The sequence below is a fragment of the Cetorhinus maximus genome, unplaced genomic scaffold, assembly GCF_964194155.1.
Source record: "Cetorhinus maximus unplaced genomic scaffold, sCetMax3.hap1.1 HAP1_SCAFFOLD_314, whole genome shotgun sequence".
Classification (NCBI taxonomy): Eukaryota; Metazoa; Chordata; class Chondrichthyes; order Lamniformes; family Cetorhinidae; genus Cetorhinus; species Cetorhinus maximus.
The window spans coordinates 380,402-452,490 of NW_027596264.1; the positions used below are offsets into that span (position 1 = coordinate 380,402).

General features: G+C 47.3%; 1 protein-coding gene across 1 annotated transcript; it reads left to right on the forward strand.

Annotated features, from left to right (window-relative positions):
- The first annotated feature begins 19,385 nt into the window (after positions 1 to 19,385).
- LOC144673209 (beta-1,3-galactosyltransferase 5-like) lies at positions 19,386 to 20,339 on the forward strand. The gene has a single exon (XM_078535156.1). It carries the CDS (start codon positions 19,386 to 19,388, stop codon positions 20,337 to 20,339), a length of 954 nt encoding a protein of 317 aa, XP_078391282.1.
- Positions 20,340 to 72,089: the final 51,750 nt, after the last annotated feature.

Consider the following 72,089-nt stretch of genomic DNA (forward strand, 5'->3'; position numbering starts at 1 on the left):
TTTGGATGCCACGCCCATGAAATATCGGTCTGGTTCAAATGGTCCTCAAACACACTCTCTCATCTCTGAATCTGAAGGTCGTGGGCTCAGGAAACTATTCAGAGAGGTTTCAGCCCCATGACACAGCGCTTACCACTTTGGATCCAGTTATGCATCGCTCCCTCTGTGCTGGTACTCCGACACACAGCACTCCCTCAGTACTGACCTTCTGACCGTGCAGCAGTCCCTCATTCCTGACCCTCTGATAGTGCAGTGCTACCTCAGCACTGTCCCTCTGACAGTGGAGCACTCCCCCAGTACTGTCACTCCAACAGTGCAGTGCTCCCTCAGTACTGTTGCTCTGACAGTACAGCACTCAGGCAGTGCCAACATTCTAATAGTACACCATATTATTGTACTGTTGCAGCAGAGTGAATGTTCTCATGTGCTAGTACTCCAGAGACCTGGAACTTGAGTTCAAATCCCATCTGGGCAATTTGCGAATGGAAATTGAAGTAATTAAGATATTCGGCAATAAAGGCTGGTATCTGAAATGGAGGATTTGACAATATTGCAATCTCATGGAAACCCATCTGGATCACTAATACCCTTTCGAGCAGAAAATCTAGTGGCCTTAGCCCGTCTGCACAATCTGTCACTCCAAACCCACAGCAATGTGCTTGACTCATGACTACCCCCTGAATTGCCCTCATAACATACTTGGTTATATTGAACAATGACAGAAAAGCTCCAATCAGAATAAGGATGGTGAACTTCCAAGCATCGACCGAGGCACCAGAAATGAAAATGGAGCACAGATTGGGTATTGTGGCATGTCCATGGTGCTCAGTGGGATGGATTGAGAACAGATCTAGCAGCTCAAAATCAGGCATCAAAACACTGGGTAGTGGGACTAATTTGGGATTAATACAGGAGTGTAAGGAGGTAATGGGCGCAGCCTATGATTGATTCAGGGGTATGGTGTGAGAGGAGGACAGAGGGATTCATTTGGATTTGATAGAGGACAGTAGGAAATGAGCAGAATGTTAGGATAAGTTTGGGATTGATACAGGGCTATGATGAGAGAGAGACACAGTGGAATGAGTTTGGGATTGATACAGTGCAGTGGAGAAATGTATTGTGGCCCAGGAGAGTGATGAACCCAGTCACTGGCTCAGCAGGAAACACAAACCCTAAGGAAAGGGCTGGGGGCTAATCAATGAAGCTTTACATTTGGAGAGTCTCTTTAATCACACTCTCCATCATCTGGGATTGGGGGTGATATATTAACTTGGATTGAGGAATTCTTATTGGACAATAAACAGAGATTGGAATAAACTGAACACTTTCAGTTAGCAATCTTTGCGTGGGCGACACAGCATTCTAACAATCACAGAATCCCAGGATAGTAACAGTTCAGAAGGAGGCCATTCGGCCCATCGTGTCTGCACCGGCTCTCTGAGCATTTTAACTTAGTGCCAATCTCCTGCCTGTTCCCCGTACCCTAGCACATTGTTTCTATTTAAATAACCATCCAATGCCCTCTTGAATGCCTCAATCAAACCTGCCTCCACCACACTTCCAGGCAGTGCATTCCAAACCCTAACTGCTCGCTGTGTGAAAAAAACATTTGCTCACCTCGCATTTACTTTGTTTGCAAAACACTTTGAAACTGTGCCCTCTGGTTCTTGACTTGTTGACGATTTTGAACAGTTTCTCCCTATATACTCTGTCCAGACCCCTCATGATTTTTAAATCTTCCATCAATTCTCCTCACTCCCAACTGCTCCAATCTTTCCTCATTACTGTAACACCTCATCCCTGGAGCCATTCTTGTAGTCCTCTTCTGCACTCCAATGCGCTCACAACTGTCCTATAGTGTGGCGCCCAGAACTGTGCACAGTACTCCAGCTGAGATCTAACCATTATCTTATCTAAGTTCATCATAACCTCCCTGCTCTTGTACTCTATGTCCCTGTTAATGAAGTTTAGAATACTGCATGCTTTAGAAACAGCTCTCTCTACCTGTCCTGCCACCTTTAATAACTTATGTACATATACACCCAGGTCTCTCTGCTCCTGCACACCCTTTAGAATACTATCCTTGCAAGGTAGTTTCATATTTTTGGGATAAAATACTTGAGGAAGGATCTGAAGGGCTTTGGAGATGGTGTGAGATTGGACTGGCTGGACCGGCATCAGGGAGGAGAGACTTCAGTTAATGTGGAGAGACTGAAGTCTCTATTAAATCTTCTCCTGAGAGCAGAGAAGACTAAGAGGAGATTTATTGGAGGCATTCAACATCATGAAAAGTTTCACCGTCTCCCCACTGGCAGGAGTTTTGCTGACCAGAGGACATAGATTGAAGATAAAGGCTAAAAGGTCCAGAGATAAGGAGAAGTGATTCCCCGCAGTGAGATGTTGTGAACTGGAACCTGCTGTCTGAATGGAGCGGACAAATAGGAATTCAATAATTATTGAAGGCAAAAAATTCCACCATTCTGTTTCCCAAGTCTTCCCTTGGAAGTGCTCGTTGCGTAAAGTACTGACTCCCTCATACCTATTCCTACGACAATCTGATAGTGACCTCCCTGCACCAGGTTGAATGTTGTTTCTCAGCTTCTACGGGAAGGGATGACTCCAGGGCAAAAAACTATTTTAGAAAAATATCCCTGTGCAAATATGTTCCCTGCCTAAGGATTCATTTAGCAGTTTTGGAACCCGTCCATGAGATTTCGGTCTGTTTCAAGTGGACCTCAATCGCACTCTCTCATCTCTGAACCTGAAGGTCGCGGGCCCAGGAAAATATTTCAGAGATTTGAGCCCCATGACATAGCGCTTAACACTTTGGCTCCAGTTATGCATCGCACCCTCAGTCCTGGTCCTCCGACACTGCAGCACTCCCTCAGTACGAACCCTCCGACACTGCAGCACTCCCTCAGTACTGACCTTCTGACCGTGCAGCAGTCCCTCATTCCTGACCCTCTGATAGCGCAGCGCTACCTCAGCATTGCCCCTCTGACAGTGGAGCACTCCCTCAGCACTGTCACTCCAACAGTGCGGTGCTCCGTCAGTACTGTCGCTCTGACAGTACAGCACTCGGGCAGTGCCAACATTCTAACAGTACACCATATTATTGTACTGTTGCAGCATAGTGATTGTTTTCATGTGCTAGTATTTCAGAGACCTGGAAGTTGAGAGACCTGGAACTTGAGTTCAAATCCCATCTGGACACTTTGCAAATGGAAATTGAAGTAATTAAGATATTCGGCATTAAAGGCTGGTATCTGAAGTGCAGGATTTGACAGTATTGCATTCTCATGGAAATCCATCTGGATCACTAATACCCTTTCGAGCAGAAAATCTAGTGGCCTTAGCCCATCTGGCCATTCTGTCACTCCAAACCCACAGCAATGTGCTTGACTCATGACTACCCCCTGAATTGCCCTCATAACATACTTAGTTATATTGAACAGTGACAGAAAAACTTCAATCAGAATAAGGATGGTGAACTTCCAAGCATCGACCGAGGCACCAGAAATGAAAATGGAGCACACACTGGGTATTGTGGCACGACCATGGTGCTCAGTGGGATAGATTGAGAACAGATCTAATTAATTAATCTAATTAATTTGGGATTAATACAGGAGTGTAAGGAAGCAATGGGCACAAGCTGTGATTGATTCATGGGTTGATTCAGGGGTATGGTGTGAGAGGGGGACAGAGGGATTCATGTGGTTTTGATAGAGGACAGTAGGAGATTAGCAGAATGTTAGTATTAGTTTGGGATTGATACAGGGCTTTGATTAGAGAGAGGGAGAGAAAGTGGAATGAGTCTGGGATTGATACAGGGCTTTGATGTGACAGCGATTGACAGTGGAATGAGTCTGGGATTGATACAGGGCTATGATGAGAGAGAGAAAGTGCAATGAGTCCTTAACTCCCACTCTCTGCTCTCTGCCCTACGACCCTTTACTCCCACTGTCTGCTCTCTGCCCAACGATCCTTAACTCCCACTGTCCGCTCTCTGCCCAACGATCCTTAACTCCCACTGTCCGCACTCTGCCCAACGATCCTTAACTCCCACTGTCTGCTCTCTGCCCAATGACCCTTAACTCCCACTGTCTGCTCTCTGCCCAACGATCCTTAACTCCCACTGTCTGCTCTCTGCCCAACAATCCTTAACACCCACCATCCGCTCTGTGCCCAACGACCCTTAACTCCCACTGTCTGCTCTCTGCCCAACGATCCATCACTCCAACTGTCTGCTCTCTGCCCAACGATCCTTAACTCCCACTGTCCGCTCTCTGCCCAACGTCCCTTAACTCCCACTGTCTCCATTCTGCCCAATGACCCTTAACTCCCACTGTCCGCTCTCTGCCCAACGGCTCTTAACTCGCACTGTCTGCTCTCTTCCCAAAGATTCTTAACTCCCACTGTCCGCTCTCTGCCCAATGACCCTTAACTCCCACTGTCCACTCTCTGCCAACGACCCTTAACTCCCACTGTCTGCTCTCTGCCCAACGATTCTTAACTCCCACTGTCCGCTCTCTGCCCAACGATCCTTAACTCCCACTACCCGCTCTCTGCCCAACGACCCTTAACTCCCACTATCTGCTCTCTGCCCAACGACCCTTAACTCCCACTGCCAGGTCTGGGGCCAAAAACCCTTAACTCTCACTGTCCACTCTCTGCCCAACGACCCTTAACTCTCACTGCCTACTCTCTGCCCAACGACCCTTAACTCCCACTGTCCGCTCTCTGCCCAACGATCCTTAACTCCCACTTTCTGCTCTCTGCCCAATGACCCTTAACTCCCACTGTCCACTCTCTGCCAACGACCCTTAGCTCCCACTGTCTGCTCTCTGCCCAACGACCCTTAACTCCTGCTGTCTGCTCTCTGCCCAACGATTCTTAACTCCCACTGTCCGCTCTCTGCCCAACGACCCTTAACTCCCACTGTCTGCTCTCTGCCCAACGACCCTTAACTCCCACTGTCTGCTCTCTGCCCAACGATCCTTACCTCCCACTGTCTGCTCTCTGCCCAACGACCCTTACCTCCCACTGTCTGCTCTCTGCCCAACGATCCTTTACTTCCACGGTCCGCTCTCTGCCCAACGACCCTTAACTCACACTGTCCACTCTCTGCCCAACGACACTAAACTCCCACTGTCTGCTCTCTGCCCAACGACACTTAACTCCCACTGTCTGCTCTCTGCCCAACGACCCTTAACTCCCACTTTCTGCTCTCTGCCCAACTACCCTTAACTCCCACTTTCTGCTTTCTGCCCAACGACACTTAACACCCACTTTACGCTTTCTGCCCTACGATTCTTAACTCCCACTTTCCACTCTATGCCCAACGATTCTTAACTCCCACTGTCTCCTCTCTGCCCTACGACCCATTACTCCCACTGTCTGCTCTCTGCCCAACGATTCTTAACTCCCACTGTCTCCTCTCTGCCCTACGACCCATTACTCCCACTGTCTGCTCTCTGCCCAACGATTCTTAACTCCGACTGTCCGCTATCTGCCCAACAACCCTTAACTCCCACTGTCTGCTCTCTGCCCAATGATCCTTAAGTCCCACTGACCGCTCTCTGCGTAACAACAATTAACTCCCACTGTCCGCTCTCCGGCCAATGATCCTTAACTCCCACTGTCTGCTCTCTGCCCAACGATCCTGGACTCCCACTGTCCTCTCTCTGTCCAACGATCCTTAACACCCACTGTCCGCTCTCTGCCCAACGATCCTTTACTCGCACTCTCTGCTCTCTTCCCAACGACCCTTAACTCCCACTGTCTGCTCTCTGCCCAACGATCCTTAACTCCCACTGCCCGTTCTCTGCCCAACGACGCTTAACTCCCACTATCTGCTCTCTGCCCAACGACCCTTAACTCCCACTTCCAGGTCTGGACCCAAAAACGCTTAACTCTCACTGTCCACTCTCTGCCCAACGACCCTTAACTCCCACTGTCTGCTCTCTGCCCAACGATCTTTAACTCCCACTTTCTCCTCTCTGCCCAACGATCCTTAACTCCCACTGTCTGCTCTCTGCCCAACGATCCTTAACTCCCACTGTCTGCTCTCTGCCCTAGGACCTTTTACTCCCACTGTCTGCTCTCTGCCCAACGATTCTTAACTCCCACTGTCTGCTCTCTGCCCAACGATCCATAACTCCCGCTGTCCGCTCGCTGCCCAACGATCGTTAACTCCCACTGTCTGCTCTCTGCCCAACGACCCTTAACTCCCACTGTCCGCCTCTGCGCAACGACCATTAACTCTCACTGTCTGCTTTCTGCCCAACGACCCCTTAACACCCACTGTCTGCTCTCTGCCCAACGACCCTTAACTCCCACTTTCGTCTTCTGCACAACGATCCTTAACTCCCTCTGTCCGCCTCTGCGCAACGACGCTTAACTCCCACTGTCTGCTCTCCGACCAACGATCATGAACACCCACTGTCTGCTCGCCGCCCAACGATCCTTAACTCCCACTGTCTGCTCTCTGCCCAACGATCCTGGACTCCCACTGTCCTCTCTCTGTCCAACGATCATTAACACCCACTGTCCGCTCTCTGCCCAACGATCCTTTACTCGCACTCTCTGCTCTCTTCCCAACGACCCTTAACTCCCACTGTCTGCTCTCTGCCCAACGATCCTTAACTCCCACTTTCTGCTCTCTGCCCAATGACTCTTAACTCCCACTATCTGCTCTTTGCCCAACGATCCTAAACTCCCACTGTCCGCTCTCTGCCCAACGAGCTTTAATTCCCACTTTCTCCTCTCTGCCCAACGATCCTTAACTCACACTGTCTGCTCTCTGCCCAACGATTCTTAACTCCCGCTGTCCGCTCTCTGCCCAACGATCCTTAACTCCCACTGTCTGCTCTCTGCTCAACGATCCTGGACTCCCACTGTCCTCTCTCTGTGCAACGATCCTTAACACCCACTGTGGGCTCTCTGCCCAACGATCCTTTACTCCCACTGTCTGCTCTCTGCCCAACAATTCTTAACTCCCACTGTCTGCTCTCTGCCCAACGATCCTTAACTCCCACTGTCTGCTCTCTGCCCAACGACCCTTAACTCCCACTGTCCGCCTCTGCGCAACGACCCTTAACTCTCACTGTCTGCTTTCTGCCCAACGACCCCTTAACTCCCACTGTCTGCTCTCTGCCCAACGATCCTTTACTCCCACTGTCTGCTCTCTGCCCAACAATTCTTAACTCCCACTGTCTGCTCTCTGCCCAACGATCCTTAACTCCCACTGTCTGCTCTCTGCCCAACGACCCTTAACTCCCACTGTCCGCCTCTGCGCAGCGACCCTTAACTCTCACTGTCTGCTCTCTGCCCAACGACCCTTAACTCCCACTTTCGTCTTCTGCGCAACGATCCTTAACTCCCTCTGTCCGCCTCTGCGCAACGACGCTTAACTCCCACTGTCTGCTCTCCGACCAATGATCCTGAACACCCACTGTCCGCTCTCCGCCCAACGATCCTTAACTCCCACTGTCTGCTCTCTGCCCAACGATCCTGGACTCCCACTGTCCTCTCTCTGTCCAACGATCATTAACACCCACTGTCCGCTCTCTGCCCAACGATCCTTTACTCGCACTCTCTGCTCTATTCCCAACGACCATTAACTCCCACTGTCCGCTCTCTGCCCAACGACCCTTAACTCCCACTGTCCGCTCTCTGCCCAACGACACTTAACTCCCACTGTCCGCTCTCTGCCCAACGACCCTTAACTCCCACTATCTGCTCTCTGTCCAACGACCCTTAACTCCCACTGTCCGCTCTCTGCCCAACGATCCTTAACTCCCACTTTCTGCTCTCTGCCCAATGACCCTTAACTCCCACTGTCTGCTCTTTGCCCTACGATCCTAAACTCCCACTGTCCGCTCTCTGCCCAACGAGCTTTAATTCCCACTTTCTCCTCTCTGCCCAACGATCCTTAACTCACACTGGCTGCTCTCTGCCCAACGATTCTTAACTCCCGCTGTCCGCTCTCTGCCCAACGATCCTTAACTCCCACTGTCTGCTCTCTGCCCAACGATCCTGGACTCCCACTGTCCTCTCTCTGTGCAACGATCCTTAACACCCACTGTCCGCTCTCTGCCCAACGATCCTTTACTCGCACTCTCTGCTCTCTTCCCAACGACCATTAACTCCCACTGTCTGCTCTCTGCCCAACGATCCTTTACTCCCACTGTCCGCTCTCTGCCCAACAACCCTTAACTCCCACTGTCCGCTCTCTGCACAACGACACTTAACTTCCACTGTCTGCTCTCTCCCCAACGACCCTTAACTCCCACTGTCTGCTCTCTGCCCAACGACCCTTAACTCCCACTGTCTGCTCTCTGCCCAACGATCCTTAACTCCCACTGCCCGCTCTCTGCCCAAAAACCCTTAACTCTCACTGTCCACTCTCTGCCCAACGACCCTTAACTCCCACTGCCAGGTCTGGGCCCAAAAACCCTTAACTCTCATTGTCCACTCTCTGCCCAACGACCCTTAACTCCCACTGTCTGCTCTCTGCCCAACGACCCTTAACTCCCACTTTCCGCTCTCTGCCCAACGATCCTTAACTCCCACTTTCTGCTCTCTGCCCAATGACCCTTAACTTCCACTGTCTGCTCTCTGCCCAATGATCGTAAACTCCCACTGTCCACTCTCTGCCCAACGAGCTTTAATTCCCACTTTCTCCTCTCTGCCCAACGATTCTTAACTCCCACTGTCTGCTCTCTGCCCAACGACCCTTAACTCCCACTGTCCGCCTCTGCGCAACGACCCTTAACTCTTACTGTCTGCTTTCTGCCCAACGACCCCTTAACTCCCACTTTCGTCTTCTGCGCAACGATCCTTAACTCCCACTGTCCGCCTCTGCGCAACGACGCTTAACTCCCACTGTCTGCTCTCCGACCACCGATCATTAACACCCACTGTCCGCTCTCTGCCCAACGATCCTTTACTCGCACTCTCTGCCCTCTTCCCAACGACCATTAACTCCCACTGTCTGCTCTCTGCCCAACGATCCTTTACTCCCGCTGTCCGCTCTCTGCCCAACGACCCTTAACTCCCACTGTCCGCTCTCTGCCCAACGACACTTAACTCCCACTGTCCGCTCTCTCCCCAACGACCCTTAACTCCCACTGCCCACTCTCTGCCCAATGACCCTTAACTCCCACTATCTGCTCTCTGCCCAACGATCCTTAACTCTCACTGCCAGGTCTGGGCCCAAAAACTCTTAACTCTCATTGTCCACTCTCTGCCCAACGACACTTAACTCCCACTGTCCGCCTCTGCGCAACGACCCTTAACTCTCACTGTCTGCTTTCTGCCCAATGACCCCTTAACTCCCACTGTCTGCTCTCCGCCCAACTCCTCAGTCAGGCAGCTACCGACTGTTCTGTCTGGTTCACTGTCACTTTCTCCTTTTACCGATTTGCGGCCATTTGTTGCCAGAGACTGATAAAAAATACTGCACTGAGAAAACTGCGGCTGGGTTTCTAGCAATAACCTGCGTTTTGCTCTGTTTAAAAAATTTCCCGTACTACTTTACACTTGAACCCCAATGGACAAATGAACACGTACCATGGTTCTGTGAGGTAAAGGCAAAATATTTCACTGAGCCTGGATGGATTGGATTTGACTGGTTCGATACGGCTTCAACTCCACTGCTCCCAATCGCTTTCATCCTGTTACTCAACGCTTTGACCGTCAGACACATTTTAGTGTCCAGTCGAGTCCGTAAGGGACTGAGGGGTCGGAGCCAGGGAGAGAATGGCAGTGACCCAGAGATGGAGAGCAGGAGGAGGTATGTGATTTTACTCTTCACCATTTCCGGCAGCTTCATTCTCCTGTGGTCGGTTTATGTTGTAGAATTCTTATATCATAACATCACAGGAACAGATCCCAGGGATTACAACGATTCAGAAAATATATTTGAAAATGTAGGTGACATGCTGCAGGTTTTGAACTGCTGCACCAACACATTTATTTATGGGGCGACCCAGTCCAGGTTTAGGGAGCAGTTGAAGATGGCGGTAAAATATCCGGTTACGTCAATTGTTCAATTAATTGAAAAATGAAACTGAGAGGGGGCAGAGACAAGTCCATGATTGAATTATGTATGAATATATTTTTACATGCATGAATATAAGCGGAATATACATTAGCTGAGATGGCTAAAGCCTTGGTGGGAAAGCAATTTTGAAAGGAGATCCTTTGTAGAGCTAGAGAGGCAGAGAGGGGTGGGGAAGGTAGTCAAGAGTAAGATCAATGTCGGAGCAATTAAAATTGGGGATGCACATGAGGACAGAATTGGATTAGCACAGATATCCCGGAGCGCTGTGCGGCTGAAGGAGATTAAAGTGATAGGGCCATGGAGGGATTTGTAAACAAAGGAAGGGGGAGAAAATGCAATCAATGAGTTGCTTGACTGGGAGGCAATGTCGCTCACCCATAACAGAGCGAGGGGGGAATTGGACTACCTGTGCGTTACAACACGGGCAGAAGGGTTTCAGATGGCCTCCTGTTTACTAGTGTAAAATGTAGGAGCTGAGAAAGAAGCACATTGGAATAACTTAGTCTAGAGGAGGCAAAAACATGAATGAGGGTTCCCGCAGCGGATCAGCCGAGACAGGCGTAAGTTCAGGTTCCGTTAAAAGCTGGAAGTAGGCCATCTTACCCATGACATGAATGTACAACACAGGCTCAAACGTGGTTGACTCTTAACTGCCCCCTGAAATAGGCTAGCAAGCCATTCGATTCAAGGGCAGATGGGGAAGGGCAATGAAGGCTGTCCTTGTCGGAGATGCACCGATCCCCCCATGACATTTAACATTTGGAAAATGTGAATCTGCAGTTGTGGCGAGGCTGGCTGAATCTCAGAATGCGGACAAGGAGAACGATGGGGGGCGGGGGTCAGTAGCTTAAAGCAAAATGGAATTGGATCGGGGATCGAGAACAACGGCCTCAGTCTTTCCCAAAACTGGATGTTGGGTAGGGAGCATCGCAGGGGTTGGGAGAAGTGACGCTGAAAGCTCCCATGTCGCCTTTGAATCGGGTCACTGAGGGGCAACGCACAGCTGAGGAATAGGATGGGGCCAAGGGGAAATCCTTGGCAGCGCCAGAGATAAGGCTCTGGCAGCAGGAGGTGAAGCAATTCCAACTGATTTGCTGGCTACCATGAGCTTTTTCTTATTCATTCATGGGATATGGGCATCACTGACTAAGCTGGCATTTATTGCCCATCCCTAATTGCCCTTGTTCAGAGGGTCAGGAGTCACATATAGGCCCAGGCCAGGTAAGGACAGAAGATTTCCTTCGCTAAAGGGCATTAGTGAACCAGATGGGTTTTTAGAATTTCAGACCTTCAATTCCAGGCTTTTATTTAATTCAATTCAATTTGCTACGGGGAGAATTTGAACCCAGATCCCCAGAACATTACCCTGGGTCTCTGGAATACCAGGATAGGGACAATGCCACTATGGCACCGACTCCCCCTATTAAGGCTTAGATTAAGAATAGGAAGACGTGATAGATAGCCATCCCAGCTGGATGTTAGTAAAGGGGCGTTGCAAGGGTGGATGTCAGGAGCTGCAGGCAGGTCGAGAAACCCCGAACAATCAACCCCCACAACACAGAGCCCACAAATCCCACTTAGGCCCCAAACCGCACTTTCACTGAACCCACAAATCCCACTGAACCCACAAATCCCACTAACACTGAATTCCCCAAATACCATGATCACCAAACCCACAAATCCTGCTAACATAAACCCCCAAATACCACTTTCATTGAACCCACAAATCCCACTGAACTCCTAAATCCCTTGAACACCAAACCCACAAATCTCACTCCCACTGAATCCCCAAATAGCACCAACACTTTGGCATCAACCTGCTAAAACTGAACTCCCAAATCCAACTAATACTGACCCCACAAATCCTACTAACACTTAGGCCCCAAAGAGCACATTCACAGAACCCACAAATCCCACTAACACTTAGGCCCCGAACCACACTTTAACTGAACCCACAAATCCCACCGAACCCATAAATCCCGCTAACACCGAACCCACACATTACATCCTACTGAACTCACAAATCCCACTGAACTGCGAAATCCCGATAACACCTAGGCCTCAAACCGCTAACGCTGAACCCCCAAATCCAACTAACACTGTACCCACAATCCAACTAATACTGAACCCAAAATCCAACTAACCCTGAACCCCCAAATCCAACTAACTCTGAACCCCCAAATCAAACTAACACCGAACCCCCAAATCCAACTAACACCAAAACCCCAAATCCAACTTACACCAAAACCCCAAATCCATCTAACATTGAACCCCCAATCCAACTAACACCGAACCCCCAAATCCAACTAACACCAAAACCCCAAATCCAACTTACACCAAAACCCCAAATCCATCTAACATTGAACCCCCAATCCAACTAACACTGAATCCCCAATCCAACTAACACTGAACCCCCAAATCCAACTCACATTGAATCCCAATCCAACTAACACTGAACCCCCAATCCAACTAACACTGAATCGCCAAATCCAACTAACACCGAAACCCCAAATCCAACTAACATTTAATCCCCCAACCCAACTAACACTGAACCCCCAAATCCAACTAACATTGAGCCCCCAATCCAACTAACACTGAACCCTCAATCCAAGTAACACTGACCCCACAAATCCCACTAACACTTAGGCCCCAAATCATAGTTTCACAGAACCCAAAAATCCCACTCACACAAGCCTCAAACCCTTAACAATGAACCTTCAACTATCACTGAACCCCCAAATGCCTCTAACACAGAACCCACAAATCCCGCTAACACCTAGGAACAAAACCGCACTTCGCTGAACCCACAAATCCCACTGAACCACCAAACCCCACTAACACTGAACCCACAAATCCCACTAACACTTAGGCCACCAACCCGCACATTCACCCAACCCACAAATCCCACTGACACTTAGAAAGCAAACCGCACTTCATTGAACCCCACAATCCCACTAACACTGAACCCTCAAATCCCACCAGACTCCTAAATCCCAAACTGCACTTCACTGGACCCACAAATTCCACTGAACCCACAAATCCCACTAACACTTAGGCCCCCAACAACTCATTCCCTGAACCCACAATTCCCGCTGAACCCCACAATCCCACTGACACTGAGCCCACAAATCCCACTAACACCTTGGAACCGAACCACATGTTCACTGAAACCCCAAATCCTACTGAAACCCCAAAAACCACTGACTCTGAACCCACAAATTCCTCTTCGGCCCCAATCCGCACTTTCACTGAAACCACAAATCCCACTGAACCGCTAAATCCCACTAACGCTTAGGTCTCAAACCGCTAACACTGAACCCCGAAATCCAACAAACACTGAACCCCCAATCCAATTAAAACGGAACCCCCAATCCAACTAACAATAAACCCCCAAATCCAACTAACACTGACGCCCAAATCCAACTAACAACGAACCCCCAAATCCAACTAACACTGAACACCCCATCCAACTAACACTGACCCAACAAATCCCACTAACACTGAACCCCAAATCCAACTAACACTGAACCCCAAATCCAACTAACACTGAACCTCCCATCCAACTAACACTGAACCCCCAAATACAACTAACACCGAACCCCCAAATCCAACTAACACTGTCCCCACAAATCATACTTACACAGAACCCGTAAATCCTACTAACACTGAACCCCCATCCAACTAACACTGAGCCCCCAAACACCACTAACACAGAACCCACGAATCCCGCTAACACCTAGGAACCAAACTGCACTTCACTGAACCCACAAATCCCACTGAACCCCCGACCCCACTATCACTGAACCCACAAATCCCACTAACACTGAACCCACAAATATCACTAACACATAGTCCCCAAACCACGCTTCCAGTGAGCCCACACATCCCACTAATTCTTCGGTCTCAACCCGCTAACACTGAACCCCCATATCCAACTAACATTGACCCCACAAATCCTACTCGCACTTAGGCCCTAAATTGCACTGTCACAGAACCCACAAATCCCACTAACATTTAGGCCCCGAACCACACTTTTACTGAAACCACAAATCCCACCGAACCCCTAAATCCCACCAACACTGAACCCACAAATTACATCCCCACTGAACCTTCAAATCCCACTGAACCCACAAATCCAACTAACACTTAGGCCTGAAATCGCGCTATCACAGAACCCACAAATCCCACTAACACTTAGGCCCCAAACCGCGCTCTCATTGAACCCACAAATCCCACTGAACTGGTAAATCCCACTAACACTTAGACCTCAAACCCCTAACCCCAAATTAAACTAACACTGTACGCCCAATCCAACTAACACTGAACGCCCAAATCCAACTAACACTGAACCCCCAATCCAATAAAAACGGAACCCCCAAATCCAACTATCACCGGACCCCAAATCCAACTAACACTGAACCCCCTAATCCAACTAACAACGAACCCCCCAAATCCAACTAACACTGAACACCCCATCCAACTAACACTGACCCAACAAATCCAATTAACACTGAACACCCCATCCAACTAACACTGGCCCAACAAATCCAACTAACACTGAACACCCCATCCAACTAATACTGACCCAACAAATCCCACTAACACTGAACCCCAAATACAACTAACACTCAACCCCGCATCCAACTAACACTGAACCCCCAAATGCAACTAACACTGAACCCCCAAATACAACTAACACTGACCCCACAAATTGTATTTTCACAGAACCCACAAATCCCACTAACACTGAGCCTACAAATCCCACTGAACCCATAAATCCCACTAACACTGAACCCCTCCATCCAACTAAAACTGAGCCCCCAAATGCCACTAACACAGAACCCATAAATCCCGCTAACACCTAGGAACCAAACCGCACTTCTCTGAACCCCCAAACCTGACTATCACTGAACCCACAAATCCCACTAACACTGAACCCCCAAATACCACTAACACATAGTCCCCAAACCACACTTCCACTGAGACCACACATCCCAATAACACTTCGGCCTCAACCCACTAACACTGAACCCCCCATATCCAACTAACACTAACCCCACCAATTCTACTCGCACTTAGGCCCCAAACCGCGCTTTCATTGAACCCACAAATACCACTGAACTGGTAAATCCCACTAACACTTAGGCCTCAAACCTCTAACACAGGACCCCCAAATCCAACTAACACTGTACCCCTGATCCAACTAACACTGAACCCCCAAATCCAACTAACATTGAATCCCCAATCTAACTAACACTGAACCCACATATCCCACTGGCACTGAACTCACAAATACCACTGAACCCCCAAACCCCACTAACACTGAACCCACAAATCCCACCAGACCCCTAAATCCCAAACTGCACTTCACTGGACCCATAAATCCCACTAACAGTTAGGCCCCCAACCACACATTCACTGAACCCACAAATCCCACTGAACCCCACAATCCAACTGACACTGAGCCCACAAATCCCACTAACACCTTGGAACCGAACCACACATTCACTGAAACCCCAAATCCTACTGAAGCCCCAAATCCTACTGAAACCCCAAATACCACTAACACTGAACCCACAAATCACACTAACACCTAGGAAGCAAACCACACTTCACTGAACCCACAAATCCCACTGAAACCCAAAATCCCACTAACACTGAACCCACAAATTCCACTGAACCGCTAAATCCTGCTAACACTTGGGCCTCAATCCCATAACAATGAACCCACAACTCCAACTAACACTGAAACCACAATTCCCACTAACACTTAGGCCCCAAACCACATTTCACTGAACCCACAAATCCCACTGAACCCCGAAATCCCACTGGCACTGAGTGGCAATGCACAGCTGAGAAATAGGATGGGGCCAAGGGGGAAATCCTTGGCAGCGCCAGAGATAAGGCAGCAGGAGGTGAAGCAATTCCAACTGATTTGCTGGCTACCATGATTCGATAGAGAAAGAGTCTTGCTGCTCTTCAATGAAGAGGGAGTGTCACTGCTCTTCGATAAATAGAGAGCTTCGCTGCTCTCCGATGAAGAGTGTCTTGCTGCTCATCGATGGAGGGAGAGAGAGTCTCACTGTTCTTCAATAGAGAGAAAGTCTCGTTGGTCTCCGATGGAGAGAGAGCCTCGCTGTTCTTCGATGCAGAGGGATAGAGTCTCATTGCTCTTCGATGGAAAGAGAGAGAGAGTCTCGCTGCTCTTTGATGGGAAGTCTCACTGCTCTGTGCTGGAGAGAGAAAGAGTCTCGCTGCGCTATGAAGGCAAGAATGTCTCATTACTTTTCGATGGAAAGAGAGAGTCTCACTGCACTTCGATATTGAGAGTGTCTCACTGCTTTTCGATGCAGAGAGAGTCTCGCTGCTCTTCGACGGAGAGAGAGTCTCGCTGCTCTTCGATGGAGAGTGTCTCGCTGCTCTTTGGTGGAGAGGGAGAGTCTCACTGCTCTTCGATATTGAGAGAGTCTCACTGCTCTTTGATATTGAGAGAGTCTCACTGCTCTTTGATATTGAGAGAGTCTCACTGCTCTTTGATATTGAGAGAGTCTCACTGCTCTTTGATATTGAGAGAGTCTCACTGCTCTTCGATAGAGTCTAGCTGTTCTTCAATGGAGAGAGACAGAGTCTCACAGCTCTGCGATGGACAGAGTGCCTGGCTGCTCTTTGATAGAGAGAGGGTATTTTGCCGCTCTTCGATAGAAAGAGAGTTTCGCTGCTCGTCGATAGAGGGAGAGAGTCTCGCTGTTCTGCGATAGAGAGTCTCACTGCTCTTTGATGGAGAGAGAGCCTCGCTGCTCTTGGATGGAGAGAGAGAGAGAGAGTCTCACTGCTCTTCGAAGGAGAGGGAGTCTCACTGCTCTTTCATGAGGAGAGAGAGTCTCGCTGCTCTTTGATGGAGAGAGTGAGAGAGTCTTGCTGCTTTTCACTGGAGAGAGTCTCGTTACTCTTTGATCGAGAGGGTCTCGCTGCTCTTCGATGGAGAGAGTCTCGCTGCTCTTTGATGGAGAGGGAGAGTCTCACTGCTCTTCGATATTGAGAGAGTCTCACTGCTCTTTAATATTGAGAGAGTCTCACTGCTTTTTGATAGAGTCTCACTGCTCTTCGATAGAGAGAGTCTAGCTGTTCTTCAATGGAGAGAGATAGAGAGCTTCAGTGCTCTTCAATGGAGAGAGAGAGAGTCTCACAGCTCTGCAATGGAGAGAGAGATAGAGAGCTTCAGTACTCTTCAATGGAGAGGGAGAATCTCGCTGCTCTTCGATGATGGGAGATAGAGAGTCTCACTGCTCTTCGACACAGAGAGAGTCTTACCTCTCATCGATGGAGAGGGAAAATCTCGCTGCTCTTCGATGATGGGAGATAGAGAGTCTCACTGCTCTTCGACAGACAGAGAGTCTCTTCGATAGAGAGGGAGAATCTCGCTGTTCTTCAATGGAGGGAAAGCTGCTCTCCGATAGAGAGAGTCTCATTGCTCTTCGACAGATAATCTCGCTGCTCTTCGATGGAGGGAGAGAGACTTGCTGATCTTCCATGGAAAGAGAGAGTCTCACTGCTCTTTGGCAGAGAGAGAGTCTCGCTGCTCTTCCTTGGAGAGAGGGTCTCGCTGCTCTTTAATGGAGAGAGAGTCTTGATGCTCCCCAATAGAGAGAGTCTCGCTGCTCTTCGATGGAGAGGGAGAATCTCGCTGCTCTTCGATGGAGGGAAATAGAGATTTTCGCTGCTCTCCGATAGAGTCCCATTGCTCTTTGACAGAGAGAGAGTCTCCCTGCTCTTTGATGGAGTGAGGCTCTCGCTGCTCTTTGATGGAGGGAGAGAGACTTGCTGATCCTCCATGGAGAGAGAGAGCATCGCTGCTCTTCCTTGGAGAGAGGGCCTCGCTGCTCTTCAATGGAGAGAGAGTCTCGCTGCTCTTCAATGGGGAGAGTGTCTCACTGCTCTTCAATGGTTTGAAAAGGGTCCCTGCATTCAGCATATATACTGTATATGTTTGCAACAAATATCTTCTTTATCCAATAAATTTTAAAGCACAGTTGGTGAGCTATGTCAGTGCAGCAGCTGTTTGATACAAATTCTTTGTGAGATTGGCACCTGTATCACACAAACATCACCTGGAGGAACCTTTGTTATCTGTATAATTGATGGGAAGTCATTAACAGTAAGGACCGGGTGCATTTTTCACAATGCACTTCAACCACACCCATTCTTGTTTACTGGCACCGAGCAGAGTGAGATTGTGGGATTCATTACAGGCAAGAATTGAACTCCGGGTTTATGTGCAGTTGTTAACAAGATTGGTCGTGTATACATTAATTCAGCGTTAGCATCGAACGCACCTCGACCAAGACAAATCCGGTGGTACCAGTTAAAGGGACCAGTGACCCTGATACCTATCACCGTACACAGGGAGTGACGAGTCTCTTAGGTATGTGCTTGTGTGAAAACTGCTCATGCTGTCTTATGCCCAGCTCTTTCTCTGTTTGTTCCTACCTTTCACTGAACTTTTTGTCAGACTGAAGCAACTCAGTCACTAGATGTTCTGTGCCAGATTCCTGTAGATGTTTTGAGTGCTGCAATTCCTCCTCAGTTACTGTGTGACAGACCCAAGGGGCTGAAAAACCTCTTCCTGTGTAATAGGCTTTTGGGGCTGATTGACCTTCTCCTGTTCCTGTGTAACAGGCTCTAGGGGCTGAATAACCTCCCACTGTTCCTGTGTAATAGGCTCTAGGGGCTGAATAACCTTCCCCTGTTCCTGAGTAACTGACTCTAGGAGCTAAATAACCTCCCCCTGTTCCTGTGTAATAGGCTTTTGGGGCTGATTGACCTTCTCCTGTTCCTGTGTAACAGGCTCTAGGGGCTGAATAACCTTCCCCTGTTCCTGTGTAACTGGCTCTAGGGGCTGAATAACCTCCCCCTGTTCCTGTGTAATAGGCTTTTGGGGCTGATTGACCTTCTCCTGTTCCTGTGTAACAGGCTCTAGGGGCTGAATAACCTCCCCCTGTTCCTGTGTAATAGGCTTTTGGGGCTGATTGACCTTCTCCTGTTCCTGTGTAACAGGCTCTAGGGGCTGAATAACCTCCCCCTGTTCCTGTAACAGGCTCTAGGGGCTGAATAACCTCCCCCTGTTCCTGTGTAATAGGTTCTAGGGGCTGAATAACCTCCCCCTGTTCCTGTGTAACAGGCTCTAGGAGCTGAATGACATCCTCTTGTATTTGTATCCCAAATCCAGTCAAATAATCTTAATCTGAAAAATAATTCCTCTTGCATTTTCTGGATTCCACCAAACCCAACTTGTTTATTTTATTTTACAGGTGCTTCGAGCATGAAGATATTTTCTCAAAGAAACTTTTGTTTGAAATCATTTCTCAAAAGGAAATGGTTGTTTGTTGTTGCCCCCTTGTTAATCTTTCCTCTGATCAGATATTTAAGCCAATACGGTGTTGAACATTGGCATTCTGCAAAGTTAAATGACCATTCCTTCCTCATGCTGCCCAACAGCAGCTGTGACACCAGTCCCCCATTCCTGGTCCTTCTGGTCACCAGTGCCCAAGACCAGTTGGAAGCTCGCTCGGTCATTCGCCAGACCTGGGGGCGAGCGCGGACAACCCATGGCAAGAGGGTGGTGAGCTACTTCCTGCTCGGGTACAGCCGGGAGCATCAGGAGCAGCTGCTGAAAGAAAGTTCACTGCACAAGGACATCATCCAGAAAAATTTCACCGACACTTATTACAACCTGACCACCAAGGTGCTGATGGGCCTGGAATGGGCGAGCCGATTCTGTCTGTCCACCTCCTTCGTGATGAAAACCGATTCCGACATGTTTGTCAACGCCGATCACCTGACCAAGCTCTTGTTGGGAATGAATCACACGGATATCTTCACCGGCTTCATCATGAGGAATTTTGGACCTGTCAGGGAGAAATCCAGTAAATGGTACGTCAGCGAACAGGAATATCCTCAGGAAACATACCCACCATTCTGCTCCGGCACTGGGTACATGCTTTCGGCCGATGTTGCCCACCGAGTCTGGAATATTTCCAGGACGGTCCCCCACTTTAAACTGGAGGATGTTTACGTCGGGCTGTGCTTGGCGGAGTTGAAGATCACACCAGTGGAAATCCACTCGGAGCAGAAGTTCCACAATTGGAATGTGAAGTTTTCTGTTTGCGGCTTCCGTAAACTCGTCACCTCTCACAGGGTGACACCCTACGAGCTGCTGATCTACTGGAAAGCACTGGAGGATGCAGCAGACGAGGCCTGTCCTGGAGATGGGTGAAGGGGGCCATCTTGAAGAGGCTTTTCACTGACACCTTCAAATAAGCGTGTTATCTTTGCAGGGCAACAGAAACAGCGTGCCTTATGGAGGTCAATTACCCAACTAAACTGTGTAATCTGGTTTGCTTATATACATACATACGTACATACACAAATGGCCACAAGAGGGTGCTATTTCACCCCTCCCTCCATTAAAAATGTGCACAATATTCAACATTTCTCAGAACTTATATAGATATGTTTTGCATTTATTTACAAATCCAACTTTGCTACTAGTTGAATAAAAATAAATTAAACTTATTTTTATCTGAATGCATGAAGCATCTCTAATAAGATAGATGAATTAGTGGCACAGATACAGATAAATGATTTAGATCTAATCACCATTACAGAAACACGGTTACGATGTGTTTGGGGGTTCAGTGATAGTGGGATTTGTGGATTCAGTGGTAGTGGGATTTGGGGGTTCAGTGATAGTCGGTTGGGGTTCAGTGAAAGTGGGGTTTCAGGCACAAGTGTCAGTGCGATTTGGGGGTTCAGTGGTAGTGGGGGTTGAGGCCTAAGTGTCAGTGGGATCTGAGGGTTCGGCGATAGTGGAATTTGAGGACTACCTCTCAGTGGGATTTGGGGGTCCAGTGATTGTGGGGTTGTGGGTCCTATGTTTTATTTGAATTTGGGGGTTCAGTGATAGTTGGGCTGGAGGCCTAAGATTTAGTTGGATTTGAGGTTCAGTGTCAGTGGGATTTGTGGGTTCAGGTGTTAGTGGGATTGAGGTGTTAGTGGGATTTGTGGGTTCAGTGAAAGTGTGCTTTGGGGCCTAAGTGTTAGTGGGATTTGGGGGTTCCGTGTTAGTTGGATATCGGGGTTCAGTGCTAGTGGGAGTTGTGGGTTCAGTGATAGGGGTTTGAGGCCTAAGTGCTCGTGGGATTTGTGGATTCTGTGACAGTGCAGTTTGGGGCCTAAGAGTTAGTGGGATTTGTGGGTTCTGTGATAGTGGGATTTGTGGGTTCCACGTTAGTGGGATTTGCGGGTTCCGTGTTAGTGGAATTTGAGGATTCCGTGTTAGTGGGTTTTGGGGATTCCGTGTTAGTGGGTTTTGGGGGTTCAGTGTTAGGGGTTTGAGGCCAAAATGTTAGGGGCCTAAGTGTCAGTGGGATTTGTGGGTTCAGTGATAGTTGGTTTGAGGTTCAGTGACAGTTGGTTTGTGGGTTTAGTGAGAGGGCAGTTAGAGGACTAAGTGTTAGTGAGATCGGGGAGTTCAGTGATAGTGGGATCTAGGGGTTTCTGTGTTAGTGGGATTTGGGGGTTCAGTGTTAGTGTGATTTAGGGGGTCAGTGATGGTGAGATTTAGGGGTTCTGTGTTAGTGAGATTTGGGGGTTCAGCGATAGTGGGATCTAGGGATTCTGCATTAGTGGGGTTTAGGGATTCTGTGTAAGTGGAATTTTGGGGTTCAATGTTAGTGGCATTTTGGGGTTCAGTGATAGTGGGATTTAGGGGTTTGATGTTAGTGGGACTTGGAGGGTTCAGTGATAGTGGGATTTAGGGGTTCTGCATTAGTGGGATTTAGGATTTCTGTTTCCGTGGGAATTGTGGGTTCAGTGATACTGGGTTTGAGGACAAAGTGTTAGTGGGATTTAGCGGTTCAGTGTTAGTGGGATTGAGGGGTTCAGTGGGATTTGTGGGTTCAGTGTTAGTGGTCTTAGGAGTTCAGTGGGAATTGTGGGTTCAGTGAAGTGCGGTTTTCGAGTTTCAGTGGGATTTGTGCGTTCCGTGCTAGAGGGATTTGTGGGTTCAGTGGGAATTGCGGGTTCAGTGGGAATTGCGGGTTCAGTGAAGTGCAGTTTGGTTCCTAGGTGGCAGCGGGATTCATGGGTTCTGTGATAGCATGATTTCAAGCCTAAGTGTTGGTTGGATCTGAGGGTTCAATGGGAATTGTGGGTTCAGTGAAGCGCGGTTTGTTTCCTAGATGTTAGTGGGATTTGTGGGATCAGTGTCTGTGGGAGTTAGGGGTTCAGTGGGATTTGTGGGTTCAATGAAAGTACGGTTTGTGGTCTAAGTGTTAGTGGGATTTGAGGGTTCAGTGTTAGTAGGATTTGTGGGTTCGGTGTTAGTGGGATTTAGGGGTTCAGTGGGATTTGTGGTTTCAGTGAAAGTGCGGTTTGAGGCCTAAGTGTTAGTGGGATTCGTGGATTCTGTGATATCACGATTTAAGGCGTAAGTGTTAGTTTGATTTGAGGGTTCAGTAGGATTTGTGGGCACAGTGAAGTGCCATTTGGTTCCCAGGTGTTAGTGGGATTTGTGTGTTTACTGTCACTGGGATTATGGGTTCAGTGGGATTTGTGGGTTCAGTGAAGTGCAGTTTGAGGGTCTCAGTGGGATTTCGGGTTCAGTGTTAGTTGGATTTGTGGGTTAAGTGTTAGTAGGATTGCGGGATTCAGTGGGACTTTTGGGTTCAGTGTTAGTGGAATTTGGGGTTTAGTTGGGCGGGATTTGTTGGTTGAGTGAAGTGCAGTTTGAGGGTTTCAGTGGGATTTGGAGTTCAGTGTTAGTGGGATTTAGGTGTCAGTGGGATTCGTGGGTTCAGTGAATGTGTGGTTTGGGGCCGAAGTGTTAGTGGGATTTGTGGGTTCATTGATAGCGCGATTTCAGGCCTAAGTGTTAGGTGGATCTGGGAGTTCAGTGGGATTTGTGGGTTCAGTGGAAATGCGGTTTGGTTCCTAGGTGTTAGTGGGATTTGTAGTTTCAGTGTCAGCGGGAATGCAGGGTTAAGTGGGATTTGTGGGTTCAATGAAAGTGCGGTTTGGGATCTAAGTGTTAGTGGGATTTGTGGGTTCAGTGAAGTGTGGTTTGCTTCCTAGGCGTCAGTGGGATTTAGGGGTTCAGTGAAAGTGTGGTTTTGGGGCCTCAGAGTTAGAGGTGTTTGGGGTTCAGTGGGATTGGGGTTCAGTGAATGTGTGGTTTGGCGCCTAAGTGTTAGTGGGATTTGTGTGTTCAATGTTAGTGGGACTTAGGGGTTCGTTGGGATCTCTGGGTTCAGTGTTCGTGGGATTTAGGGGTTCAGTGGGATTTGTGGGTTCAGTGGAAATGCGGTTTGGTTCCTCGGTGTTAGTGGGGTTTATGGTTTCAGTGTCAGCGGGAATTCGGGGTTAAGTGGGACTTGTGAGTTCAATGAAAGTGCAGTTTGGGATCTAAGTGTTAGTGGGATTTGTGGGATCAGTGAAATTTGGTTTGGTTCCTGGTTGTTAGTGGGATTTGTGGGTTCAGTGTCAGCGGGAATTTGGGATTCAGGGCGATTTGTGGGTTCAGTGAAGAGCGGTTTTAGAGTTTCAGTGGGATTTGTGGGTTCAGTGAATGTGTGGTTTGGAGCCTGAGTTTAGTGGGATTTGTGGGTTCAGTGTTAATGGGATTTAGGGTTTCAGTGGGATTTGTGGGTTCAGTGAAGTGCAGTTTGCGAGTCTCAGTGGGATTTGTGGTTTCCGTGCTAGAGGGATTTGTGGGTTCAGTGGGAAATTTTAAATTTTACATCTTCCATCAATTCTCCTCAGTCCCAACTGCTCCAATCTTTCCTCATTACTGAAGTGTCTCATCCCTGGAACCATTCTGGTAAACCTCTTCTGCACTCCCTCCAATGCGTTCACACCCTTCCTATAGTGTGGCATCCAGAACTATGCACAGTACTCCAGCTGAGGTCTAACCAGTGTCTTATATAAGTTCATCAGAACCTCCCTGCTCTTGTACTCTATGTCCCTATTAATGAAGTCGAGAATACTGCATGCTTTAGAAACAGCTCTCACTACCTGTCCTGCCAACTTCAATGGCTTATGCACATATCCACCCAAGACTCTCTGCTCCTGCACTCCCTTTAGAATAGTATCCTTACAAGATAGTTTCATATTTTTGGGATAAAATACATGAGGAAGGATCTGAAGGGCTTTGGAGAGGGTGTGAGATTAGACTGGCTGGACCGGCATCAGGGAGGAGAGACTTCAGTTAATGTGGAGAGACTGAAGTCTCTATTAAATCTCCTCCTGAGAGCAGAGAAGACTAAGAGGAGATTTAATGGAGGCATTCAACATCATGAAAAGTTTAAGGGTGATCCCACTGGCAGGATTATTGCTGACCAAAGGACATAGATTGAAGATAAAGGCTAAAAGGTCCACAGATAAGGAGAAGTGATTCCCCGCAGCGAGATGTTGTGAACTGGAACCTGCTGTCTGAATGGAGCGGACAAATAGGAATTGAAGAATTATTGAAGGCAAAACATTCCACCATTCTGTTTCCCAAGTCTTCCCTTGCAACTGCTCGTTGCGTAAAGTAATGACTCCCTCATACCTATTCCTACGACAATCTGATAGTGATCTCCCTGCACCAGATTGAATGTTGTTTGTCAGCTTCTACAGGAAGGGATGGCTCCAGGGCAAAAAACTATTTTAGAAAAATATCCCTGTGTAAATATGTTCCCTGCTTAAGGTTTCATTTAGCAGTTTTGGATCCCGTCCATGAGATTTCGGTCTGTTGCAAGTGGACCAGAATCGCACTCTCTCATCTCTGAACCTGAAGGTCGTGGGCCTAGGAAACTATTCGAGAGATTTCAACCCCATGACATAGCGCTTAACACTTTGGCACCAGTTATGCATCGCTCCCTCAGTTCTGGTCCTCTGACACTGCAGCACTCCCTCAGTGCTGACCCTCTGACACTGCAGCACTCCCTCAGTACAAACATTCTGGCCGTGCAACAGTCCCTCATTCCTGACCCGCTGATAGTGCAGCGCTACCTCAGCACTGCCCCTCTGACAGTGCAGCACTCCCTCAGTACTGTCACTTCAACAGTGCAGTGCTGTGACAGTACAGCACTCGGGCAGTGCCAACATTCTAGCAGTACAAGATATTATTGTACTGTTGCAGCATAGAGATTGCTTTCATGTGCTAGTATTCCAGAGACCTGGAATTTGAGTTCAAATCCCATCTGGACACTTTGTAAATAGAAATTGAAGTAATTAAGATATTAGGCAATAAAGGCTGGTATCTGAAGTGAAGGATTTGACAATATTGCATTCTCATGGTAACCCATCTGGATCACTAATACCCTTTCGAGCAGAAAATCTTGTGGCCTTAGCCCATCTGGCCAATCAGTCACTCCAAACTCACAGCAATGTGCTTGACTCATGACTACCCCCTGAATTGCCCTCATAACATACTTAGTTACATTGAACAGTGACAGAAAAGCATCGGAATAAGGATGGTGAACTTCCAAGCATCGACCGAGGCACCAGAAATGAAAATGGATCACACACTGGGTATTGTGGCACGATCATGGTGCTCAGTGGGATAGATTGAGGACAGATCTAGTAGCTCAAAATCAGGCATCAAAACACTGGGTAATAGGACTAACTTGGGATTAATACAGAAGTGTAAGGAAGCAGTGGGCGCAGGCTGTGATTGATTTAGGGGTATGGAGTGAGAGGGGGACAGAGGGATTATTCTGGGTTTGATAGGGGACGGTAAGAAATGAGCAGAATGTTAGGATTAGTTTGGGATTGATACAGGGCTATGATGAGAGAGAGAGATAGTGGAATGAGTCTGGGATTGATACAGGTACTTGATGACAGAGAGTGACAGTGGAATGAGTTTGGGATAAATACAGGGCAATAATGAGACAGAGAGAGAGACAGTGGAATGAGTCTGGTATTGATACAGGGCTATGATGAGAGAGGAAGTGGAATGAGTTAGGAATTGATACAGGGCTATGATGAGAGAGGAAGTGGAATGCATTTGGAATTGATACAGGGCTATGATGAGAGAAAGAGAGACACAGTGGAATGAGTCTAGGATGGATACAGGGTTATGATGAAAGAGAGAGAGAGACAATGGAATGAGTCTGGGATTGATACAGGGCTAGGATGAGAGAGAGAAATAGTGCAATGAGTCTGGAATTGATTCAGGGCTATGATGAGAGAGAGAGAGACAGTGGAATGAGTCTGGGATTGATACAGGGCTAGGGTGAGAGAGACATTGACAGTGGAATGAGTCTTGGATTGATACAGGGCTATGATGAGAGAGAGAGAGAGAGAGACAGTGGAATGGGTCTGAGATTGATACAGGGCTAGGATGAGAGAGAGAAACAGTGCAATGAGTGCGGAATTGATACTGGGCTATGATGAGAGAGAGAGACAGTCGAATGAGTCTGGGATTGATACAGGGCTACAGTGAGAGAGACAGTGACAGTGGAATTAGGCCGGGATTGATAGAAGTCTATGATGAGATAGAGAGCGACAGTGGAATGAGTCTGGGATTATTACATGGCTATAATGAGAGAGAGAGTGACAGTGGAATGAGTCTGCGATTGATACAGGTCTATGATGAGAGAGGGACAGTGGAATGAGTTTGGGATTGATACAGGGCTATGATGAGAGACAGACAGTGAAATGAGTCTGGGATTGACACAGGGCTATGATGAGAGAGAGAGAGAGTGGAATGAGTTTGGGATTGATACAGGGCTATGATGAGAGAGACACAGTGGAATGAGTTTGGGTTAGACACAGGGCTATGAATTGAGAGAGAGACAGTGGAATGAGTCTGGGATTGATACAGGGCTCTGATGAGAGAGACACAGTGTAATGAGTTTGGGATTGATACCGGGCTATGATGAGAGAGAGAGAGACGGAGGAATGAGTCTGGGATTGATACGGGGCTCTGATGAGAGAGACACAGTGTAATGAGTTTGGGATTGATACCGGGCTATGATGAGAGAGAGAGAGACGGTGGAATGAGTCTGGGATTGATACAGGGCTTTGATGAGAGAGAGAGTAACAGTGGAATCAGTCTGGGATTGAAACAGGGCTATGATAAGATAGAGACAGAGTGGAATGAGTTTGGGATTGATACAGGGCTATGATGAGAGAGACACAGTGGAATGAGTTTGGGTTAGACACAGGGCTATGAATTGAGAGAGAGACAGTGGAATGAGTCTGGGATTGATACAGGGCTATGATGAGAGAGAGACAGAGTGGAATGAGTCTGGGATGGATACAGGGCTATGATGAGAGAGAGAGAGACACAGTGCAATGAGTCTGGGATTGATACAGGGCTATGATGAGAGAGAGAGAGAGAGTGGAATGAGTCTGGGATTGATACAGGTCTATGATGAGAGAGAGACACAGTGGAATGAGTCTGGGATTGATACAGGGCTATGATGAAAAAAAGAGAGAGACAGTGGAATGAGTCTAGGATTGATACAGGGCTATGGTGAGAGAGACAGTGACAGTGGAATGAGTCCGGGAATGATAGAAGTCTATGATGAGATAGAGGGTGACAGTGGAATGAGTCTGGGATTGAAACAGGGGTAGGATGAGAGAGAGAAACAGTGCAATGAGTCTGGAATTGATACAGGGCCATGATGAGGGAGAGAGAGAGACAGTGGAATGAGTCTGGGATTGATACAGGTCTATGATGGGAGAGAGAGAGTGACAGTGGAATGAGTCCTGGATTGATACAGGGTTATGATGAGAGAGAGAGTAACAGTGGAATCTGTCTGGGATTGATACAGGGCTATGATGAGTTAGAGACAGAGTGGAATGAGTCTGGGATTGATACAGGGCTATGATGAGAGAGGCACAGTGTAATCTGTCTTCGATTGACACAGGGCTATGATGTGAGATAGACAGACAGTGGAATGAGTCTGCGATTGAAACAGGTCTATGATGAGAGAGAGACACAGTGGAATGAGTCTGGGATTGATACAGGGCTATGATGAGAGAGTGAGAGACACAGTGCAATGAGTTTCGGAATGATACAGGGCTATGATGAGAGACAGAGAGAGAGAGAGAGAGAGAGTGGAATGAGTCTGGGATTGATACAGGTCTATGATGAAAGAGAGACACAGTGGAATGAGTCTGGGATTGATACAGGGCTATGATGAGAAAAAGAGAGAGACAGTGGAATGATTCTAGGATTGATACTGGGCTAGGATGAGATAGAGTGACAGTGGAATGAATCTGGGATTGATACAGGGCTATGATGAGAGAGAGAGACAGTGGAATGAGTCTGGGATTGATACAGGGCTATGATGAGAGAGATAAACTGTGCAATGAGTCTGGAATTGATACAGGGCAATGGTGAGAGAGACAGTGAGCGTGGAATGAGTCTGGGATTGAAACAGGCCTATGATGAGATAGAGTGAGAGTGGAATGCGTCTGGGATTGATACAGGGCTATGATGAGAGAGGCACAGTGTAATCTGTCTTGGATTGACACAGGGCTATGATGTGAGAGAGACAGACAGTGGAATGAGTCTGGGATTGATACAGGTCTATGATGAGAGAGAGAAACAGTGGAATGAGTCTGGGATTGATACAGGGCTATGATGAGAGAGAGACACAGTGGAATGAGTTTGGGGATGGATACAGGGCTATAATGAGAGAGAGAGACACACAGTGCAATGAGTCTGGGATTGATACAGGGCTATGATGAGAGAGAGAGAGAGAGTGGAATGAGTCTGGGATTGATACAGGGCTATGATGAGAGAGAGAGAGAGACAGTGGAATGAGTCTGGAATTGATACAGGGCTATGATGAGAGAGAGAGAGTGACAGTGGAATGAGTCCGGGATTGATACAGGGTTATGATGAGAGAGAGAGTAACAGTGGAATCTGTCTGGGATTTGCACAGGGCTATGATGAGAGAGAGAGAGAGACAGATCAATGAGTCTGGGGTTGATACGGGGCTCTGATGAGAGTGTAATGAGTTTGGGATTGATACAGGGCTATGATGAGAGAGAGAGAGAAGGTGGAATGAGTCTGGGATTGATACAGGGCTTTGATGAGAGAGAGAGAGTGACAGTGGAATGAGTCCGGGATTGATACAGGGTTATGATGAGAGAGAGAGTAACAGTGGAATGAGTCTGGAATTGATACAGGGCTATGATGAGAGAGAGAGACAGTGGAATGTGTCTGGGATTGATACAGGGCTATGGTGAGATAGACAGTGACAGTGGAATGAGTCTGGGTTTGAAACAGGGCTAAGATGAGAGAGAGAAACAGTGGAATGAGTCTGGGATTGATACAGGGCAATGATGAGAGAGAGAGAGAGTGGAATGAGTCTGGGATTGATACAGGGCTTTGATGAGAGAGAGAGAGAGTGACAGTGGAATGAGTCTGGGTTTGAAACAGGGCTAGGATGAGAGAGAGAAACAGTGGAATGAGTCTGGGATTGATACAGGGCTATGATGAGAAAAAGAGAGAGACAGTGGAATGAGTCTAGGATTGATAGTGGGCTATGCTGAGAGAGAGAAACAGTGCAATAAGTCTGGAAATGATACAGGGCTATGATGAGAGAGAGAGACAGTGGAATGAGTCTGGAATTGATACAGGGCTATGATGAGAGAGAGAAACAATGCAATAAGTCTGTAATTGATACAGGGCTATGATGAGAGAGAGAGACAGTGGAATGAGTCCGGGATTGATTCAGGGATAGGATGAGAGAGAGAAACAGTGCAATGATTCTGGGATTGATACAGGGCTATGGTGAGAGAGACAGTGACAGTGGAATGAGTCCGGGATTGAAACAGGGCTAGGATGAGATAGAGTGAGAGTGGAATGAGTCTGGGATTGATACAGGGCTATGATGAGAGAGGCACAGTGTAATCTGTCTTGGATTAACACAGGGCTATGATGTGAGATAGACAGACAGAGGAATGTGTCTGGGATTATAACAGGTCTATGATGAGAGAGAGAGACAGTGGAATGAGTCTGGGATTGATACAGGGCTATGATGAGAGAGAGAAACCGTGCAATGAGTCTGGAATTGATACAGGGCTATGATGAGAGAGGCAGTGAAGGTGGAATGAGTCTGGGATTGAAACAGGTCTATGATGAGAAGAGTGAGAGTGGAATGAGTCTGGGATTGATACAAGGCTATGATGAGAGAGGGACATTGTAATCTGTCTTGGAATGACATAGGGCTATGTTGTGAGATAGACAGACAGTGGAATGAGTCTGGGATTGATACAGGTCTATGATGAGAGAGAGACACAGTGGAATGAGTCTGGGATTGATACAGGGCTTTGATGAGAGAGAGAGAGTGACAGTGGAATGAGTCTGGGATTGATACAGGGTTATGATGAGAGAGAGAGTAACAGTGGAATCAGTCTGGGATTGATACAGGGCTATGATGAGAAAAAGAGAGAGACAGTGGAATGAGTCTAGGATTGATACTGGGCTATGATGAGAGCGAGAAACAGTGTAATGAGTCTGGAATTGATACAGGGCTATGATGAGAGAGAGAGACAGTGGAATGTGTCTGGGATTGATTCAGGGCTATGGTGAGAGAGACAGTGACAGTGGAATGAGTCCGGGATTGATAGAAGTCTAAGATGAGATAGAGAGTGACAGTGGAATGAGTCTGGGTTTGAAACAGGGCTAGGATGAGAGAGAGAAACAGTGCAATGAGTCTGGGATTGATACAGGTCTATGATGAGAGAGAGACAAACTGGAATGAGTCTGGGATTGATACAGGCCTCTGATGACAAAAAGAGAGAGACAGTGGAATGAGTCTGGGATTGATACAGGGCTATGATGAGAGAGAGAGACAGTGGAATGATTCAGGGATTGATACAGGGCTATGAAGAGAAAAAGAGAGAGACAGTATAATGAGTATAGGATTGATACTGGGCTATGATGAGAGAGAGAAACAGTGCAATGAGTCTGGGATTGATACAGGGCTATGATGAGAGAGAGAGAAAATTGAATGAACCTGGGATTGATACAGGGCTATGATGAGAGAGAGAGTGACAGTGGAATGAGTCTGGGATTGATACAGGGCTATGATGAGATATAGAGTGACAGTGGAATGAGTCTGGGATTGATGCAGGTCTATGGTGAGAGAGACAGTGACAGTGGAATGAGTCCGGGATTGATAGAAGTCTATGATGAGATAGAGAGTGACAGTGGAATGAGTCTGGGATTGAAACAGGGCTAGGATGAGAGAGAGAAACAGTGCAATGTGTCTGGAATTGATACAGGGCTATGATGATAGAGAGAGAGAGACAGTGGAATGAGTCTGGAATTGATACAGGGCTATGATGAGAGAGAGAGAGTGACAGTGGAATGAGTCCGGGATTGATACAGGGTTATGATGAGAGAGAGAGTAACAGTGGAATCTGTCTGGGATTTGCACAGGGCTATGATGAGAGAGAGAGAGTGACAGTGGAATGAGTCCGGGATTGATACAGGGTTATGATGAGAGAGAGAGTAACAGTGGAATCTGTCTGGGATTTGCACAGGGCTATGATGAGAGAGAGAGAGAGACAGATCAATGAGTCTGGGGTTGATACCGGGCTCTGATGAGAGTGTAATGAGTTTGGGATTGATACAGGGCTATGATGAGAGAGAGAGAGAAGGTGGAATGAGTCTGGGATTGATACAGGGCTTTGATGAGAGAGAGAGAGTGACAGTGGAATGAGTCCTGGATTGATACAGGGTTATGATGAGAGAGAGAGTAACAGTGGAATGAGTCTGGAATTGATACAGGGCTATGATGAGAGAGAGAGACAGTGGAATGTTTCTGGGATTGATACAGGGCTATGGTGAGATAGACAGTGACAGTGGAATGAGTCTGGGTTTGAAACAGGGCTAGGATGAGAGAGAGAAACAGTGGAATGAGTCTGGGATTGATACAGGGCAATGATGAGAGAGAGAGACAGTGGAATGAGTCTGGGATTGATACAGGGCTTTGATGAGAGAGAGAGAGAGTGACAGTGGAATGAGTCTGGGTTTGAAACAGGGCTAGGATGAGAGAGAGAAACAGTGGAATGAGTCTGGGATTGATACAGGGCTATGATGAGAAAAAGAGAGAGACAGTGGAATGAGTCTAGGATTGATAGTGGGCTATGCTGAGAGAGAGAAACAGTGCAATAAGTCTGGAAATGATACAGGACTATGATGAGAGAGAGAGACAGTGGAATGAGTCTGGAATTGATACAGGGCTATGATGAGAGAGAGAGAGAGACAGTGGAATGAGTCTGGGATTGAAACAAGGCTATGGTGAGAGAGAGAGAGAGAGACACATTGCAATGAGTCTGGGATTGATACAGGGCTATGATGAGAGAGAGAGAGAGAGAGAGAGAGAGAGAGTGGAATGAGTCTGGGATTGATACAGGTCTATGATGAGAGAGAGACACAGTGGAATGAGTCTGCGATTGATACAGGGCTATGATGAGAAAAAGAGAGAGACAGTGGAATGAGTCTAGGATTGATACAGGGCTAGGATGAGAGAGAGAGAGAGACAGTGGAATGAGTCTGGGATTGATACAGGGCTATGATGAGAGAGAGAGAGAGAGAGACAGTGGAATGAGTCTGGGATTGATACAGGGCTATGGTGAGAGAGACAGTGACAGTGGAATTAGTCAGGGAATTTACAAGTCTATGATGAGGGAGAGACAGTGGAATGAGTTTGGGATTGATACAGGGCTAGGATGAGATAGAGTGACTGTGGAATGAGTCTGGGATTGATACAGGGCTATGATGAGAGAGGCACAGTGTAATCTGTCTTGGATTGATACAGGGCTATGATGAGAAAAAGAGAGAGACAGTGGAATGAGTCTAGGATTGATACTGGGCTAGGATGAGATAGAGTGACAGTGGAATGAGTCTGGGATTGATACAGGTCTATGATGAGAGAGAGACAGTGCAATGAGTCTGGAATTGATACAGGGCTATGATGAGAAAAAGAGAGAGACAGTTGGATGAGTCTAGGTTTCATACTGGGCTATGATGAGAGAGAGAGAGAGAGAGACAATGGAATGAGTCTGGGATTGATACAGGGCTAGGATGAGAGAGAGAAACAGTGCAATGAGTCTGGAATTGATACAGGGCTATGATGAGACAGAGAGACAGTGGAATGAGTCCGGGATTGATAGAAGTCTATGATGAGATAGTGAGTGACATGCAATGAGTCTGGAATTGAAACAGGGCCAGGATGAGAGGGAGAAACAGTGCAATGAGTCTGGAATTGATACTGGGCTATGATGAGATAGAGAGAGAGACAGTGGAATGAGTCTGGGATTGATACAGGGCTATGGTGAGAGAGACAGTGACAGTGGAATGAGTCCGGGATTGATAGAAGTCTGATGAGAGAGAGAGCGACAGTGGAATGAGTCTGCGATTGATAAAGGGCTATGATGAGAGAGAGAGACAGTGGAATGAGTTTGGGATTGATACAGGGCTATGATGAGAGAGAGACAAAGTGGAATGAGTTTGGGATTGATACAGGGCTATGATGAGAGGGAGAGACACAGTGGAATGAGTCTGGCATTGATACAGGTCTATGATGAAAGAGAGAGACACAGAGGAATGAGTAAGGGATTGATACAGGGCTATGATGTGAGAGGGAGTGACAGTGGAATGAGTCTGGGATTGATACAGGTCTATGATGAGAGATAGGGAGACAGTGGAATGAGTGTGGGATTGATACTGGTCTATGATGAGAGAGAGAGATAGTGGAATGAATCTGGGATTGATTCAGGTCTATGATGAGTGAGAGACACAGTGGAATGAGTCTGGGATTCATACAGGGCTATGATGAGAGAGAGAGAGAGAGACAGTGGAATAGGTCTGGGATTGATACAGGGCTATGATGAGAGAGAGAGAAAGTGTAATGTGTCTCGGATTGATACAGGTCTATGATGAGAGAGAGACACAGTGGAATGAGTCAGGGATTGATACAGGGCTATGATGAGAGAGAGAGAAAGTGGAATGAGTCTGGGATTGATACAGGGCTTTGATGACAGATAGGGGATTGACACAAGACTATGATGAGAGCGAGACACAGTGCAATGGGTCTGGGATTGATACAGGGCTCTGATGAGAGAGAGGGGGAGACAGTGGAATGAGTCTGGGATTGATACAGGTCGAAAATGAGAGAGACAAAAAGTGGAATGAGTCTGGGATTGATACAGGGCTTGGATGAGAGAGAGACACAGTGGAATGAGTTTGGGATTGACACAGGGCTATGATGAGAGAGAGAGTGGCAGTACAATGAATCTGGGATTGATACAGGGTATGATGTGAGAGAGAGACAGTGGAATGAGTCTGGCATTGATACAGGGCTATGATGAGAGAGAAAATTGAATGAGCCTGGGGTTGATACAGGGGTTTGTTGATAAAGAGTGACAGTGGAATGACTCCGGGATTGATCCAGATCTAGGATGAGATAGAGAGTGACAGTGGAATGAGTCTGGGATTGACACAGGGATATGATGGGAGAGAGAGACAGTGGAATAGGTCTGGGATTGATACAGGGCTATGATAAGAGAGAGAGACACAATGGAATGAGTCTGGGATTGATACAGGGCTATGATGTGAGAGAGACACAGTGGAATGAGTCTGGGATTGATACGGGGCTATGATGAGAGAGAGACACAGTGGAATGAGTTTAGGATTGATACAGATCTATCTTGAGAGAGAGAGAGACAGTGGAATGAGTCTGGGATTGATACGGGGCTATGATGAGAGAGAGTCACATTGAAATGAGTCTGGGATTGATACAGGGCTACAATGAGAGGGTGAGAGAGAGAGAGACAGTGGAATAAGTCTGGGATTGATACACGGCGATGATGAGAAAGAGAGAAAGTGGAATGAGTCTCGGATTGATAAAGGTCTATGATGAGAGAGAGACACAGTGGAATGAGTGTGGGATTGATACAATGCTATGATGAGAGAGGGAGAAAGTGGAATGAATGTGGGATTGATACAGGGCTTTGATGAGAGAAAGACAGAGTGGAATGAGTCTGGGATTTATACAGGGCTCTGATGAGAGAGAGAGGGAGACAGTGGAATGGGTCTGGGATTGATACAGGTCTATGATGAGAGAGAGAAAAAGTAAAATGAGTCTGGGATTGATACAGGGCTTTGATGAGAAAGAGGCACAGTGGAATTGGTTTGGGATTGACACAGGGCTATTATGAGAAAGACAGAGAGAGAGAGGAATGAGTCTGGGATTGATACAGTTCTATGATGAGAGAGAGACACACTGAAATGAGTCTGGGATTGATACAGGGCTATGATTAGAAAAAGAGAGAGGCAGTGGAAAGAGTCTAGGATTGGTACTGGGCTATGATGAGAGAGAGAGAGAGAGAGAGAGAGAGAGACAGTGGAATGAGTCTGGGATTGATACACGGCTCGGATGAGAGAGAGAAACAGTGCAATGAGTCTGGAATTGATACAGGGCTATGATGAGAGAGAGAGACAGTGGAATGTTTCTGGGATTGATACAGGGCTATGGTGAGATAGACAGTGACAGTGGAATGAATCTGGGATTGATACAGGGTATGATGTGAGAGAGAGACAGTGGAATGAGTCTCGGATTGACACAGGGCTTTGATGAGAGAGAGGCACAGTGGAATGAGTTTGGGATTGACACATGGCTATGATGAGAGAGAGAGTGACAGTACAATGAATCTGGGATTGATACAGGGTATGATGTGAGAGAGAGACAGTGGAATGAGTCTCGGATTGACACAGGTCTATGATGAGAGAGAGAGAGAGAGACACAGTGGAATGAGTCTGGGATTGATACAGGGCTATGATGAGAGAGTAACAGAGACAGTGGAATTAGTCAGGGATTGATACAAGGCTATGATGAGAGAGAGACACAGTGAAATGAGTCTGGGATTGATAAAGGGCTATGATGAGAGGGTGAGAGAGAGAGAGACAGTGGAATGAGTCTGGGATTGATACGGGGCTATGATGAGAGAGAGACACAGTGAAATGAGTCTGGGATTGATAAAGGGCTATGATGAGAGGGTGAGAGAGAGAGAGACAGTGGAATGAGTCTGGGATTGATACAGGGCTATGATGAGAGAGAGAGTAGGTGGAATGAGACTGGGAATGATACAGGGGTTTGTGGAGAGAGAAACAGAGACAATGGAATAAGTCTGGGATTGATACAGGGCTATGATGAGAGAGAGAGAGAAAGACAGTGGAACGAGTCTGGGATTGATACAGGGCTATGATGAGAGAGAGAGAGAGACACTGGAATGAGTCTGGGATTGATTGAAGTCTATGATGAGATAGAGAGTGACAGTGGAATGAGTTTGGGATTGATACAGGGCTATGATGAGAGAGACACAGTGGAATGAGTTTGGGATTGATACAGATCTATGATCAGAGAGAGACACAGTGGAATGAGTCTGTGATTGACACAGGAGTATGATGAGAGAACACAGTGCAATGAGTCTGGGATTGATACAGGGCTCTGATGAAAGAGACACAGTGTAATGAGTCTGGGATTGACACAGGGCTATGATGGTAGACAGTGGAATGAGTCTGGGATTGATACAGGGCTATGATGAGAGAGAGAGATACACAGTGGAATGAGTCTGGCACTGATACAGGTCTATGATCAGAGAGAGAACACAGTGCAATGAGTCTGGGATTGACACAGGGCTATGATGGGAGACAGTGGAATGAGTCTGGGATTGATACAGGACTATGATGAGCGAGAGACACAGTGGAATGAGTCAGGGATTGATACAGGGCTATGATGAGAGAGAGACAAAGTGGAATGAGTCTGGGATTGATACAGGGCTATGATGACAGAGAGAGAAAGTGGAATGAGCCTCGGATTGATACAGGTCTATGATGAGAGAGAGACACAGTGGAATGTGTCAGGTATTGATACAGGGCTAAGCTGAGAGAGACACACAGTGGAATGAGTCAGGGATTGATACAACGCTATGATGAGGGAGAGACACAGTGGAATGAGTTTGGGATTAATACAGGGCTATGATGAGAGAGAGAGAGAAAGACAGTGGAACGAGTCTGGGATTGAAACAGATCGTTGATGAGAGAGGGAGACAGTGGAATGAGTTTAGGATTATTACAGAGCAATGATCAGAGAGTGAGAGAGATAAAGTAGAATGAGTCTTGGATTGATACAGGTCTATGATGAGAAAGAGAGTGACAGTGGAATGAGTATGGGATTGATACAGGGCTTTGATGAGAGAGAGACACAGTGGAATTGGTTTGGGATTGACACAGGGCTATGATAAGAAAGAGAGAGAGAGAGAGGAATGAGTCTGGGATTGATACAGTTCTATGATGAGAGAGAGACACACTGAAATGAGTCTGGGATTGATACAGGGCTATGATTAGAAAAAGAGAGAGGCAGTGGAATGAGTCTGGGATTGATACACGGCTCGGATGAGAGAGAGAAACAGTGCAATGAGTCCGGAATTGATACAGTGCTATGATGAGAGAGAGAGAGAGACAGTGCAATGAGTCTGGGATTGATACAGGGCTATGATGAGAGAGAGAGTGACAGTACAATGAATCTGGGATTGATACAGGGTATGATGTGAGAGAGAGACAGTGGAATGAGTCTCGGATTGATACAGGTCTATGATGAAAGAGAGAGAGAGAGAGAGAGACACAGTGGAATGAGTCTGGGACTGATACAGGGCTATGATGAGAGAGAGAGAGAGACACTGGAATGAGTCTGGGATTGATTGAAGTCTATGATGAGATAGAGAGTGACAGTGGAATGAGTCTGGGATTGATACAGGTCTACGATGAGAGAGACACAGTGGAATGAGTTTGGGATTGATACAGGACTCTGATGAGAGAGAGAGACACACAGTGGAATGAGTCTGGGATTGATACAGGGCTATGATGAGAGAGAGAGACACACAGTGGAATGAGTCTGGCACTGATACAGATCTATGATCAGAGAGAGACACAGTGGAATGAGTCTGTGATTGACACAGGAGTATGATGAGAGAACACAGTGCAATGAGTCTGGGATTGATACAGGGCTCTGATGAAAGAGACACAGTGTAATGAGTCTGGGATTGACACAGGGCTATGATGAGCGAGAGACACAGTGGAATGAGTCAGGGATTGATACAGGGCTATGATGAGAGAGAGACAAAGTGGAATGAGTCTGGGATTGATACAGGGCTATGATGACAGAGAGAGAAAGTGGAATGAGCCTCGGATTGATACAGGTCTATGATGAGAGAGAGACACAGTGGAATGTGTCAGGGATTGATACAGGGCTAAGCTGAGAGAGAGAAAGAGACAGAGAGAGACAGTGGAATGAGTCTGGGATTGATACAGGGCTATGATGAGAGAGAGAGACACAGTGGAATGACTTTGGGATTGATACAAGGCTATGATGAGGGAGAGACACAGTGGAATGAGTTTGGGATTAATACAGGGCTATGATGAGAGAGAGAGAGAAAGACAGTGGAACGAGTCTGGGATTGAAACAGATCGTTGATGAGAGAGGGAGACAGTGGAATGAGTTTAGGATTATTACAGGGCAATGATGAGAGAGAGAGAGAGAGAGGGAGAGAGAGAGAGTGGAATGAGTTTGGGATTGATACAGGGCTATGATGAGAAAGAGAGTGACAGTGGAATGAGTCTGGGATTGATACAGGTCTATGATGAGAGAGAGAGACACAGTGGAATGAGTCTGGCATTGATACAGATCTATGATCAGAGAGAGACACAGTGGAATGAGTCTGGGATTGATACAGGACTATGATGAGAGAGAGAGAGAGAGAGTGGAATGAGTTTGGGATTGATACAGGGCTATGATGAGAGAGAGAGTGACAGCGGAATGAGTATGGGATTGATAGAAGTCTATGATGAGATAGAGAGTGACAGTGGAATGAGTTTGTGATTGATACAGGACTATGATGAGATATAGAGTGACAGTGGAATGAGTCTGGGATTGATACAGGGCTATGATGAGAGAGAGAGACACACAGTGGAATGAGTCTGGCATTGATACAGATCTATGATCAGAGAGAGACACAGTGGAATGAGTCTGGGATTGATACAGGACTATGATGAGAGAGAGAGAGAGAGTGGAATGAGTCTGGGATTGATACAGGGCTATGACGAGAGAGAGAGAAAATGGATTGAGCCTGGGATTGATACAGTGGTTTGCTGAGTGAGAGAGACAGTAGAATGACTCCGGGATTGATACAGGTCTAGGATGAGATAGAGAGTGACAGTGGAATGAGTCTGGGATTGATACAGGAGTATGATGAGAGAACACAGTGGAATGAGTCTGGGATTGATACAGATTTATGATTAGAGAGAGAAAAAGTGGAATGAGTCTGGGATTGATACAGGGCTTTGATCAGAGAGAGAGACAGCGGAATGAGTTTGGGATTGACACAGGGCTATGATGAGAGAGAGAGTGACAGTACAATCAATCTGGGATTGATACAGGGTATGATGTGAGAGAGAGACAGTGGAATGAGTATCGGATTGATACAGGTCTATGATGAGAGAGAGAGAGAGAGAGAGAGACACAGTGGAATGAGTCTGGGATTGACACAATGCTATGATGAGAGAGAGACACAGTAGAATGAGATTAGGATTGATACAGATCAATGATGAGAGAGAGAGAGAGAGACAAGTGGAATGAGTCTCGGATTGATACGGGACTATGATGAGAGAGAAACAGAGACAGTGGAATGAGTCAGGGATTGATACAAGGCTATGATGAGAGAGAGACACAGTGAAATGAGTCTGGGATTGATACAGGGCTATGATGAGAGGGTGAGAGAAAGAGAGACAGTGGAATGAGTCTGGGATTGATACAGGGCTATGATGAGAGAGAGAGAAGGTGGAATGAGACTGGGATTGATACAGGGGTTTGTGGAGAGAGAAACAGAGACAATGGAATGAGTCAGGGATTGATACAAGGCTATGATGAGAGAGAGACAGACAGTGGAATGAGTCTGGGATTGATACAGGGCTATGATGAGAGAGAGAGAGAAAGACAGTGGAACGAGTCTGGGGTTGATACAGATCTTTGATGACAGAGGGAGACAGTGGAATGAGTTTAGGATTATTACAGGGAAAAGATGAGAGAGAGAAGCAGAGAGAGTGGACTGAGTCTGGGATTGATACAGGGCAATGTTTAGAGAGAGAGAGAGACACTGGAATGTTTCTGGGATTGATACAGGGCTATGATGAGAGAGAGACACAGTGGAATGAGTCTGGGATTGATAGAGGGCTATGATGAGAGAGAGACAAAGTGGAATTAGTCTGGGATTGATACAGGGCTATGATGAGAGAGAGTAACAGTGGAATGAGTCTGGGATTGATACGGGGCTATGATGAGAGAGAAACAGAGACAGTGGAATGAGTCAGGGATTGATACAAGGCTATGATGAGAGAGAGACACAGTGAAATGAGTCTGGGATTGATACAGGGCTATGATGAGAGGGTGAGAGAAAGAGAGACAGTGGAATGAGTCTGGGATTGATAAAGGGCTATGATAAGAGAGAGAGAAGGTGGAATGAGACTGGGATTGATACAGGGGTTTGTGGAGAGAGAAACAGAGACAATGGAATGAGTCAGGGATTGATACAAGGCTATGATGACAGAGAGACAGACAGTGGAATGAGTCTGGGATTGATACAGGGCTATGATGAGAGAGAGAGAGAAAGACAGTGGAACGAGTCTGGGATTGATACAGATCTTTGATGACAGAGGGAGACAGTGGAATGAGTTTAGGATTATTACAGGGAAATGATGAGAGAGAGAGGCAGAGAGAGAGTGGACTGAGTCTGGGATTGATACAGGGCAATGTTTAGAGAGAGAGAGAGACACTGGAATGTTTCTGGGATTGATACAGGGCTTTGATGAGAGAGAGAAACAGTGGAATGAGTCTGGGATTGATACAGGGCTATGATGAGAGAGAGAGTGACAGTGGAATGAGTCTGGGATTGATTCAGGTCTGTAATGAGTTAGAGTGACAGTGGAATGAGTCTGGGATTGATACAGGGCTATGATGAGAGAGAGAGAGTGACAGTGGAATGAGTCCGGGATTGATAGAAGTCTATGATGAGATAGAGAGTGACAGTGGAATGAGTCTGGGATTGATACAGGTCTATGATGAGTTAGAGTGTCAGTGGAATGAGTCTGGGATTGATACAGGGCTATGATGAGAGAGAGAGACACACAGTGGAATGAGTCTGGGATTGATTCAGGTCTGTAATGAGTTAGAGTGACAGTGGAATGAGTCCGGGATTGATAGAAGTCTATGATGAGACAGAGAGTGACAGTGGAATGAGTCTGGGATTGATACAGGTCTATGATGAGTTAGTGTCAGTGGAATGAGTCTGGGATTGATACAGGGCTATGATGAGAGAGAGAGACACACAGTGGAATGAGTCTGGGATTGATTCAGGTCTGTAATGAGTTAGAGTGACAGTGGAATGAGTCTGGGATTGATACAAGGCTATGATGAGAGAGAGAGACACACAGTGCAATGAGTCGGGGATTGATTCAGGGCTATGATGAGAGAGAGAGACACACAGTGGAATGAGTCTGTGATTGATGCAGGGCTATGATGAGAGAGACAGAAAATGGAATGAGCCTGGGATTGATAATGGATTTGTTGAGAAAGAGTGACAGTGGAATGACTCCGGGATTGATCCAGATCTAGGATGAGATAGAGAGTGACAGTGGAATGAGTCTGGGATTGATACAGTAGTATGATGAGAGAACACAGTGGAATGAGTCTGGGATTGATACAGGGCTATGATGAGAGACGGAAACAGTGGTATGAGTCTCGGATTGATACAGGGCTATGATGAGAGGGAGAGAGAGGGAGAGAGAGAGAGACAGTGGAATGAGTCTGGGATTGATACAGGGCTATGATGAGAAAGAGAGTGACAGTGGAATGAGTTTGTTATTGATACAGGACTATGATGAGATATAGAGTGACAGTGGAATGAGTCTGGGATTGATACAGGACTATGATGAGAGAGAGAGACACACAGTGGAATGAGTCTGGCATTGATACAGATCTATGATCAGAGAGAGACACAGTGGAATGAGTCTGGGATTGATACAGGGCTATGACGAGAGAGAGAGAAAATGGAATGAGCCTGGGATTGATACAGTGGTTTGCTGAGAGAGAGTGACAGTGGAATGACTCCAGGATTGATCCAGGTCTAGGATGAGATAGAGAGTGACAGTGGAATGAGTCTGGGATTGATACAGATTTATGATTAGAGAGAGAAAAAGTGGAATGAGTCTGGGATTGATACAGGGCTTTGATCAGAGAGATACACAGTGGAATGAGTTTGGGATTGACACAGGACTATGATGAGAGAGAGAGTGACAGTACAATGAATCTGGGATTGATACAGGGTATGATGTGAGAGAGAGACAGTGGAATGAGTATCGGATTGATACAGGTCTATGATGAGAGAGAGAGAGAGAGAGACACAGTGGAATGAGTCTGGGATTGATACAATGCTATGATGAGAGAGAGACACAGTAGAATGAGATTAGGATTGATACAGATCTATGATGAGAGAGAGAGAGAGACAAGTGGAATGAGTCTCGGATTGATACGGGGCTATGATGAGAGAGAAACAGAGACAATGGAATGAGTCAGGGATTGATACAAGGCTATGATGAGAGAGAGACACAGTGAAATGAGTCTGGGATTGATACAGGGCTATGATGAGAGGGTGAGAGAGAGAGAGACAGTGGAATGAGTCTGGGATTGATACAGGGCTATGATGAGAGAGAGAGAAGGTGGAATGAGACTGGGATTGATACAGGGGTTTGTGGAGAGAGAATCAGAGACAATGGAATGAGTCAGGGATTGATACAAGGCTATGATGAGAGAGAGACAGACAGTGGAACGAGTCTGGGATTGATACAGATCTTTGATGACAGAGGGAGACAGTGGAATGAGTTTAGGATTATGACAGGGAAATGATGAGAGAGAGAGGCAGAGAGAGAGTGGAATGAGTCAGGGATTGATACAGGGCAATGTTTAGAGAGAGAGAGAGACACTGGAATGTGTCTGGCATTGATACAGGGCCATGATGAGAGAGAGACACAGTGGAATGAGTCTGGGATTGATAGAGGGCTATGATGAGAGAGAGAGAGAGACAGTGGAATGTGTCTGGGATTGATACAGGGCTATGATGAGAGAGAGAAACTGTGGAATGAGTCTAGGATTGATACAGGACTATGATGAGAGAGAGACAAAGTGGAATTAGTCTGGGATTGATACAGGGCTATGATGAGAGAGAGAAACAGTGGAATGAGTCTGGGATTGATACAGGGCTATGATGAGAGAGAGAGAGACACAGTGGAATGAGTCTGGGATTGATAGAAGTCTATGATGAGATAGAGAGTGACAGTGGAATGAGTCTGGGATTGATACAGGTCTATGATGAGATAGAGAGTGACAGTGGAATGAGTCTGGGATTGATACAGGGCTATGATGAGAGAGAGAGACACACAGTGGAATGAGTCTGGCATTGATAAAGATCTATGATCAGAGAGAGACACAGTGGAATGAGTCTGGGATTGATACAGGGCTATGATGAGAGAGACAGAAAATGGAATGAGCCTGGGATTGATAATGGATTTGTTGAGAAAGAGTGACAGTGGAATGACTCCGGGATTGATCCAGATCTAGGATGAGATAGAGAGTGACAGTGGAATGAGTCTGGGATTGATACAGTAGTATGATGAGAAAACACAATGGAATGAGTCTGGGATTGATACAGGGCTATGATGAGAGACAGAAACAGTGGTATGAGTCTCGGATTGATACAGGGCTATGATGAGAGGGAGAGAGAGGGAGAGAGAGAGACAGTGGAATGAGTCTGGGATTGATACAGGGCTATGATGAGAAAGAGAGTGACAGTGGAATGAGTTTGTTATTGATACAGGACTATGATGAGATATAGAGTGACAGTGGAATGAGTCTGGAATTGATATAGGACTATGATGAGAGAGAGAGACACACAGTGGAATGAGTCTGGCATTGATACAGATCTATGATCAGAGAGAGACACAGTGGAATGAGTCTGGGATTGATACAGGGCTATGACGAGAGAGAGAGAAAATGGAATGAGCCTGGGATTGATACAGTGGTTTGCTGAGAGAGAGTGACAGTGGAATGACTCCGGGATTGATCCAGGTCTAGGATGAGATAGAGAGTGACAGTGGAATGAGTCTGGGATTGATACAGGAGTATGATGAGAGAACACAGTGGAATGATTCTGGGATTGATACAGGGCTCTGATGAAAGAGACACAGTGTAATGAGTCTGGGATTGACACAGGGCTATGATGGGAGAGAGAGACAGTGGAATGAGTGTGGGATTGATACAGGACTATGATGAGAGTGAGGGAGACAGTGGAATGACTCCGGGATTGATGCAGGTCTATGATGAGAGAGACACAGTGGAATGAGTTTGGGATTGATACAGGGCTATGATGAGAGAGAGTGAGTGGATTGAGTCTGGGATTGATACAGGAGTATGATGAGAGAGACACAGAGGAATGAGTCTGGCATTGATACAGGTCTATGATGAGAGAGAGAGACACAGATGAATTAGTAAGGGATTGATACAGGGCTATGATGAGAGAGGGAGTGACAGTGGAATGAGTCTGGGATTGATACAGGGCTCTGATGAGATAGAGAACCAGAGGAATGAGTTTGGGATTGATACAGGGCTATGATGAGAGACAGAGAGAAAAATTGTAACGAGTCTGGGATTGATACAGGACTATGATGAGAGACACAGTGGAATGAGTTTGGGATTGATACAGGGCTCTGATGAGAGAGAGACAGAGGAATGATTCTGGGAATGATACAGGGCTATGATGAGACACACAGCGGAATGAGTCTGGGATTGATACAGGTCTATGATGAGAGAGTGAGAGAGAGACAGTGTAATGAGTTTGCGATTAATCCTGGTCTATGATGAGAGAGAGACAGTGGAATGAGTCTGGGATTGATACAGTGCTGTGGAGAAATGTATTGTGGCCCAGGAGAATGATGAACTCCGTCACTGGCTCAGCTGGAAACACAAACCCTAAGGAAAGGGCTGGGGGCTAATCAATGAAGCTTTACAGTTGAAGAAAGTCTCTTTAATCACACTCTCTGTCATCTGGGATTGGGGGTGATATGTTAACTTTGTTTGAGGAATTCTATTGGACAATAAACAGAGATAGGAATAAACTAACATTTTCGGTTAGCAATCTTTGCGGGGGTGACGCAACATTCTAACAATCCCAGAATCCCAGGATAGTAACAGTTCAGAAGGAGGCCATTCGGCCCATCGTGTCTGCACCGGCTCTCTGAGCATTTTAACTTAGTGCCTATCTCCTGCCTGTTCCCCGTACCCCAGCACACTGTTTCTATTTAAATAACCATCCCATGCCCTCCTGAATGCCTCAATCAAACCTGCCTCCACCACACTTCCAGGCAGTGCATTCCAAACCCTAACTGCTCGTTGTGTGAAAAAACATTTGCTCACCTCGCATTTACTTTGTTTGCAAAACACTATGAAACTGTGCCCTCTGGTTCTTGACCTGTTGACGATTTTGAACAGTTTCTCCCTATATACTCTGTCCAGACCCCTCATGATTTTTAAATCTTCCATCAATTCTCCTCACTCCCAACTGCTCCAATCTTTCCTCATTACTGAAGCGCCTCATCCCTGGAACCATTCTGGTAAACCTCTTCTGCACTCTCTCCAATGCGTTCACACCCTTCCCATAGTGTGGCGCCCAGAAATGTGCACAGTACTCCAGCTGAGATCTAACCATTGTCTTATCTAAGTTCATCATAACCTCCCTGCTCTTGTGCTCTATGTCCCTGTTAATGAAGTTTAGAATACTGCATGCTTTAGAAACAGCTCTCTCTACCTGTCCTGTCACCTATAATAACTTATGTACATATACACCCAGGACTCCCTGCTCCTGCACACCCTTTAGAATACTATCCTTACAAGATAGTTTAATATTTTTGGGATAAAATATCTGGGGAACGATCTGAAGGGCTTTGGAGATGGTGTGAGAATGGAGTGGCTGGACCGGCATCAAGGAGGAGGTACTTCAGTTAACCTGGAGAGACTGAAGTCTCTATTAAATCTCCTCCTGAGAGCAGAGAAGATTAAGAGGAGATTTAATGGAGGCTTTCAAAATCATGAAAAGTTTCACCGTCTCCCCACTGGCAGGAGTTTTTCTGACCAAAGGACATAGACTGAAGATGAAGGCAAAAGATCCACAGAGAAGGAGAAGTGATTCCCCACAACGAGGTGTTGTGAACTTGAAGCTGCTGTCTGAATGGTGTGGACAAATAGGAATTGAAGAATTATTGAAGGCAAAAAATTCCACCATTCTGTTTCCCAAGTCTTCCCTTGGAAGTGCTCGATGCGTAAAGTACTGACTTCCTCATACCTATTCCTACGACAATCTGATAGTGATCTCCCTGCACCAGATTGAATGCAGTTTGTCAGCTTCTACGGGAAGGGACGGCTCCAGGGCAAAAAACTATTTTAGAAAAACATGCCTGCGTAAACACATTGCCGGCCAAAGGTTTTATATAGCAGTTTTGGATACCACACCGATGAGATTTCGGTCTGTTTCGAGTGCACCTCAATTGCGTCCTCTCATCTCTGAATCTGAAGTTCGTCGGCTCAGGAAACTACTCGAGAGGTTTCAGCCCTATGAAACAGCGCTTACCACTTTGGCACCAGTTATGCATTGATCCCTCAGTGCTGGTCCTCTGGCACTGCAGCACTCCCTCAGTACTGACCCTCCGACAGTGCAGCGTTCCCTCAGTCCTGACCCTCCCACAGTGCAGCACTCCCACAGTGCTGACCGTCTGACACTGCAGCACTCCCTCAGTACTGACCTTCTGATCGTGCAGCAGTCATTCATTACTGACCCTCTGATTTTTTTTTTTTTTGTAAAAATATACTTTATTCATAAAATATCTTCAATCACATTCCAGACCATTTCAAAAACAACATTACAAGGGTACAATCCAGGTTAAACTTTTACAAAATGTATCACCAGGTGCATCAGTACAAACAATATTACAATCATTTACAGCCTTTCATTTTGATCTGTACAGCCCGAGGGGCTCTAAACAGTTCCCAGTCTCTCGGTGCGCTGTGGTAGAAAGGTCTTAGACAGCGACCCTTCCCCATTGCGCCTTTGCGGCAGCTGCCCCAAGCTTTAGTGCGTCCCTCAGCACGTAGTCCTGGACTTTGGATTGTGCCAGTCCGCAACAATCGGTCGGGGACAACTCTTTGTGCTGGAAGACCAACAAGTTTCGGGCAGACCAAAGCGCCTCTTTCACCGAGTTGATGATCCTCCAGCTGCAGTCGATGTTTGTCTCGGTGTGTGTCCCTGGGAACAGCCCGTAGAGCACAGAGTCCTGTGTCACAGAACTGCTCGGGATGAACCTCGACAGCAACCACTGCATCTCTCTCCAGACTTTCTTTGCAAAGGCACAATCCACAAGGAGGTGAACAACGGTCTCTTCCCCACCACAGCCACCTCGAGGGCAACGTGCAGAGGGGGTGAGCCTCCTGGCGTGTAGGAAGGATCTGACGGGTAGGGCCTTTCTCACCACCAGCCAAGCTACGTCTTGGTGCTTGTTGGAAAGTTCTGGCGATGAGGCATTCTGCCAAATGACTTTGACAGTCTGCTCGGGGAACCATCCCACAGGGTCCACCCTCTCCTTTTCCCTCAGGGCCTCTAGGACGTTACGTGCTGACCACTGCCTGATGGACTTGTGGTCAAAGGTGTTTTTCTGCATCAATTTTTCCACCAGGGACAGGTGGTACGGCACGGTCCAACTACTTGGAGCGTTCCGCGGCAGCGTGGCCAGACCCATCCTTCGCAACACCGGGGACAGGTAGAACTTCAGCACGTAGTGACACTTGGTGTTTGCGTACTGAGGGTCTACGCACCGCTTGATGCAGCCACACACAAAGGTGGCCATCAGTATGAGGGCGATGTTGGGCACGTTTTTTCCCCCTTTATCTAGAGGCTTGTACATCGCGTCCCTGCGGACACGATCCATTTTCGACCTCCAGATAAAGCGGAAGATGGCTCGAGTGATCGCCATCGCGCAGGAGTCTGGAATGGGCCAGACCTGCGCCACGTACTGCAACAGCGAGAGTACCTCACACCTGATGACCAGGTTCTTACCCGCAATGGAGAGGGAGCGTCGCTCCCACATGCCCAGTTTCCTTTTCACCATAGCCACTCGCTCCTTCCAGTTTCTAACGCATGCCCCGGTCCCTCCGAACCATATCCCCAGCACCTTCAGGCCGTCAGCCCTGACAGTGAAGGGGACAAAGGATCGGTCAGCCCAGTTCCCAAAGAACATGGCCTCGCTCTTCCCACGATTTACCTTGGCTCCCGAGGCCAATTCGAACTGGTCGCAGATGTGCATCAGTCTGCGCACCGACAGCGGATCCGAGCAGAAGATGGCGACGTCGTCCATGTACAGGGAGGCTTTTACCTGAGTGCCTCCACTGCCTGGGATCGTCACTCCTCTTATGCCCGGATCCTTCCTGATGGACTCGGCAAAGGGTTCTATGCAACACACGAAAAGGACAGGCGAGAGAGGACAGCCCTGCCTGACTCCAGATTTGATCGGAAAGCTATCTGTTTCCCACCCATTGATTGAGACTGCGCTACTGATGTTAGTGTAGAGCAGTTGGATCCAATTTCGAATTCCCTCCCCAAACCCCATTTTGGAGAGCACATCCCCCATGTAGGTGTGCGATATTCTGTCAAAGGCCTTCTCCTGATCCAAGCTGATGAGGCAGGTATCCACACCCCTGTCCTGTACATAGGCAATCGTATCCCTGAGCAGCGCCAGGCTGTCAGAGATCTTCCTGCCTGGCACAGAGCAGGTCTGGTCAGGGTGAATCACCAATTCCAGAGCGGATTTGACCCGGTTGGCGATGACCTTGGACAGAATCTTATAGTCCACATTCAACAGTGAAATGGGTCGCCAATTTCTAATTTCCTCCCTTTCCCCCTTGTGCTTGTAGATGAGGGTGATGATGCCTTTCCTCATGGATTCTGACATACTACCGGCCAGGAGCATACTCTCGTACACTCCTAGCAGGTCTGGGCCGATCAAGTCCCACAGAGCCGAATACAACTCCGCCGGCAAGCCGTCGCTTCCGGGAGTTTTACTCTTCTCCAAGGACTCAAGGGCCTTAGTCAGTTCATCAGGGGTTAGCGGTTTGTCCAGGCTGTCCCGCGTACTGTGGTCTAAGACCTCCGTGATAGAGGACAGGAAGGACTGGGAGGCCGTGCTGTCCGTGGGCTTCACGTCATACAATCCGGCATAAAAGGATTTGCTGATCCTCAGAATGTCGGACCGTGATGACTTTACTGAGCCGTCTTCTTCCTTCAGGCTGCTGATCACAGAGCGCTCTCTGTGTACCTTTTGGAAGAAGAAACGTGAGCACGTCTCATCCTGCTCCACGGAGCGGACTCTGGAACGGAAGATGATCTTGGAGGCCTCCGAGGCAAAGTGCGAGGCTTGCTGGCCCTTCACCTCTTGGAGCTCCTCCTTGACATCGACCCCCATCGACTGCAGCCGGAGCAGATTCTGCATCTTTTTCTGGAGTCGGGACATTTCCCTCTGTTCCTTTCTGGCTTTCTGGGTGCCTTTGAGGATGAAAAACCTCTTGATGCTTCCCTTGTTCGCTTCCCACCAGTGTGTCAGGGACTCAAAGAGGGGTGTCACGGTTCTCCAACCTTTGTAATCCCTCTTGAGCTCCTCAATGTTCTCTGGGGTCAGCAGTTGCACATTTAGCTTCCATGTCCCCCTGCCCACCCTCAGGTCCTTCTCCAAGTGGCAGTCCGCCAGTAGGAGGCAGTGGTCAGAGAAGAACACCGGCTTGACCTCGGTGGATCTGACTGTGAATGCACGGGACACAAACAGGAAGTCTATCCTGGAACGAATGGACCCGTCTGGCCGCGACCAGGTGTATCTACGCTGCGCTCCGTCTGCAGGGTTGCTGAAGACGTCGTGCAGCTTGGCATCCTTTACAGTTTCTATCAGGGATCTGGACGTAGCGTCCAATCTGCTGCCGGCCCTGCCGGATCGTCCAGCCGCATCGATGATGCAGTTGAAGTCCCCGCCCAGAATGACCGGCCTGGAGGTCGCCAGCAGCAGTGGGAGCTGCTGAAAAACCTCCAGCCGCTCAGCCCCTTGTGCCGGGCCATACACGTTAATTAACCGGAGTGGAGCGTTCTTGTACATTACGTCTGCTACGAGGAGTCGCCCGCCCACCACCTCCTTGACCTCGGAGACGGTGAAGTTGCCTCCCCGCAGCAGAATACCCAGGCCGGAGGAACGAGAGTCGTTTCCGCCCGACCAGATCGATGGCCCGTGGGACCACCATCGTGACCATTGCCTGTAGGAGCTGAGGTGCGGTATCGCACACTCCTGCAGAAACAACAGGTCAGCTTTGACCTTGGCTAGGTAGTCCAAGGTCGCAACACATCGCGTAGTAGATTTAATGCTACGCACATTTATGGATACAATCTTTAAACCCATTTTAAAGCATTTATTCTCCTACCAAACCCACTGTCTCTGAGAGTCCCAGACCTTTAGTCTGCTCCTTCATACCCGTAGTGAGCTCAAATTCCTTCACTTTGGATGGGCTGAGGTAGATCTCCTTGGCCGTGTTCTGCTCCGGTGGCATCTGGAGGTTCACGTAGAGAGTGGGTTTTGAGATGACCTTTGCTGGAGAAGCTTCTCCAAAACTCACCCCCTCTGGGGTGTTGCTGTTCCCGGCTTCCTGGAGCTGGGGTGCGATGATTGCCTCACTGCTCCCAGATTCCAGGGGCTGTGGTGCACTGGCCTCCTCAGGTTGCAGGCAAAGTTGGGGTGCGCTGGTCTCCTTGTTGTCTCCAATTTTCTGGAGCTCGGGTGTCTCGTCCTCCAACGCCCTGGAGCTTTGCCGCCTCTTCTGTCGGTGCCGCCCTGGCACTTCATCATCCGAAGAGCTGCTGCCCTTGTCATCCGTGTCGGATGGGAGACGCCTCTTGCCGCTTCTCTGGGAAACGCCTTTGCTTCTTCTTCGCTCCCTCTTACTTTTCTTCTTCTTCACCGTCCGCCACTCCCCCTGCTGCTTTTCCACTGCTGCCTCCTCCTCCATTGATTCGCTGTCCTGAGGACTGGGAGGTTCAGGGGGTAGTGCTGTTGATTGGCTCTCTGTTGCCTCAATCTCTTTCTCCACCTTGTCTCTCTCTGTGTCCTCCTTTGTCCCGTTGAGCTCCCTGGGGGCCTTGGTGGTTGGAGTGACACGAAACATTTCTTCTGCTTCCCCCTGGTCGGCTTTGGCTGCCTGTGCGTAAGTACGGCAGCGTTTGGGGCAGGTCCTGTAGAGGTGACTTGCCTCGCCACACAGGTTGCAGCACTTGGCCTGTTTGCAGTCTTTTGTCTGGTGCCCTTCCTGTTTGCAGATCTTGCAGAGGGAGGCGCTGCAGTTGGCCGCCACATGGCCAGCCTTGCCGCATGAGCGACAATGCATGGGTTGCCCAGCGTAGACCAGGTAGCCACGGTTTCCCCCGATAGCGAAACTGGAAGGAGGGTGGAAAATGGCTCCCTTACCATCGGTCTTTAGCGTGACCTTAAACAGGCGTTTGCCTGTCCAGATCCCCAAGTCGTCTCGAATCTCGGTGCCGCTCCCCACCTTATCGAAGTACCTGGTGAGGAAGGTGACCACGTCGGCGACAGGGACGAAGGGGTTGTACACATGCACCATCACCACACGTTCCCGTTGCAACGGCAGAACCCTCTGATTTTTTTTTTTTTTTGTAAAAATATACTTTATTCATAAATTATCTTCAATCACATTCAAAACCATTTCAAAAACAACATTACAAGTGTACAATCCAGGTTAAACTTTTACAAAATGTATCACCAGGTGCATCAGTACAAACAATATTACAATCATTTACAGCCTTTCATTTTGATCTGTACAGCCCGAGGGGCTCTAAACAGTTCCCAGTCTCTCGGTGCGCTGTGGTAGAAAGGTCTTAGACAGCGACCCTTCCCCATTGCGCCTTTGCGGCAGCTGCCCCAAGCTTTAGTGCGTCCCTCAGCACGTAGTCCTGGACTTTGGATTGTGCCAGTCCGCAACAATCGGTCGGGGACAACTCTTTGTGCTGGAAGACCAACAAGTTTCGGGCAGACCAAAGCGCCTCTTTCACCGAGTTGATGATCCTCCAGCTGCAGTCGATGTTTGTCTCGGTGTGTGTCCCTGGGAACAGCCCGTAGAGCACAGAGTCCTGTGTCACAGAACTGCTCGGGATGAACCTCGACAGCAACCACTGCATCTCTCTCCAGACTTTCTTTGCAAAGGCACAATCCACAAGGAGGTGAACAACGGTCTCTTCCCCACCACAGCCACCTCGAGGGCAACGTGCAGAGGGGGTGAGCCTCCTGGCGTGTAGGAAGGATCTGACGGGTAGGGCCTTTCTCACCACCAGCCAAGCTACGTCTTGGTGCTTGTTGGAAAGTTCTGGCGATGAAGCATTCTGCCAAATGACTTTGACAGTCTGCTCGGGGAACCATCCCACAGGGTCCACCCTCTCCTTTTCCCTCAGGGCCTCTAGGACGTTACGTGCTGACCACTGCCTGATGGACTTGTGGTCAAAGGTGTTTTTCTGCATCAATTTTTCCACCAGGGACAGGTGGTACGGCACGGTCCAGCTACTTGGAGCGTTCCGCGGCAGCGTGGCCAGACCCATCCTTCGCAACACCGGGGACAGGTAGAACCTCAGCACGTAGTGACACTTGGTGTTTGCGTACTGAGGGTCTACGCACCGCTTGATGCAGCCACACACAAAGGTGGCCATCAGTATGAGGGCGATGTTGGGCACGTTTTTTCCCCCTTTATCTAGAGGCTTGTACATCGCGTCCCTGCAGACACGATCCATTTTCGACCTCCAGATAAAGCGGAAGATGGCTCGAGTGATCGCCATCGCGCAGGAGTGTGGAATGGGCCAGACCTGCGCCACGTACAGCAACAGCGAGAGTACCTCACACCTGATGACCAGGTTCTTACCCGCAATGGAGAGGGAGCGTCGCTCCCACATGCCCAGTTTCCTTTTCACCATAGCCACTCGCTCCTTCCAGTTTCTAACGCATGCCCCGGTCCCTCCGAACCATATCCCCAGCACCTTCAGGCCGTCAGCCCTGACAGTGAAGGGGACAAAGGATCGGTCAGCCCAGTTCCCAAAGAACATGGCCTCGCTCTTCCCACGATTTACCTTGGCTCCCGAGGCCAGTTCGAACTGGTCGCAGACGTGCATCAGTCTGCGCACCGACAGCGGATCCGAGCAGAAGACGGCGACGTCGTCCATGTACAGGGAGGCTTTTACCTGAGTGCCTCCACTGCCTGGGATCGTCACTCCTCCTATGCCCGGATCCTTCCTGATGGACTCGGCAAAGGGTTCTATGCAGCACACGAAAAGGACAGGCGAGAGAGGACAGCCCTGCCTGACTCCAGATTTAATCGGAAAGCTATCTGTTTCCCACCCATTGATTGAGACTGCGCTACTGATGTTAGTGTAGAGCAGTTGGATCCAATTTCGAATTCCCTCCCCAAACCCCATTTTGGAGAGCACATCCCCCATGTAGGTGTGCGATATTCTGTCAAAGGCCTTCTCCTGATCCAAGCTGATGAGGCAGGTATCCACACCCCTGTCCTGTACATAGGCAATCGTATCCCTGAGCAGCGCCAGGCTGTCAGAGATCTTCCTGCCTGGCACAGAGCAGGTCTGGTCAGGGTGAATCACCAATTCCAGAGCGGATTTGACCCGGTTGGCGATGACCTTGGACAGAATCTTATAGTCCACATTCAACAGTGAAATGGGTCGCCAATTTCTAATTTCCTCCCTTTCCCCCTTGTGCTTGTAGATGAGGGTGATGATGCCTTTCCTCATGGATTCTGACATGCTGCCGGCCAGGAGCATACTCTCGTACACTTCTAGCAGGTCTGGGCCGATCAAGTCCCACAGAGCCGAATACAACTCCGCCGGCAGGCCGTCGCTTCCGGGGGTTTTACTCTCTGATAGTGCAGTGCTACCTCAGCACTGCCCTTCTGACAGTGGAGCACTCCCTCAGTACTGTCACTGCAACAGTGCAGAGCTCACTCAGTACTGTCACTCTGACAGTACAGCACACCGGCAGTGCCAACATTCCAACAGTACACCATATTATTGTACCGTTGCAGTATAGTGATTTGTTTTCAGGTGCTCGTATTCTAGAGACCAGGAACTTGCGTTCAAATCCTATCCGGCACTTTGCAAATATAAATTGAAGGAATTAAGACGTTCGGCAATAAAGGCGGGTATCTGAAATGACAGATTTGACAATATTGCAATCTCATGTAAACCCATCTGGATCACTAATACCCTTTACAGCAGAAAATCTGGTGGCCTGACCCAGTCTGGCCAATCTGTCACTCCAAACCAACAGCAGTGTGCTTGACTCATGACTACCCCCTGAATTGCCCTAACATACTTAGTTATATTGAACAGTGACAGAAAAGCTCCAATCAGAATAAGGATGGTGAACTTCCAAGCATCGACCGAGGCACCAGAAATGAAAATGGAGCACACACTGGGTATTATGGCACGACCATGGTGCTCAGTGGGATAGATTGAGAACAGATCTTGCAGCTCAAAATCAGGCATCAAAACACTGGGTAGTGGGACTAACTTGGGATTAATACAGGAGTGTAAGGTGGTAATGGGCGCAGCCTATGATTCATTTAGGAGTATGGTGTGAGAGGGGGACAGAGGGATTCATTTGGGTTTGATAGAGGGCAGTAAGAAATGAGCAGAATGTTCGGATTAGTTTGGGATTGATACAGGGCTACGATGAGAGAGAGAGACAGACAGTGGAATGAGTCTGAGATTGATAGAGGTCGTTGATGACAGAGAGAGACAGTGGAATGGGTTTGGGATTAATAAAGGGCTATGATGAGAGAGCGAGAGACAGACAGTGCAATGAGTCTGGGATTGATACAGGGCTATGATGAGAGAGAGACACAGTGGAATGAGTCTGGGACTGATACAGGGCTTTGATGAGAGAGAGACACAGTGGAATGAGTTTGGGATTGATACAGGGCTATGATGAGAGAGAGAGTGACAGTGGAATGAGTCTGGGATTGATACAGGGCTATGATGAGATAGAGCGTGACAGTGGAATGAGTCTGGGATTGATACAGGTCTATGATGAGATAGAGTGACAATGGAATGAGTCTGGGATTGATGCAGGGCTATGATGAGAGAGGGACACAGTGGAATAAGTCTGGGATTGATACAGGGCTATGATGAGAGAGAGAGAGAAACAGTGGAATGCGTCTGGGATTGATACAACGCTATGATGAGAGAGAGACACAGTGGAATGAGTTTGGGATTGATACAGGGCTATGATGAGAGACAGAGAGACAATGGAATGATTTTGGGATTGATAGAGGTCTATGATGAGAGACGGAGAGAGAGACAGTGGAATGAGTTTGGGTTTGATACAGGGCTCTGATGAGAGAGAGACAGAGGAATGAGTCTGGGAATGATACAGGGCTATGATGAGAGAGAGAAACAGTGGAATGAGTCTGGGATTGATGCAGGGCTATGATGTGAGAGAGACACAGTGGAATGAGTCTGGGATTGATTCAGGTCAATAATGAGTTAGAGTGACAGTGGAATGAATCTGGGATTGATACAGGGCTATGATGAGAGAGAGAGAAAGTGGAATGAGTCTCGGATTGATACAGGTCTATGATGAGAGAGAGACACAGTGGAATGAGTCAGGGATTGATACAGGGCTATGATGAGAGAGAGAGAGAGAGAGAGAGACACAGCAGAATGAGTGTGGGATTGATACGGGGCTTTGATGAGAGACACAGTGGAATGAGTATGGGATTGACACAAGGCTATGATGAGAGCGAGACACAGTGGAATGAGTCTGGGATTGATACAGGGCTCTGATGAGAGAGAGAGGGAGACAGTGGAATGAGTCTGGGATTGATACAGGTCGATGATGAGAGAGAGAAAAAGTGGAATGAGTCTGGGATTGATACAGGGCTTTGATGAGAGAGGGACAGAGTGGAATGAGTTTGCGGTTGACACAAGGCTACGATGAGAGAGAGAGTGACAGTACAATGAATCTGGGATTGATACAGGGTATGATGTGAGAGAGAGACAGTGGAATGAGTCTGGGATTGATACAGGGCTATGATGAGAGAGAGAGAGACAGTGGAATGAGTCTGGGATTGATACAGGGCTATGATGTGAGAGAGAGATAGTGGAATGAGTCTCGGATTGATACAGGTCGATGATGAGAGTGAGAGACACAGTGGAATGAGTCTGGGATTGATACAGGTCTATGATGAGAGAGAGAGACACAGAGGAATTAGTAAGGGATTGATACAGGGCTATGAGGAGAGAGGGAGTGACAGTGGAATCAGTCTGGGATTGATAGAGCACTATGATGAGAGAGACACAGTGGAATGAGTTTGGGATTGATACAGAGCTCTGATGAGATAGAGAGACAGAGGAATGAGTTTGGGATTGATATAGGGCTATGATGAGAGACAGAGAGACAGTGGAATGATTTTGGGGTTGATAGAGGTCTATGATGAGAGACGGAGAGAGAAACAGTGGAATGAGTTTGGGATTGATACAGGGCTCTGATGACAGAGAGACAGAGGAATGAGTCTGGGAATGATACAGGGCAATGATGAGAGAGACACAGTGGAATGAGTTTGGGACTAATACAGGACTATGATGAGATAGAGAGTGACAGTGGAATGAGTCTGGGATTGATACAGGGCTATGATGAGAGAGAGAGACACACAGTGGAATGAGTCTGGCATTGATACAGATCTATGATCAGAGAGAGACACAGTGGAATGAGTTTGGGATTCATACAGGGCTATGATGAGAGAGAGAGAAAATTGAATGAGCCTGGGATTGATACAGGGCTATGATGAGAGAGAGAGTGACAGTGGAATGACTCCGGGATTGATCCAGGTCCAGGATGAGATAGAGAGTGACAGTGGAATGAGTCTGGGATTGTTGCAGGAGTATGATGAGAGAACACAGTGGAATCAGTCTGGGATTGATACAGGGCTCTGATGAAAGAGACACAGTGTAATGAGTCTGGGATTGACACAGGGCTAAGATGGGAGAGAGGGAGACAGTGGAATGAGTCTGCGATTGATACAGGTCTATGATGAGATAGAGAGATAGTGGAATGAGTCTGGAATTGATAGAGGTCTAAGATGAGCGAGAGACACAGTGGAATGAGTCAGGGATTGATACAGTGCTATGATGAGAGAGAGAGAGAGAGAGACAGTGGAATAGGTCTGGGATTGATACAAGGCTATGATGAGAGAGAGACACAGTGGAAAGAGTCTGGGATTGATACAGGGTTATGATGAGAGAAAGTGGAATGAGTCTCGGATTGATACAGGTCTATGATGAGAGAGAGACACAGTGGAATGAGTCAGGGATTGATACAGGGCTATGATGAGAGAGAGAGAGAGAGAGAGAGAAAGAGAGACAGTGGAATGAGTATGGGATTGACACAAGGCTATGATGAGAGAGAGAGTGACAGTACAATGAATCTGGGATTGATACAGGGTATGATGTGAGAGAGAGACAGTGGAATGAGTCTGGGATTGATACAGGGCTATGATGAGAGAGAGAGAGAGACAGTGGAATGAGTCTGGGATTGATACAGGTCGATGATGAGAGAGAGACACAGTGGAATGAGTTTGCGATTGACACAAGGCTCTGATGAGAGAGAGAGTGACAGTACAATGAATCTGGGATTGATACAGGGTATGATGTGAGAGAGAGACAGTGGAATGAGTCTGGGATTGATACAGGGCTATGATGAGAGAGAGAGAGAGACAGTGGAATGAGTCTGGGATTGATACAGGTCGATGATGAGAGAGAGACACAGTGGAATGAGTTTGCGATTGACACAAGGCTCTGATGAGAGAGAGAGTGACAGTACAATGAATCTGGGATTGATACAGGGTATGATGTGAGAGAGAGACAGTGGAATGAGCCTGGGATTGATACAGGGCTATGATGAGAGAGAGAGAGAGACAGTGGAATGAGTCTGGGATTGATAGAAGTCTATGATGAGATAAAGAGTGATAGTGGAATGAGTCTGGTATTGAATCAGGTCTACAATGAGTTAGAGTGACAGTGGAATGAGTCTGGGATTGATACAGGGCTATGATGAGAGAGAGAGACACACAGTGGAATGAGTCTGGCATTGATACAGATCTATGATCAGAGAGACACAGTGGAATGAGTTTGGGATTGATACAGGGCTATGATGAGAGAGAGAGTGACAGTGGAATGAGTCTGGGATTGATACAGGGCTATGATGAGATAGAGCGTGACAGTGGAATGAGTCTGGGATTGATGCAGGGCTATGATGTGAGAGAGATACAGTGGAATGAGTCTGGGTTTGATACAGGTCTATGATGAGATAGAGTGACAATGGAATGAGTCTGGGATTGATACAGGGCTATGATGAGAGAGAGAGAGAAACAGTGCAATGCTTCTGGGATTGATACAAGGCTATGATGAGAGAGAGACTCAGTGGAATGAGTTAGGGATTGATACAGGGCTATGATGAGAGAGAGAGACACAGTGGAATGAGTCTGGCATTGATACAGGTCTATGATGAGAGAGAGAGACACAGAGGAATGAGTAAGGGATTGATACAGGGCTATGATGAGAGAGGGAGTGACAGTGGAATGAGTACGGGATTGATACAGGTCTATGATGAGATAGAGAGTGACAGTGGAATGAGTCTGGGATTGATACAGCACTATGATGAGAGAGACACAGTGGAATGAGTTTGGGATTGATACAGGGCTCTGATGAGATAGAGAACCAGAGGAATGAGTTTGGGATTGATACAGGGCTATGATGAGAGACAGAGAGACAGTGGAATGATTTTGGGATTGATAGAGGTCTATGATGAGAGACGGAGAGAGAGACAGTGGAATGAGTTTGGGATTGATACAGGGCTCTGATGACAGAGAGACAGAGGAATGAGTCTGGGAATGATACAGGGCTATGATGAGAGACACAGTGGAATGAGTCTGGGATTGATACAGGTCTATGATGAGAGAGTGAGAGAGAGACAGTGTAATGAGTTTGCGATTAATCCTGGTCTATGATGAGAGAGAGACAGTGGAATGAGTCTGGGATTGATACAGTGCAGTGGAGAAATGTACTGTGGCGCAGCAGAATGATGAACTCCGTCACTGGCTCAGCTGGAAACACAAACCCTAAGGAAAGGGCTGGGGGCTAATCAATGAAGCTTTACAGTTGAAGAAAGTCTCTTTAATCACACTCTCCGTCATCTGGGATTGGGGGTGATATGTTAACTTTGTTTGAGGAATTCTATTGGACAATAAACAGAGATAGGAATAAACTGAACATTTTCGGTTAGCAATCTTTGCGGGGGCGACGCAACATTCTAACAATCCCAGAATCCCAGGATAGTAACAGTTCAGAAGGAGGCCATTCTGCTCATCGTGTCTGCACCGGCTCTCTGAGTATTTTAACTTAGTGCCCATCTCCTGCCTGTTCCCCGTACCCCAGCACACTGTTTCTATTTAAATAACCATCCCATGCCCTCCTGAATGCCTCAATCAAACCTGCCTCCACCACACTTCCAGGCAGTGCATTCCAAACCCTAACTGCTCGCTGTGTGAAAAAAACATTTTCTCACCTCGCATTTACTTTGATTGCAAAACACTTTGAAACTGTGCCCTCTGGTTCTTGACCTGTTCATGATTTTGAACAGTTTCTCCGTAGAGACTCTGTCCAGACCCCTCATGATTTGTAAATCTTCCATCAATTCTCCTCACTCCCAACTGCTCCAATCTTTCCTCATTACTGAAGCGCCTCATCCCTGGAACCATTCTGGTAAACCTCTTCTGCACTCTCTCCAATGCGTTCACACCCTTCCCATAGTGTGGCGCCCAGTAATGTGCACAGTACTCCAGCTGAGATCGAACCATTGTCTTATCTAAGTTCATCATAACCTCCCTGCTCTTGTACTCTATGTCCCTGTTAATGAAGTTTAGAATACTGCATGCTTTAGAAACAGCTCTCTCTACCTGTCCTGTCACCTTTAATAACTTATGTACATATACACCCAGGTCTCCCTGCTCCTGCACAACCTTTAGAATACTATCCTTACAAGATAGTTTAATATTTTGGGGATAAAATACTTGAGGAAGGATCTGAAGGGCTTTGGAGATGGTGTGAGATTGGACTGGCTGGACCGGCATCAGGGAGGAGGTACTTCAGTTAACCTGGAGAGACTGAAGTCTCTATTCAATCTCCTCCTGAGAGCAGAGAAGATTAAGAGGAGATTTAATGGAGGCTTTCAAAATCATTAAAAGTTTCACCGTCTCCCCACTGGCAGGAGTTTTTCTGACCAAAGGACAGAGACTGAAAATGAAGGCAAAAGATCCACAGAGAAGGAGAAGTGATGCCCCGCAGCGAGGTGTTGTGAACTTGAAGCTGCTGTCTGAATGGAGCGGACAAATAGGAATTGAAGAATTATTGAAGGCAATCAATTCCACCATTCTGTTTCCCAATTCTTCCCTTGGAACTGCTCGTTGCGTAAAGTACTGACTTCCTCATACCTATTCCTACGACAATCTGATAGTGATCTCCCTGCACCAGATGGAATGCAGTTTATCAGCTTCTACGGGAAGGGATGGCTCCAGGGCAAAAAACTATTTTAGAAAAACATGCCTGCGTAAACACATTGCCGGCCAAAGGTTTTATTTAGCAGTTTTGGATACCACACCGATGAGATTTCGGTCTGTTTCAAGTGCACCTCAATCGTGCCCCCTCATCTCTGAATCTGACATTCGTCGGCTCAGGAAACTACTCGAGAGGTTTCAGCCCTATGAAACAGCGCTTACCTCTTTGGCAGCAGTTATGCATTGATCCCTCAGTGCTGGTCCTCTGACACTGCAGCACTCCCTCAGTACTGTCACTCCACCAGTGCAGTGCTCCCTCAGTACTGTCACTCTGACAGTACAGCACACCGGCAGTGCCAACATTCCAACAGTACACCATATTATTGTACTGTTGCAGTATAGTGATTTGTTTTCAGGTCCTCGTATTCTAGAGAACTGGAACTTGCGTTCAAATCCTATCTGGCACTTTGCAAATATAAATTGAAGGAATTAAGATATTCGGCAATAAAGGCTGGTATATGAAATGACAGATTTGACAATATTGCAATCTCATGTAAACCCATCTGGATCACTAATACCCTTAACAGCAGAAAATCTGGTGGCCTGACCCAGTCTGGCCAATCTGTCACTCCAAACCAACAGCAATGTGCTTGACTCATGACTACCCCCTGAATTGCCCTCATAACATACTTAGTTATATTGAACAGTGACAGAAAAGCTCCAATCAGAATAAGGATGGTGAACTTCCAAGCATCGACCGAGGCACCAGAAATGAAAGTGGAGCACACACTGGGTATTATGGCACGACCATGGTGCTCAGTGGGATAGATTGAGAACAGATCTAGCAACTCAAAATCAGCAATCAAAACACTGGGTAGTGGGACTAATTTGGGATTAATACAGGAGTGTAAGGAGGTAATGGGCGCAGCCTATGATTGATTCAGTAGTATGGCGTGAGAGGGGGACAGAGGGATTGATTTGGGTTTGATAGAGGGCAGTAAGAAATGAGCAGAATGTTAGGATTAGTTTGGCATTGATACAGGGCTATGATGAGAGACAGAGACAGTGGAATGGGTCTGGGATTGATACAGGTCGTTGATGACAGAGAGAGACAGTCGAATGGGTTTGGAATTAATACAGGGCTATGATGAGAGAGAGAGTGACAGTGGAATGAGTCCGGGATTGATACAAGGCTATGATGTCAGAGAGACAGAGTGGAATGATTCTGGGATTGATACAGAGCTATGATGAGAGAGAGAGAGAGAGAGAGTGAGACAGTGGAATGAGTCTGGGATTGATACAGGGCTATGCTGAGAGAGAGAGAGAGAGACAGTGGAATGAGCCTGGGATTCAAACAGGGCGATGATGTGAGAGAGACAGTGCAATGAGTTTGGGATCGATACAGGGCTATGATGAGAGAGAGAGTGACAGCGGAATGAGTCTGGGATTGATACAGGGCTATGATGAGAGACAGAGAGAGAGACAGTGGAATGAGTCTGGGATTGATACAAGGCTATGATGAGAGAGAGACACAGTGGAATGAGTTTGGGATTGATACCGGGCTATGAGGGAGAGACACAGTGGAATGAGTTCGGGTTTGATACAGGGCTACGATGAGAGAGAGAGAAAGTGGAACGAGTCTGGAATTGATACAGGGCTATGATGAGAGAGAGAGACAGACAGTGGAATGAGTCTGAGATTGATACAGGTCGTTGATGACAGAGAGAGACAGTGGAATGGGTTTGGGATTAATACATGGCTATGATGAGAGACAGAGAGACAGTCACAGTGGAATGGGTCTGGGATTGATGAAGGGCTATAATGAGAGAGAGAGACAGTGGAATGAGTTTGGGATTCATACAGGGCAATGATGAGAGAGACAGTGGAATGAGTCTGGGATTGATGCAGTGCTATGATGAGAAAGAGAGAGAGAGAGAGAGAGACAGTGCAATGAGTCTGGGATTGATACAGGTCTATGATGAGAGAGAGACACAGTGCAATGAGTCTGGGATTGATACAGGTCTATGATGAGAGAGAGACACAGTGCAATGAGTCTGGGATTGATACAGGGCTATGATGAGAGAGAGAGTGACAGTGGAATGAGTCTGGGATTGATACAGGTCTATGATGAGAGAGACACACAGTGGAATGAGTCTGGGATTGATACAGGGCTATGATGAGAGAGAGACTCAGTGGAATGAGTTTGGGATGGATACAGGGCTATGATGAGAGAGAGAGTGACAGTGGAATGCTTCTGGGATTGAAACAAGGCTATGATGAGAGAGGGACACAGTGGAATGAGTTTGGGATTGATACAGGGCTATGATGAGAGGGAGAGACACGGTGGAATGAGTCTGGCATTGATACAGGTCTATGATGAGAGGGAGAGAGACACAGAGGAATGAGTCTGGGATTGATACAGGGCGATGATGTGAATGAGAGATAGTGGAATGAGTCTCGGATTGATACAGGTCTATGATGAGAGAGAGAGAGACACAGTGGAATGAGTCTGGGATTGATACAGGGCTAGGATGAGATAGAGTGAGAGTGGATGAGTCTGGGATTGATACAGGGCTATGATGAGAGAGGCACAGTGTAATCTGTCTTGGATTAACACAGGGCTATGATGTGAGATAGACAGACAGAGGAATGTGTCTGGGATTATAACAGGTCTATGATGAGAGAGAGACACAGTGGAATGAGTCTGGGATTGATACAGGGCTATGATGAGATAGAGTGACAGTGGAATGAGTCTGGGATTGATACAGGGCTATGATGAGAGAGGCAGTGAAGGTGGAATGAGTCTGGGATTGAAACACGTCTATGATGAGAAAGAGTGAGAGTGGAATGAGTCTGGGATTGATACAGGGCTATGATGAGAGAGGGACAGTGTAATCTGTCTTGGAATGACATAGGGCTATGTTGTGAAATAGATAGACAGTGGAATGAGTCTGGGATTGATACAGGTCTATGATGAGAGAGAGACACAGTGGAATGAGTCTGGGATTGATACAGGGCTATGATGAGAAAAAGAGAGAGACAGTGGAATGAGTCTGGGATTGATACTGGGCTAGGATGAGAGACAGAAACAGTGCAATGAGTCTGGAATTGATACAGGGCTATGGTGAGAGAGACAGTGACCGTGGAATGAGTCTGGGATTGAAACAGGTCTATGATGAGATAGAGTGAGAGTGGAATGCGTCTGGGATTGATACAGGGCTATTATGAGAGAGGCATAGTGTAATATGTCTTGGATTGACACAGGGCTATGATGTGAGATAGACATACAGAGGAATGTGTCTGGGATTATAACAGGTCTATGATGAGAGAGAGACAGGGGAATGAGTCTGGGATTGATACAGGGCTATGATGAGAGAGAGACACAGTGGAATGAGTTTGGGATGGATACAGGGCTATGATGAGAGAGAGAGAGACACAGTGCAATGAGTCTGGGATTGATACAGGGCTGTAATGAGAGAGAGACACAGTGGAATGAGTCTTGGATTGAAACAGGGCTATGATGAGAGAGAGACACAGTGGAATGAGTCTGGGATTGATACAGGGCAATGATGTGAAAAAGAGAGAGACAGTGGAATGAGTCTAGGATTGATACTGGGCTATGATGAGAGAGAGAGAGAGACAGTGGAATGAGTCTGGGATTGATACAGGGCTAGGATGAGAGAGAGAAACAGTGCAATGAGTCTGGAATTGATACAGGGCTATGATGAGAGAGAGAGACAGTGGAATGAGTCTGAGATTGATGCAGAGCTATGGTGAGAGAGACAGTGACAGTGGAATGAGTCCGGGATTGATAGAAGTCTATGATGAGATAGAGAGTGACAGTGGAATGAGTCTGAGATTGAAACAGGGCGAGGATGAGAGAGAGAAACAGTGCAATGAGTCTGGAATTGATACAGGGCTATGATGAGAGAGAGAGAGAGACAGTGGAATGAGTCTGGGATTGATACAGGGCTATGGTGAGAGAGACAGTGACATTGGAATAAGTCCGGGATTGATTGAAATCTATGATGAGATAGAGAGCGACGTTGGAGTGAGTCTGGGATTGATACAGGTCTACGATGAGAGAGACACAGTGGAATGAGTTTGGGATTGATACAGGACTCTGATGAGAGAGAGAGACACACAGTGGAATGAGTCTGGGATTGATACAGGGCTATGATGAGAGAGAGAGATAGTGGAATTAATCTGGGATTGATACAGGTCCATGATGAGCGAGACACACAGTGTAATGAGTCTGGGATTCATACAGGGCTATGATCAGAGAGAGGGAGAGAGACAGTGGAATAGATCTGGGATTGACAGAAGGCTATGATGTGAGAGAGACACAGTGGAATGAGTCTGCGATTGATACAGGGCTATGATGAGAGAGAGAGAGAGAGACAGTGGAATGAGTCTGGGATTGATACAGGTCTATGATGAGAGAGAGACACAGTGGAATGAGTCTGGGATTGATATAGGGCTATGATGAGAGAGAGACACAGTGGAATGAGTCTGGGATTGATACAGGGCTATGATGAGAGAGACAGTGACAGTAGAAAGAATCTGGAATTGATACAGGGTATGATGTGAGAGAGAGACAGTGGAATGAGTCTCGGATAGATACAGGTCTATGATGAGGGAGAGAGTGAGAGAGAGAGAGACACAGTGGAATGAGTCTGGGATTGATACAGGGCTATGATGAGAGAGAGAGAGAGAGACAAGTGGAATGAGTCTGGGATTGATACGGGGCTATGATGAGAGAGAGACACAGTGGAATGAGTCAGGGATTGATACAGGAGTATGATGAGAGAGACAGAGTGGAATGAGTTTGGGATTGATACAGGGCTATGATGAGAGAGAGAGAGACACAGTGAAATGAGTCTGGCATTGATACAGATCTATGATGAGAGAGAGAGAGAGAGAGACAGTGGAATTAGTCTGGGATTGATACGGGGCTATGATGAGAGAGAGACACAGTGGAATGAGTCTAGGATTGACACAGATCTATGATCAGAGAGAGACACAGTGGAATGAGTCTGGGATTGATACAGGGTTATGATGAGAGAGAGAGAAATCTGAATGAGCCTGGGATTGATACAGGGGTTTGCTGAGAAAGAGTGACAGTGGAATGACTCCGGGATTGATCCAGGTCTAGGATGAGATAGAGAGTGACAGTGGAATGAGTCTGGGATTGATACAGGGCTCTGATGAAAGAAACACAGTGTAATGAGTCTGGGATTGACACTGGGCTATGATGGGAGAGAGGGACAGTGGAATGAGTGTGAGATTGATACAGGTCTATGATGAGAGTGAGGGATAGTGGAATGAGTCTGGAATTGATACAGGTCTATGATGAGCGAGAGACACAGTGGAATGAGTCCGGGATTGATACAGGGCTATGATGAGAGAGAGAGAGAAACAGTGGAATAGGTCTGGGATTGATACAAGGCTATGATGAGAGAGAGACACAGTGGAATGAGTCTGGGATTGATACAGGGCTATGATGAGAGAGCGAGAGAGACAGTGGAATAGGTCTGGGATTGACACAAGGCTATGATGAGACAGAGAGAAAGTGGAATGAGTCTGGGATTGATACAGGGCTATGATGAGAGAGAGAGAAAGTGGAATGTGTCTGGAATTGATACAGGGCTTTGATGAGAGAGAGACACAGTGGAATGAGTATGGGATTGACACAAGGCTATGATGATAGAGAGAGGCAGACAGTGGCATGACTCCGGGATTGATGCAGGTCTATGATGGGAGAGAGTGACAGTGGATTGAGTCTCGGATTGATACAGGGCTATGATGAGAGAGTGAGAGACACAGTGGAATGAGTATGGCATTGATACAGATCTATGATGAGAGAGAGAGAGAGAGAGAGAGAGAGAAAGTAGAATGAGTCTGGGATTGATACAGGGCTATGATGAGAGAGAAACAGAGGCAGTGGAATGAGTTAGGGATTGATATAAGGCTATGGTGAGAGAGAGACACAGTGGAATGAGTCTGCGATTGATACAGGGCTATGATGAGAGAGAAACAGAGACAATGGAATGCGTCAGGGATTGATACAAGGCTATGATGAGAAAAGACAGACAGTGGAATGAGGCTGGGATTCATACAGGGCTATGATGAGAGAGAGAGAGAAAGACAGTGGAACGAGTCTGGGATTGATACAGATCGTTGATGACAGAGGGAGACAGTGGAATGAGTCTGGGATTGATCCAGGGCAATGATGAGACAGAGAGACAGAGAGAGAGTGGAATGAGTCTGGGTTTGATACAGGGCAATGATGAGAGAGAGAGAGAGACTGGAATGAGTCTGGGATTGATACAAGGCTATGATGAGAGAGAGACAGTGGAATGAGTCTGGGATTGATACAGGGCAATGATGAGAGAGAGAAAGTGGAATGAGTCTGGGATTGATACAGGGCTATGATGAGAGAGAGAGTGACAGTGGAATGAGTCCGGGATTGATAGAAGTCTATGATGAGATAGAGAGTGACAGTGGAATGAGTTTGGGATTGATAGAGGACTATGATGAGATACAGAGTGACAGTGGAATGAGTCTGGGATTGATACAGGGCTATGATGAGACAGAGAGACACACAGTGGAATGAGTCTGGGATTGATACAGGGCTATGACGAAAGAGAGAGAAAATGGAATGAGCCTGGGATTGATACGGGGTTTGTTGAGAAAGAGTGACAGTGGAATGACTCCGGGTTTGATCCAGGTCTTGGATGAGATAGAGAGTGACAGTGGAATGAGTCTGGGATTGACACAGGGCTATGATGGGAGACAGAGACAGTGGAATGAGTGTGGGATTGATACAGGGCTAGGATGAGATAGAGTGACAGTGGAATGAGTCTGGGATTGATACAGGGCTAGGATGAGATAGAGTGACAGTGGAATGAGTCTGGGATTGATAAAGGGCTATGGTGAGAGAGACAGTGACAGTGGAATTAGTCCGGGTTTGATAGAAGTCTATGATGAGATAGAGAGTGACAGTGGAATGAGTCTGGGATTGTAACAGGGCTAGGATGAGAGAGAGAAACAGTGCAATGAGTCTGGAATTGATACAGGGCTATGATGAGAGAGAGAGAGAGACAGTGGAATGAGTCTGGGATTGATACAGGGCTATGGTGAGAGAGACAGTGACAGTGGAATTAGTCCGGGTTTGATAGAAGTCTATGATGAGATAGAGTGTGACAGTGGAATGAGTCTGGATTATTACATGGCAATGATGAGAGAGAGAGAGTGAAGTGGAATGAGTCTGCGATTGAAACAAGTCTATGATGAGAGAGAGACAGTGGAATGAGTCTGGGATTGACACAGGGCTAGGATGAGATAGAGTGACTGTGGAATGAGTCTGGGATTGATACAGGGCTATGATGAGAGAGACACAGTGGAATGAGTCTGGGATTGATACAGGGCTATGATGAGAGAGGCACAGTGTAATCTGTCTTGGATTGATACAGGGCTATGATGAGAAAAAGAGAGAGACAGTGGAATGAGTCTGGGAATGATACAGGGCTATGATGAGAGAGGCACAGTGTAATCTGTCTTGGATTGACACAGGGCTATGATGTGAGATAGACAGACAGTGGAATGAGTCTGGGATTGAGACAGGTCTATGATGAGAGAGAGACACAGTGGAATGAGTCTGGGATTGATACAGGGCTATGATGAGAAAAAGAGTGAGACAGTTGGATGAGTCTAGGTTTCATACTGGGCTATGATGAGAGAGAGAGAGAGAGAGACAATGGAATGAGTCTGGGATTGATACAGGGCTAGGATGAGAGAGATAAACAGTGCATTGAGTCTGGAATTGATACAGGGCTATGATGAGACAGAGAGACAGTGGAATGAGTCTGGGATTGATACAGGGCTATGGTGAGAGAAACAGTGACAGTGGAATGAGTCCGGGATTGATAGAAGTCTATGATGAGATAGTGAGTGACATGGAATGAGTCTGGAATTGAAACAGGGCTAGGATGAGAGAGAGACAGTGGAATGAGTCTGGGATTGGCACAGGGCTATGATGAGAGAGAAAGAGAGACAGATGAATGAGTCTGGGATTGATACGGGGCTCTGCTGAGAGAGACACAGTATAATGAGTTTGGGATTGATACAGGGCTATGATGAGAGAGAGAGAGACGGTGGAATGAGTTTGGGATTGATACAGGGCTATGATGAGAGAGAGAGAATGACAGTGGAATGAGTCCGGGTTTGATAGAAGTCTATGATGAGATAGTGAGTGACATGGAATGAGTCTGGAATTGAAACAGGGCTAGGATGAGAGGGAGAAACAGTGCAATGAGTCTGGAATTGATACTGGGCTATGATGAGATAGAGAGAGAGACAGTGGAATGAGTCTGGGATTGATACAGGGCTATGGTGAGAGAGACAGTGAAAGTGGAATTAGTCCGGGATTGACAGTAGTCTGATGAGATAGAGAATGACAGTGGAGTGAATCTGGGATTATTACATGGCTATGATGAGAGAGAGAGCGACAGTGGAATGAGTCTGCGATTGATACAGGGCTATGATGAGAGAGAGACAGTGGAATGCTTCTGGGATTGATACAAGGCTATGATGAGAGGGCGAGACACAGTGGAATGAGTCTGGCATTGATACAGGTCTATGATGAAAGAGAGAGACACAGAGGAATGAGTATGGGATTGATACAGGGCTATGATGCGAGAGAGAGACAGTGGAATGAGTGCAGGATTGATACAGGTCTATGATGAGAGAGAGAGATAGTGGAATGAATCTGGGATTGATTCAGGTCTATGATGAGTGAGAGACACAGTGGAATGAGTCTGGGATTCATACAGGGCTATGATGAGAGAGAGAGAGAGAGACAGTGGAATAGGTCTGGGATTGACACAGGGCTATGATGAGAGAGAGAGAGAGAGAGACAGTGGAATGAGTCTGGGATTGATACAGGGCTATGATGAGAGAGAGAGAAAGTGTAATGTGCCTCGGATTGATACAGGTCTATGATGAGAGAGAGACACAGTGGAATGAGTCAGGGATTTATACAGGGCTATGATGAGAGAGAGAGAAAGTGGAATGAGTCTGGGATTGATACAGGGCTTTGATGACAGATAGACACAGTGGAATGAGTATGGGAATGACACAAGACTATGATGAGAGCGAGACACAGTGCAATTGGTCTGGGATTGATACAGGGCTCTGATGAGAGAGAGAGGGAGACAGTGGAATGAGTCTGGGATTGATACAGGTCGAAAATGAGAGAGAGAAAAAGTGGAATGAGTCTGGGATTGATACAGGGCTTGGATGAGAGAGAGACACAGTGGAATGAGTTTGGGATTGACACAGGGATATGATGAGAGAGAGAGTGGCAGTACAATGCATCTGGGATTGATACAGGGTATGATGTGAGAGAGAGACAGTGGAATGAGTCTGGCATTGATACAGATCTATTATCTGAGAGAGACACAGTGGAATGAGTCTGGGATTGATACAGGGCTATGATGAGAGAGAAAATTGAATGAGCCTGGGATTGATACAGGGGTTTGTTGATAAAGAGTGACAGTGGAATGACTCCGGGATTGATCCAGGTCGAGGATGAGATAGAGAGTGACAGTGGAATGAGTCTGGGATTTATACAGGAGTATGATGAGAGAACACAGTGGAATGAGTCTGGGATTGATAGAGGGCTCTGATGAAAGAGACACAGTGTAATGAGTCTGGGATTGACACAGGGATATGATGGGAGAGAGAGACAGTGGAATAGGTCTGGGATTGATACAGGGCTATGATAAGAGAGAGAGACACAATGGAATGAGTCTGGGATTGATACAGGCCTATGATGTGAGAGAGACACAGTGGAATGAGTCTGGGATTGATACGGGGCTATGATGAGAGAGAGACACAGTGGAATGAGTTTAGGATTGATACAGATCTATCATGAGAGAGAGAGAGACAGTGGAATGAGTCTGGGATTGATACGGGGCTATGATGAGAGAGAGTCACAGTGAAATGAGTCTGGGATTGATACAGGGCTACAATGAGAGGGTGAGAGAGAGAGAGACAGTGGAATAAGTCTGGGATTGATACACGGCGATGATCAGAAAGAGAGAAAGTGGAATGAGTCTCGGATTGATAAAGGTCTATAACGAGAGAGAGACACAGTGGAATGAGTCAGGGATTGATACAGGGCTATGATGACAGAGGGAGAAAGTGGAATGAATGTGGGATTGATACAGGGCTTTGATGAGAGAGAGACACAGTGGAATGAGTCTGGGATTTATACAGGGCTCTGATGAGAGAGAGAGGGAGACAGTGGAATGGGTCTGGGATTGATACAGGTCTATGATTAGAAAAAGAGAGAGGCAGTGGAAAGAGTCTAGGATTGGTACTGGGCTATGATGAGAGAGACAGAGAGAGAGAGAGAGACAGTGGAATGAGTCTGGAATTGATACAGGGCTTTGATGAGAGAGAGACACAGTGGAATGAGTTTGGGATTGACACAGGGCTATGATGAGAGAGAGAGTGACAGTACAATGAATCTGGGATTGATACAGGGTATGATGTGAGAGAGAGACAGTGGAATGAGTCTCGGATTGACACAGGTCTATGATGAGAGAGAGAGAGAGAGAGACACAGTGGAATGAGTCTGGGATTGATACAGGGCTATGATGAGAGAGAGACACAGTAGAATGAGTTTAGGATTGATACAGATCTATGATGAGAGTGAGAGAGAGAGACAAGTGGAATGAGTCTGGGATTGATACGGGGCTATGATGAGAGAGTAACAGAGACAGTGGAATGAGTCAGGGATTGATACAAGGCTATGATGAGAGAGAGACACAGTGAAATGAGTCTGGGATTGATAAAGGGCAATGATGAGAGGGTGAGAGAGAGAGAGACAGTGGAATGAGTCTGGGATTGATACAGGGCTATGATGAGAGAGAGAGAGAGTGGAATGAGTCTGGGATTGATACAGGGCTATGATGACAGAGAGGGAAAGTGGAATGAGCCTCGGATTGATACAGGTCTAAGATGAGAGAGAGACACAGTGGAATGTGTCAGGGATTGATACAGGGCTAAGCTGAGAGAGAGAGAGACAGAGAGAGACAGTGGAATGAGTCTGGGATTGATACAGGGCTATGAAGAGAGAGAGAGAC

Coding starts and splice junctions, on each gene's coding strand:
- LOC144673209 (XM_078535156.1), top strand. CDS start 19,386: ATGAAGATATTTTCTCAAAGAAACTTTTGTTTGAAATCATTTCTCAAA.